At 47.8% G+C, this 71,047-nt stretch overlaps 2 protein-coding genes and 4 non-coding genes across 7 annotated transcripts in view; 2 read left to right on the top strand and 4 right to left on the bottom strand.

Annotated features, from left to right (window-relative positions):
- Nucleotides 1–8,998: 8,998 nt before the first annotated feature.
- Nucleotides 8,999–9,071, bottom strand: TRNAM-CAU (transfer RNA methionine (anticodon CAU)). The gene has a single exon. It is a non-coding gene; the product is annotated as a tRNA-Met (tRNA).
- A 3,834-nt stretch (nucleotides 9,072–12,905) lies between these two features.
- TRNAL-AAG (transfer RNA leucine (anticodon AAG)) lies at nucleotides 12,906–12,987 on the bottom strand. The gene has a single exon. It is a non-coding gene; the product is annotated as a tRNA-Leu (tRNA).
- A 1,259-nt stretch (nucleotides 12,988–14,246) lies between these two features.
- TRNAM-CAU (transfer RNA methionine (anticodon CAU)) lies at nucleotides 14,247–14,319 on the top strand. Its single transcript has one exon. It is a non-coding gene; the product is annotated as a tRNA-Met (tRNA).
- A 12,059-nt stretch (nucleotides 14,320–26,378) lies between these two features.
- On the bottom strand, nucleotides 26,379–26,452 carry TRNAT-CGU (transfer RNA threonine (anticodon CGU)). Its single transcript has one exon. It is a non-coding gene; the product is annotated as a tRNA-Thr (tRNA).
- A 10,521-nt stretch (nucleotides 26,453–36,973) lies between these two features.
- Nucleotides 36,974–47,224, bottom strand: GPX6 (glutathione peroxidase 6). 2 transcript variants are annotated; one of them, XM_045866220.2, is made up of 5 exons: nucleotides 47,141–47,224; nucleotides 43,889–44,042; nucleotides 39,468–39,585; nucleotides 38,897–38,996; nucleotides 36,974–37,700 (listed from the first exon to the last, which is right to left on the bottom strand). In XM_045866220.2, exons 1-5 carry the CDS (start codon nucleotides 47,222–47,224, stop codon nucleotides 37,494–37,496), a joined length of 663 nt encoding a protein of 220 aa, XP_045722176.1. In that variant the 3' UTR covers nucleotides 36,974–37,493. The 2 variants fall into 2 exon arrangements, with proteins under 2 accessions (XP_045722176.1, XP_045722177.1); XM_045866221.2 differs by having other exon boundaries at nucleotides 47,147–47,224.
- Nucleotides 47,225–67,617: 20,393 nt separating this feature from the next.
- The window catches only part of GPX5 (glutathione peroxidase 5), an 8,262-nt gene continuing 4,832 nt past the window's right edge, over nucleotides 67,618–71,047 (top strand). Inside the window, exons 1-2 of the mRNA XM_045866219.1 lie at nucleotides 67,618–67,704; nucleotides 70,977–71,047. The exon at nucleotides 70,977–71,047 is cut by the window's right edge and continues 83 nt beyond it. Of these exons, the coding sequence (XP_045722175.1) occupies nucleotides 67,618–67,704; nucleotides 70,977–71,047 (158 nt within the window). The remainder of the gene's footprint in view (nucleotides 67,705–70,976) is intronic.

Here is a 71,047-nt window from a genome sequence, read left to right as displayed (position 1 = left end):
CTCTCTCTCTCTCTGGCAAAGAAATAAAATCTTAAAAAAAAAAAAAGTGCTTTAAAGGCCAAATCCTTGCTAACTCTGTGACAATACTTTTATCTCCACAGTTCCATCACATCCACAAAGCTCCCTCTTCAGGTGGCACTTCAGCTAATTAGATGCTGTCCTGATGAAGCTGTCACTCAGAGCTAAGTCATACAGTTCTTCCTCTCCTACTTGTTATGGATTGAACTGTGTTCCCCCCTTCCAAAGCATATGTTGAAGCCCTTTACCGCTAACGTGACTATATTTTGGGATAGGATCTTTAAGGAATTAATCAAGATTAAATGAGGTCATAAGGGCGGTGCCCTTACTTAATAAGACTGGTGTCCTTATAAGAAGGGAAAGACATACCAGAGCTGTCTCACTGTCTCTCTCTCCCCTTGAAAGGCCATGTGAGGATACAGCAGGAAGGTGGAGGTCTACAAGACAGAGGAAAGGCCTCACCAGGAAACCAGCTCTGATGGCACCTTCATCTTGGACTTCTGGCATCCAGAACTATGAGAAGATAAACTTCTGTTGTTTAAGCGACCCGGTCTGTGATATTTTGTTATGGCGGCCCTTGCTGACCAATACACTATGTTTATATTGAAAGAATCAGGATGAAGAGAGGATGTCCAAGGCAAAAGCAGATAGAACCTAGGAGATAGAGAAGATCAAGTCAATTTGGATTAGAATAATTCTAATTTGATGATAGGAGGGTAAGTAGATGTTCCTGAATCAGTACAAAGTGCTAAGGGCATTTGTTGACCTCCCCTTTTTGTTCAGCTATGTCTGTAATGTGGGGTTTTGCAAATGTAATTCACTTGCTTCAAAATCACTTGGAGTACTTGCTAAAAGTGTGCATTTCCGGGTCCTTTACCAAACCAGAATTAAAACTTCTGGGGATGAGTCCCAAGACACTGTATTTTAACAAGCTCCCTAGGTGATTTAAATGGACACCCAGCTTGGGAATCACTGCATTATAGGATCATTCTGTGTTTCTAATTGCAGAACTAAAATTCAGTTTCCAGTGGGGTTAATTTATTTATTTCCTTGGGGGCTAAAACCCTTCCTTGAAGACTGAAGACATAGAAGAAAATATACATTACTGTTTTATAATTTAGTAGTATTTGGAAAATCATATGTAAAACATAGCATGCTAGGTTCTCTCGAATCACTAATGAATTACATGGGAATTCAGAAAAAGGCTTAAGAGTAGGGAACATTTTTGTTGTTCTTCCCCCATCCGTCCCCAAAAAAGAGGGGACAGGGAGGAGCTTCAGCAAAGATATCCCAAAGGAAGTTACTGATTTCTGGCTTTCTCAGCTCTCAGAGCCACAGAAGTCCATTCAGTTTCGCTCTGATCATAAGGAAACACATCCCTTGTCCTTGAAAGTGAGAATCTTGCAGTCTCAGCTGCTTAGGCGTGGTTGGGTCGGAATTCAGAGTAGCACCGAACACCGTGGGAATAAAGAGCAGAGGCGTTAATGGAAAAGCCCAGGCCCCGCGGGGAGTCGAGCCCAGGATCTGCTGTCCACGAGACGGGCGCTTCGACCGGCTAAGCCGCGGAGCCCGCGCGCAGGCCCGCGCAGGCGCTGGGTCGTCCTCGCTGCGGGTTAAGGAGTCTTGCGGGAGCGCGTGCAGCGCACACGTGTCTCGTGAGAAGGTGCGCGGGCTCCGGGACGGCCTTTCGCCGCCGTGGACGCCCGCAGCGCCACGAACGCGGGAGCCCTTCGGCACAGCTTGCGCGTCCTCCCTCAGCCCGCGAAGAACCCGCCGGCGACGCCCGGGCACCCCTCGCCTCCCGGGCCAGGATCGGGTCTCGGCAGAGCACGCCTCGCCGGGGCTGCACCGCGTCCTCCGGGACGCAGACGCCGCCTTGCATCGCACGAAGTTCGACCCGGGATCGGGGCCGGCACTTGGCCCTCGGGCCGGGGGTCGGGGCGGGAAGACGGTGCGGGGATGCGGCCCGCCCTGGGCCAGCCCCGTGGCCGCCGCAGACCCGTCACACAAGCGCAGATGCGGGGGGGGTGGGGGGCGCGCGCCCCGGGGTGTTTCGTGGTCCAGGTACGACCCTCCTGGGGGGCGCTTTAGGGTTCCCGCGGACCCCTGCTTTGCCCCTCCCGCGTCACCAAGGCCCCACACCCGGGGCAGTGCGTCATCAGCTCGCGGATCTCCCCTCGAACACCATCCTCCGAGGTCGCACCCCCGCGGGGACCTGCCCCCCCCCCGAGGTCACACGCGGCGCGCGGAGAGCTGGGCTGGCGGGTGGCACCTGGCGGCGCTGCGCGCGGGCGGCAGGGGCCTGGGACTCCGGGGGTCTGCGGCGGGGCTGGACCGCCGAAGATGAGGGGCGGGGGGCGGGGGCTGGGGGGCTCGACTGGGCGAGGGAGGAGAACCCAGGGCCCACCCAGACCGCTCTGTGGGCTCGGGGCCGCCGGACGTCTCCTCTCCCGCCGAGAGGGCCTGAAGACCCCACTAATTCAAGCGGGGCCCCGCCCTAAACTTTGGGTCTTTGTTTCTGTCTCTGTCTCTCTCGCAGGCACAACCGGGACTTCAGCTCCACTCCAGCTCAGGTGGGGAGGATGCAGGGATGGGGAGGGAGCCCCCCTGACTTCCACCTGCAGAGTTCGAAAACACCTCCCTGCTGTCTCCCACGCCCCCAGACGCAGCCCACCGCATACCTGAGGCTCAACTCAGCGGGGTCTATAGATTCAGTGCAATCCCAATCAGAATTGCAGCAAGTTATTTCATGAATATTGACAAACTGATTCTAAAGTTTATATGTAGACACAAATGACTCCGAACGAGCAACGCAAAATTGAAGAACAAAGTTGGAGGACTGTCACTACTTGACCTCAGATTTACCATAAAGTGACAGTAAAAAAGAGCGTGGTGTTGGTGAAAAAAATAGACCAACCGATCAATGGAGCAGAAGAGAGAGCCCAGAAATAGACCCGCATAGTCACCTGATCACCGAGGAAAGGCAGTACATGGGGCAAAGATAGTCTCCCCACAAATGGTGCTGGAAAAACTGGATGTCCACATGCAGAAAAAAAATGAATCTAGTACAGAACTAGACACAGACCTTATGCCTTTTACAAAACTTAACTCAAAATGGAACCTAGACCTAAATCTAAAATGTAAGACCATGAAATTCCTAGAAAGTAACACAGAGGAAAACAGGTGACTTTGGGTTGAGTGATAACTTCTTAGGTACAACACCAAAAACATGATTCATGAGAGGAAAACGTGGTAAGTTGGACTTCATGAGAATTTAGAATTTCTGTTCTGCAAGACACTGAGAAGAAAATGAGAAGACACGCCACAGACTGGGAGAAAATATTTGCAAAAGACATATCTGAGAAAGGACTGTCACCCAACATATGCAAACAACTCTTAAAACACAGCAATAAGAAAAGAAACAACTGAATTTCTACTGTACTCTTTAATCCCTACACCCTCTTTACCCCACTCACCCACCTGCCCTCTGGCAACCATCAGTTTGTTCTCTAGAGTTAATAGTCTGTTTCTTGCTCTCTCTCTTGTTTTCTTTGTTTTTTTTTTTCCCCCTTTGCTCATTTGTTTTGATTCTTAAATTCCACATATGAGGGAGATCATATGTTATTTGTCTTTCTCTGACTGACTTATTTTGCTTAGCATAATACTCTCTAGCTCCATCCATGTCATTGCAAATGGCAAGGTTTCATTTTTTCAGGGCTGAGTAATATTCCATCGTATGTACAAGCCACATCTTCCCTACCCATTCATCTATCAGTAGACATTTGGCTGCTTCCATAATTTGGCTATTGTTGATAATACTGTAATAAACATAGGGGTGCATGTATCCTTTTGAATTAGTGTTTTGATATTTTTTTAGGTAAATACCCAGTAGTGTGATTCTTGGATCAGAGGGTAGTTTTATTTTTAGATTTTCGAGGAAACTCCATACTGTTTTCCACAGTGGCTGCATTGATTCCCATTCCCACCAACAGTGCAAGAGGTGTTCCTTTTTCTGCACATCCTCGCAAACACTTATTCTTTCTTGAGCTGTTGAGCTGATTCTGACAGGTGTGAGGTGATATCACGTGGTAGTTTTGATTTGCATTTCCCTGATGATCAGTGATGTTGAGCATCCTTTCATGTGTCTGTCAGCCACCTGTAAGTCTTCTTGGGAGAAATGTCTGTTCGTGTCTTCTGCCCATTTTTTAACTGGGTTATTTGTTTGTGGGTGTTGAGTTTTGTCAGTTCTTTATATATCGTGGATACTAACCCTTTATCAGATATGTCATTTGCAAATATCTTCTCCCATTCACTTGGTTGACTTTTCGTTTTCTTGATTGTTTCCCTTGCTGTGCAGAAGCTTTTTTTTTTTTTTTTAATTTTGATGTAGTCCCAAACAACTCAATTTTTTAAATGTGCAAAGATCTGAACAGACAACTCAACAAAGAAGATATAGAGATGACAAACAAGCATATGGAAAGATGCTCAACACCATATGTCATCAGGGGATTGCAGACTAAAAGAGCAGTAAGATACCACTAGATAGCTCTGAGTATGGCCCAAATCCAGTACCCTGACAACACCAGTTGTTGGTGAGGATGTGGAGTCCTAGGAACTCTAATTCATAGCTGGTGGGAATGCAAAATGGTACAGCCACTGTGGAAGACAGCCTGGCAGTTTCTTGCAAAACTAAACATAGTCTTGCCATATGACCCAGCGGTAACACCTCTCCGCACTTACCCAAGTGAACTAAAAACTTACAACCACACAAAAGTCTGTACACAAATCTTTATAGTAGCTTTATGTATAATTGCCAAAACTTGGAAGGAACCGACTTGTCCTTCATTAGGTGAATGGATAAACAAACAGTGGTACATCCATACAGTGCCATATTATTCAGTGATAGAAAGAAATGAGCTACCAAACCAAAAAAGACATGGAAGAATCACAAGTACATATTATGAAGTAAAAGAAGCCAATCTGAAAAGCCAATCATCCTGTATGATTCCAACGTTATGACATTATGAAAATGCAAAACTATGGAGACAGTTAAGAGGTCAGTGTTGCAAGGGGTTCTGGAGGAGGGAGGGAAGGATGAATATGGGGAACACAGGAGGTGTTTAGGGCCAGGAAAATATGATTTTGTATGATACTGTATCCGTAGATACATGTCATTACATATTTGTCAAAACCCATAGAAAGTTCAATGCAAAAGTTGAATCTTACTAGAAACTGTGGATTTTAGTTAATAATAATGTATCAGTATTGGCTCACCAATTATAAGAACAAAGGCACCAGCCTAATGCAAGATAATAATAGAGGAAATTGGTGGGGGACACAAACTTTTGTGTAATATGGAAACTGTACTTTTTGCTCAATTTTTTCTATAAACCTAAAACTGCTCAAAAAAAAACCCGTAAGCTTTTAAATATGTCTAAAAAGATAATGAACTGTTTAAAGCAAATAAAAAAATGTTTTTTTCTTGAAAAACTAAAAATACAACTATCACATGACCCAGCCATTACACTGGTGGTTACTTATCTCAGAGAAATGAAACTTACATCACATGAAGCCTGGATACGAGTGTTCATAGAAGTTTTATTTCTAATAGCATAAAACTGGGAGTCCAAAGGTCCTTCAATGGGTGGGTAGTTAAACCGTGGTCTATCCATACCATGAAATACCACTCAGCTGTAAGAAGGAATGAGCTAGTGGTAATATGAGGCATACATTAATCTCAAAATAATTATGATGAGGGAAAGAAGCTAATCTACAAGGATATATACTATGTTATTCCATTTAATAAAAATTACAGAAAATACAAACTAATCTATGGTGACCAACAGAAAAACGGTTTGCAGGGGACAGGGTGGGGACAAGAGAAGGATTGATTACTGGGCAGCCTAAAGTAGTTTGGGAAGTAATGGATACACTAGAACCTGGACTTCAGTGATGGTCTTATGTGTGTAATCATACCACAAAACTAAAAAATTTGCTCGTTTGAATACATTCAGTGCAGTGCATATGAACTGAGCCTCAGTAAATGCTGTAGCCTGCCCCTTTTTTTGGACAGATAGAGAGTGCATGCACACCCAAGCAGGGGAGGAGGGGCAGAGGGAGAGGAAGAGAGAAAATCTTAAGCACACTCCCCACTGAACGCAGACCCCATGCAAGGCTTGATTTTACAACCCTGAGATCATGACGCTGAGATCATGACCTGAGCCCAAATCAAGAGTCAGGTGCTTAAAGGACTGAGCCACCCAGAGGCCCCTGCACCTCCCTTTTAAAAAAAGGAATGAAGGGACAGCTGGGTGGCCCAGCCGGTTAAGCATCTGCCTTTGGTTCAGGTCAGGATCCCGGGGTCCTGGGATCGAGTCCCGCATCAGCCTCCTTGCTCAGTGGGGGGCCTGCTTCTCCCTCTGCCTGCCACTCCCCCTGCTTGTGCTCCCTCTCTGACAAATAAGAAAATGAATAAAATATTTTTTAAAAATTAAAAATAAATAAAAAAGGAATGAGAAGGAATTGATAAGGATGCGGAAATTTTGAGTGACTTTGGCTATGTTAAACAAGCGTGATAATATCTAACAGGGTTTCCAAAAGAAGCTATGTTTAAAATATACACATCAATTTTACACAGGTCTGGAGAAATGGTTAATGCATTTAAAATGCACTAGGGTCCTTTCGTTATCCAGAGAAAAGAAAAAGGGGCTGATTAAAGTTCAACAAAGTAAACTTTGTTTTAATGTGTACTTACGTGTTTTGGGGTGCAGGGTAACCACTAACACAGAGATACAATGTATAACTTTAAAACCGACAGAAGGAAAAATGCCATTTTTGGTGATAACACACCAAAGGAAAACCATTAGTCCAGAATTTTTAAAAATGTGCGCAGAAACCCGTGGTTCATGTTAAAAGGAAACCAGTCAGGTGATTCCTGTTAAGGGATGGTGCAGAAGAGGACTATGGCACCCACGGATTCCGGGCAACTAACGGCCTGCCCGGAAGGTCTTGGGCTCTGTGGTTAGAAAAGCGCAGAGAACCCAGAGGTGCTGAGAGGCTTCAGCTGGTGCCATCAAATGCGCTGTTGGGAAAGTTTCCTGATAGCCACGGCCATGAGATCCCAGAGATGCCCCATGAGGTCCCAGAGGTCCTGGCTCAGCTTCTCCCCTGGGACGAGTCTCCTCTGCTGGGCCACAGTCGCTTGAGACGGTGGTAGGGCGGCAGGCTTCCAGGCCGAGCTGTCTGACTTGGCCTAGCATGAGTTTCAGAAAAGAGGAACTGGAAGAGAGCCAGGTTTCAGTTGGAGGAAGGGAAGACACTTCCCTAAACCACGGGATTTCCCCAGGCCTGGAAGAGTGGTTGTGGTGAGAAAGAAAGAGGGTAGAGGCAGAGGCCATGGCGATACGGGTCTCCACCACTCCTCGTCCCCGCCGAATGGACTCTGAGAAGTACATGCGTAGACGCGGGATCTCAATGATGACTTACCGTTGCCACCTCAAGCCACCTTCCAGGAGGTGTAGCGATGGGACACCAGCTCAAGGCTTTCAGGGAACAGGGCAGTCTGGGAGCCTGGTGTCTTCGGGACAGAGCTGCTCCCCCTCCCTTTGCTTGTGGACCCCACAGACTCTTCATGGCACACACAGGAGCCCCACGAAGGTCTTGAGAGTGCTCCACGGGCAGACACCCTGCCAGCTCGCACAGAGAGAGGACAAAAGGAAAGAAGGATATTGAACTCCCCACACTTTAGAGTGAGGAAACCGGCTGATGATCCTGTGATCAGCTGCGGACATGGACCGGCCACCCCAGACATGGAAGCCTGCCTCGCAGGGCAGAGACTCTAGCCTGAGGGGATGCTTCCCAGGCCTGGAAATTCAGCTCAAGTGTTGTTCGCCTGGCTGAATTTTGAACATCCAAAGGGATTTGGAAAATTCATTGGGCAGCTACTTAGGACTGGTGACTCCTTCTTCCCTTCAAGTGTATCCCTCTTAAATGGGGAAGTCCACAGGGGTCATCCTGTACCTGCCCCACCGTCGCGTTTTGGGGAGCAGCGGACTTGTGGCTTCCACAGATTTGTAAGCAGAGAGGAACTGTGCCCAGAATGGCTTCTACACAGGGCCTCACTCATGCCCACTTGGGGGCATGTACGTGAGTTGAGGCTGAACTGAGTTGAGGTCTGGGGGAGATTGGGATGGGTGAGCATTGTTTCACGTGGAGGGAGCCAGGGGGCAGATGATGTTAGGTGTAATAGTGTCTCCCACCACCACCCCACCCCTGCCTGAGAGCTCCATTTCCTGACCACCAAAACCCGTGAGCAGGTTGTCCTGCGTGGCAAAGGGGACCGTGAGGATGTGACTGAGGTAAGGATCTTGAGATGGGAAGAGTGTCCTGGCTTCCCCAGGCGGGCTCCATGTAATCACAAGGTGCCTGGAAGAGGGTGGGAGGCGGGTCCCAGGCAGAGAAGCTGCAACCACAGAAGCAGAGGTCAGACCACAGGGTCCTGTCGGGAGCTGAGGAATGTGGTCAGCCTCTAGAAGCTGGAAAAGGCAAGAAGGAATTCTCCCCTGGGGCCTCTGGAAGGCAGGCAGCTCCGTCACCTCTTGGTCTGAGCCGCAGAGGACCCATGTCACACTTCGGACCTCCAGGACTGTAAGATCGTACATGGATGCTGTTTTAAGGGACTAAGATTCCGTAAATGTCTAGGGCAGCAGATAGGCGATTAAAACAGACTTCTGGTACTAGTATGCTCTGTCGTGGGTACTGAAAAGTCCTGTCGCTCCCTGCTCCCCAACGAAACCCTTGAAAGACTCCACCCCACCCTACCCCCCGCCCCAATTTGTAACCACAGCCCTGGGACTCGGAGTCGGCCCCGCCGCTGCCCAGCTGTCGCTTTGGGGAACAACTTGACCAGTGGGCCACTGTCTCCACGGACACGCTTGTTTCCCAAACGCGCTGGGTCTGTGTCCAAGTGACAAAAGTCTCGTGCCCTCTCTGAGGCTCGAACTCAGGACCTTCAGATTATGAGACTGACGCGCTGCCCACTGCGCTAAGAAGGCACCTGCCCGGCCCCGCCGGAGCGCAACCAGTCCTGCTAAGCCGCTCCGGTTCATGTGCCATTTCGGAAAAGCTCGCGTTCGGTCCGACGTCGCGCACCCGAAAGAAGAGCGTGCGCTGGGCCGAGCCCCTCGCCCTGATGGATCCGAACCGTTTCCGGAGTTTACCCTCCATCACTCCAACGCGGGATGCGCCCACGTCGCCGGGAACACCGCTCACTCCCGGGAGACCCGGGCTGGCTCGGTCGCGTGGCGCACGGCTCCGCGTCACGCGCGCACGAGGGGAGGGGCCCGAGCCGGGCGTGCACGGACCCCCAGACCGCGACAAGGACAGGCGCCGCCCGGCGTGGCCCCGCCCCGCCGCGGTCCCCTCGCCCGCGACCCGCGTCCCCCCCGCAGCACCCCAAGTCCCGCATCGCGCGCCGCGGCGGGAACGGGGGCCCGGGGGCGGTGCGACCCCCGAGCAGCGGGGGTCCAGGTAAGACCCCCCGGTGAAGCGGAAAATGCCCGAACCCTCTGGGATCCGAGTGCCACTCTTCCATATGCCCGTTATGAAGCTAGGGAAAACGATTCCCTCGGCTTTCTCGCCAATGCAAGTTACTTCGTTTGAAAAGCTCCGTTAGCTGGAAAATGGGATAACATCGCACACTATTACTTCCAAGACGGAACACTCGACGCAACCGTTGTTCAGTGAACTCTCCGGACTGATACGAATAATGATAGTAATAGATATAGCCAAAAAAAAAAGTCCAAATATGTGGCGTGGGTGGGTGGAGTAATAAATATATACATGAGAATATGAGAAAGATCATAACTCAAGTAAACAAAAGTAGGTGGATTATTCAAAATATGGTGTGAGTAGCTATCTAGGAAAACCAAGCTCAATATATCACCTGCAAGAATAAAATAAATTTGAAATAGATATAAATTTTAAAAGAAGAGATAAAGATAAAGGGTTAGTATCCAAAATATATAAAGAACTTACCAAACTCAACACCTAAAGAACAAATAATCTAATCAAGAAATGGGCAGAAGACATGAACAGGCTTTTCTGCAAAGAAGATATCCAAATGGCCAACAGACACATGAAAAAGTGCTCAACATCACTTGGCATCAGGGAAATCCAAATCAAAACTTCAATGAGACCACCTCACTCCAGTCAGAATGGCTAAATTTAACAAGACAGGAAACAACAAATGTTGGTGAGGATGTTGAGAAAGGGGAACCCTCCTACACTGTTGGTGGGAATGCAAGCTGGTGCTGCCACTCTGGAAAACAGTATGGAGGTTCTTGAAGAAGTTAAAAATAGAGCTACCCTATGACCCAGCAATTGCACTACTCGGTATTTACTCCAAAGATACAAATGTAGGGATCCGAAGGGGCATGTGCACCCCAATGTTTATAGCAGCAATGTCCACAAGAGCCAAACTATGGAAAGAGCCAAGATGTCCATCAACCAATGAATGGATAAAGAAGATGTTGTGTATAATATATATATATATATATATACACACAATGGAATATACACACACACACACACACAATGGAATATTATGCAGCCATCAAAAACGAAATCTTGCCATTTGCAATGATGTGGATGGAACTAGAGGGTATTATGCTAAGCGAAATAAGTCAATCAGAAAAAGACTAGTATCATATGTTCTCACTGATATGAGGAATTTGAGAAACAAGACAGAGGACCATAGAGGAAGGGAGGAAAAAATGAAACAAGATGAAACCAGAGAGGGAGACAAACCATAAGAGACTCTTAATCTCAGGAAACAAACTGAGGGTTGCTGGAGTGGTGGGGGAGTGGGAGGGATGGGGTAACTGGGTGATGGACAATGGGGAGGGTATGTGCCGTGGTGAGCACTGTGAATTGTGTAAGACTGTTGAATCACAGACCTGTACCCCTGAAACAAATAATACATTATATGTTAAAAAGATAGTAGGAAGGAAAAATGAAGGGGGGGGGAAATCGGAGGGGGAGAGGAACCATGAGACACTATGGACTCTGAGAAACAAACTGAGGGTTCTAGAGGGGAGGGGGTGGGGGGACGGGTTAGCCTGGTGATGGGTATTAAGGAGGGCACATTCTGCATGGAGCACTGGGTGCTATGCACAAACAACGAATCATGGATCACTGCATCAAAAACTAATGATGTAATGTATGGTGATTAACATAACATAATAAAATTAAATTTTTAAAAAAACTTAGAAGAAGGGATAAAACCACAAATTACTAACACTCCCAAGACAGATATTTTTGTAACTTTGGCGTAGAAAACTAATTTTTGCAAAAAAATCAGAAACAATTAAAGAGATACAACTCACTATATTAAGACAATAGTCTGCTTAGATATACTCTCATCCCCTCAAAAAAAATGTATAAGCAAAGTGAAATAATCAAATGAACAAACTGGGAAAAATGTGTACGTTGTGTTATGAAGAGTTAACTTACCTAATATAAGTAAAGAAACCTCAGCAAGAAAAATCCCAACTCATGGGAAAAACTTGCAAAGGATATAAATACTGAGTTCATGAAAAGGGAGAACCAGGAGCCCCTGGGTGGCTCAGTTGTTTAAGCTCTTGACTCTTGGTCTTAGCCCAGGTCTTGGTCTCAGGGCTCTGAAAGAAGAAAGATGAATATTTATGAAAGTGTGAAAAGAGAAATTAACTTTACTCTCAAGAGAAATTCAAAAGTGAAACTAAAATGAGATGCTACCTTTTACCTATCAGGTTGGCAAACAAACAAAAACCATTGTTTGAGGGAGTGTTGCCCGTTAGCATTCAAACAGACTGAATTAGTTTCCTACGGCTCCTGGAGCAAATAACCACAAGCTCAGGAGCTCAAAGCAACCACGAATGTATCTCCTTCCTCACAGTTCTGGAGGCCAGAAGTCCAAAAGTCTGGATTACTGGAGGGAAATCAGGGTGTTGACAAGGTCATACCGGCTTTTGAGGCTGTAAGGGAGAATGTGCCCTTGCTTTTTCCAGATTCTAGTGGCTGCCAGCGTCCCTGGCTTGTCTCTGCCTCTGCCTCTCAACAAACCTTCTCCCTTTCTGCCTCTCTCTTGGACAAAGGGCATAAGGACACTTGTGATGACATTTAAAGTCCGCCTGAAAAATCCAGGATAAATTCCCCATCTCAAGATTCTTAACTGAATCTCTTCTGCAAAGACTCCTCCAATATTTGGCCATATAAGGTAATAGTTAAGCTTGCAGGAATTAGAACAGAGATATCTTTTTTTTGGGGGGGGGGGACGTTTTTTCAGTCTACCCCAGGCATTAACGCCCTGATTCCTCCACCTACAGGCAACGAATTACCTGGTCCTAACTTTAGTCTCCTTCTCTGTAAAACAGGAATAATAACATAAACTTCTTATGTAATACTGAGAATATTTTATGACTTTAATACATGTAGAAAACTTATGACAATATCTGGAGCTTAGTCAGAGATAAATGGCAATTAACTGTCATTAGTACAATGCTGGTCAGGGTGCAAAGGAAACTGTCCCTTCCCCGGGGCTGCAGGAAGATAAATTGGTAACATTCGCGGAAGACTAACAAGACTCACCAAAATTACCATCACACATATGATTTGACTGAGCAATTGTGCTTTTAGAAAGTTCTCTAATACTGCATCGTTCTGAAATGTGGTTATAATTTATTGCAACGTTGTCTATATAAGTAAATATGGCTGGTGAAGCCAAAGTGGGATGCTGATGTGGAACAAGGTGGAATTAAGGTCTTCAGCTATAAATCACCGGCAGTCAGACCGTCCTTTTTCTAAGGTCTTCCCAGGAGCTTGGTCGCGTCAGCTCGCAATATAAAGACTGGCAGCGGTGGGATTCGAACCCACGCCCCCGAAGAGACTGGAGCCTTAATCCAGCGCCTTAGACCGCTCGGCCACGCTACCGTACCCGTGCTTCTTCCGCCTTCTTCGGGATGGTTTAAGACTGTGGACGGGCTCTTCGCCCCCCCCCCCCGTTCTTTTTCTCCAGTGTTTCTCTGGGACCCCTGCGGTCACATCCCTCGCAGACTTCGCGGCTGGGACTCTCGCCCCGGGGGTCCCGCGAGGCCCCGGTTGCGGGGCTCCAGGCCCGCGGGTACAAAACCGAGGGCGTCTGCAGCCGTGGAGGGCGTCCCTGCACCTGCTTCTGGCCAAGTCGCGGAGGGAAGCAGCCTGCAAACAGACGTGCTTTCGGGGCGCGCGTCCGGGTCTGCAGGTCGGTCCGCCGGACGCGGGAGAGCCACCCGGGAGTGCCCCCAACCGCCGTTCTCGCCCAGCCGCCCCACCGACAGCCACGGGGCCGCTCGAGTCGCGGAGGCTGGCTGGGTCTCAATCCTCATTGTAAAGTGGACACGATATAAAAAAGTCTGCCCAAAGGAAAGGGGTAGATGCCTGATTTTTATCCATTCCTGTAAGGGGCTTACAGAGGTTTTCCCAGTACAGCTTACTAATTATTCGTATCAGTCCGGAGAGTTCACTGAACAACGGTTGCGTCGAGTGTTCCGTCTTGGAAGTAATAGTGTGCGATGTTATCCCATTTTCCAGCTAACGGAGCTTTTCAAACGAAGTAACTTGCATTGGCGAGAAAGCCGAGGGAATCGTTTTCCCTAGCTTCATAACGGGCATATGGAAGAGTGGCACTCGGATCCCAGAGGGTTCGGGCATTTTCCGCTTCACCGGGGGGTCTTACCTGGACCCCCGCTGCTCGGGGGTCGCACCGCCCCCGGGCCCCCGTTCCCGCCGCGGCGCGCGATGCGGGACTTGGGGTGCTGCGGGGGGGACGCGGGTCGCGGGCGGGGGGACCGCGGCGGGGCGGGGCCACGCCGGGCGGCGCCTGTCCTTGTCGCGGTCTGGGGGTCCGTGCACGCCCGGCTCGGGCCCCTCCCCTCGTGCGCGCGTGACGCGGAGCCGTGCGCCACGCGACCGAGCCAGCCCGGGTCTCCCGGGAGTGAGCGGTGTTCCCGGCGACGTGGGCGCATCCCGCGTTGGAGTGATGGAGGGTAAACTCCGGAAACGGTTCGGATCCATCAGGGCGAGGGGCTCGGCCCAGCGCACGCTCTTCTTTCGGGTGCGCGACGTCGGACCGAACGCGAGCTTTTCCGAAATGGCACATGAACCGGAGCGGCTTAGCAGGACTGGTTGCGCTCCGGCGGGGCCGGGCAGGTGCCTTCTTAGCGCAGTGGGCAGCGCGTCAGTCTCATAATCTGAAGGTCCTGAGTTCGAGCCTCAGAGAGGGCACGAGACTTTTGTCACTTGGACACAGACCCAGCGCGTTTGGGAAACAAGCGTGTCCGTGGAGACAGTGGCCCACTGGTCAAGTTGTTCCCCAAAGCGACAGCTGGGCAGCGGCGGGGCCGACTCCGAGTCCCAGGGCTGTGGTTACAAATTGGGGCGGGGGGTAGGGTGGGGTGGAGTCTTTCAAGGGTTTCGTTGGGGAGCAGGGAGCGACAGGACTTTTCAGTACCCACGACAGAGCATACTAGTACCAGAAGTCTGTTTTAATCGCCTATCTGCTGCCCTAGACATTTACGGAATCTTAGTCCCTTAAAACAGCATCCATGTACGATCTTACAGTCCTGGAGGTCCGAAGTGTGACATGGGTCCTCTGCGGCTCAGACCAAGAGGTGACGGAGCTGCCTGCCTTCCAGAGGCCCCAGGGGAGAATTCCTTCTTGCCTTTTCCAGCTTCTAGAGGCTGACCACATTCCTCAGCTCCCGACAGGACCCTGTGGTCTGACCTCTGCTTCTGTGGTTGCAGCTTCTCTGCCTGGGACCCGCCTCCCACCCTCTTCCAGGCACCTTGTGATTACATGGAGCCCGCCTGGGGAAGCCAGGACACTCTTCCCATCTCAAGATCCTTACCTCAGTCACATCCTCACGGTCCCCTTTGCCACGCAGGACAACCTGCTCACGGGTTTTGGTGGTCAGGAAATGGAGCTCTCAGGCAGGGGTGGGGTGGTGGTGGGAGACACTATTACACCTAACATCATCTGCCCCCTGGCTCCCTCCACGTGAAACAATGCTCACCCATCCCAATCTCCCCCAGACCTCAACTCAGTTCAGCCTCAACTCACGTACATGCCCCCAAGTGGGCATGAGTGAGGCCCTGTGTAGAAGCCATTCTGGGCACAGTTCCTCTCTGCTTACAAATCTGTGGAAGCCACAAGTCCGCTGCTCCCCAAAACGCGACGGTGGGGCAGGTACAGGATGACCCCTGTGGACTTCCCCATTTAAGAGGGATACACTTGAAGGGAAGAAGGAGTCACCAGTCCTAAGTAGCTGCCCAATGAATTTTCCAAATCCCTTTGGATGTTCAAAATTCAGCCAGGCGAACAACACTTGAGCTGAATTTCCAGGCCTGGGAAGCATCCCCTCAGGCTAGAGTCTCTGCCCTGCGAGGCAGGCTTCCATGTCTGGGGTGGCCGGTCCATGTCCGCAGCTGATCACAGGATCATCAGCCGGTTTCCTCACTCTAAAGTGTGGGGAGTTCAATATCCTTCTTTCCTTTTGTCCTCTCTCTGTGCGAGCTGGCAGGGTGTCTGCCCGTGGAGCACTCTCAAGACCTTCGTGGGGCTCCTGTGTGTGCCATGAAGAGTCTGTGGGGTCCACAAGCAAAGGGAGGGGGAGCAGCTCTGTCCCGAAGACACCAGGCTCCCAGACTGCCCTGTTCCCTGAAAGCCTTGAGCTGGTGTCCCATCGCTACACCTCCTGGAAGGTGGCTTGAGGTGGCAACGGTAAGTCATCATTGAGATCCCGCGTCTACGCATGTACTTCTCAGAGTCCATTCGGCGGGGACGAGGAGTGGTGGAGACCCGTATCGCCACGGCCTCTGCCTCTACCCTCTTTCTTTCTCGCCACAACCACTCTTCCAGGCCTGGGGAAATCCCGTGGTTTAGGGAAATGTCTTCCCTTCCTCCAACTGAAACCTGGCTCTCTTCCAGTTCCTCTTTTCTGAAACTCATGCTAGGCCAAGTCAGACAGCTCGGCCTGGAAGCCTGCCGCCCTACCACCGTCTCAAGCGACTGTGGCCCAGCAGAGGAGACTCGTCCCAGGCGAGAAGCTGAGCCAGGACCTCTGGGACCTCATGGGGCATCTCTGGGATCTCATGGCCGTGGCTATCAGGAAACTTTCCCAACAGCGCATTTGATGGCACCAGCTGAAGCCTCTCAGCACCTCTGGGTTCTCTGCGCTTTTCTAACCACAGAGCCCGAGACCTTCTGGGCAGGCCGTTAGTTGCCTGGAATCCGTGGGTGCCATAGTCCTCTTCTGCACCATCCCTTAACAGGAACCACCTGACCGGTTTCCTTTTAACATGAACCACAGGTTTCTGCGCACATTTTTTAAAATTCTGGACTAATGGTTTTCCTTTGGTGTGTTATCACCAAAAATGGCATTTTTCCTTCTGTCGGTTTTAAAGTTATACATTGTATCTCTGTGTTAGTGGTTACCCTGCACCCCAAAACAAGTAAGTACACATTAAAACAAAGTTTACTTTGTTGAACTTTAATCAGCCCCTTTTTCTTTTCTCTGGATAACGAAAGGACCCTAGTGCATTTTAAATGCATTAACCATTTCTCCTGACCTGTGTAAAATTGATGTGTATATTTTAAACATAGCTTCTTTTGGAAACCCTGTTAGATATTATCACGCTTGTTTAACATAGCCAAATTCACTCAAAATTTCCGCATCCTTATCAATTCCTTCTCATTCCTTTTTTATTTATTTTTAATTTTTAAAAAATATTTTATTCATTTTCTTATTTGTCAGAGAGAGAGCACAAGCAGGGGGAGTGGCAGGCAGAGGGAGAAGCAGGCCCCCCACTGAGCAAGGAGGCTGATGCGGGACTCGATCCCAGGACCCCGGGATCCTGACCTGAACCAAACGCAGATGCTTAACCGGCTGGGCCACCCAGCTGTCCCTTCATTCCTTTTTTTTAAAAGGGAGGTGCAGGGGTCTCTGGGTGGCTCAGTCCTTTAAGCACCTGACTCTTGATTTGGGCTCAGGTCATGATCTCAGCGTCATGATCTCAGGGTCGTAAAATCAAGCCTTGCATGGGGTCTGCGTTCAGTGGGGAGTGTGCTTAAGATTCTCTCTCTTCCTCTCCCTCTGCCCCTCCTCCCCTGCTTGGGTGTGCATGCACTCTCTATCTATCCAAAAAAAAGGGCGGACTACAGCATTTACTGAGGCTCCGTTCATATGCACTGCACTGAATGTATTCAAACGAGCAAATTTTTTAGTTTTGTGGTATGATTACACACATAAGACCATCACTGAAATCCAGGTTCTAGTGTATCCATTACTTCCCAAACTACTTTAGGCTGCCCAGTAATCAATCCTTCTCTTGTCCCCACCCTGTCGCCTGCAAACCGTTTTTCTGTTGGTCACCATAGATTAGTTTGTATTTTCCGTAATTTTTATTAAATGGAATAACATAGTATATATCCTTGTAGATTAGCTTCTTTCCCTCATCATAATTATTTTGAGATTAATGTATGCCTCATATTACCACTAGCTCATTCCTTCTTACAGCTGAGTGGTATTTCATGGTATGGATAGACCACGGTTTAACTACCCACCCATTGAAGGACCTTTGGACTCCCAGTTTTATGCTATTAGAAATAAAACTTCTATGAACACTCGTATCCAGGCTTCATGTGATGTAAGTTTCATTTCTCTGAGATAAGTAACCACCAGTGTAATGGCTGGGTCATGTGATAGTTGTATTTTTAGTTTTTCAAGAAAAAAACATTTTTTTATTTGCTTTAAACAGTTCATTATCTTTTTAGACATTTTTAAAACCTTACGGGTTTTTTTTGAGCAGTTTTAGGTTTATAGAAAAAATTGAGCAAAAAGTACAGTTTCCATATTACACAAAAGTTTGTGTCCCCCACCAATTTCCTCTATTATTATCTTGCATTAGGCTGGTGCCTTTGTTCTTATAATTGGTGAGCCAATACTGATACATTATTATTAACTAAAATCCACAGTTTCTAGTAAGATTCAACTTTTGCATTGAACTTTCTATGGGTTTTGACAAATATGTAATGACATGTATCTACGGATACAGTATCATACAAAATCATATTTTCCTGGCCCTAAACACCTCCTGTGTTCCCCATATTCATCCTTCCCTCCCTCCTCCAGAACCCCTTGCAACACTGACCTCTTAACTGTCTCCATAGTTTTGCATTTTCATAATGTCATAACGTTGGAATCATACAGGATGATTGGCTTTTCAGATTGGCTTCTTTTACTTCATAATATGTACTTGTGATTCTTCCATGTCTTTTTTGGTTTGGTAGCTCATTTCTTTCTATCACTGAATAATATGGCACTGTATGGATGTACCACTGTTTGTTTATCCATTCACCTAATGAAGGACAAGTCGGTTCCTTCCAAGTTTTGGCAATTATACATAAAGCTACTATAAAGATTTGTGTACAGACTTTTGTGTGGTTGTAAGTTTTTAGTTCACTTGGGTAAGTGCGGAGAGGCGTTACCGCTGGGTCATATGGCAAGACTATGTTTAGTTTTGCAAGAAACTGCCAGGCTGTCTTCCACAGTGGCTGTACCATTTTGCATTCCCACCAGCTATGAATTAGAGTTCCTAGGACTCCACATCCTCACCAACAACTGGTGTTGTCAGGGTACTGGATTTGGGCCATACTCAGAGCTATCTAGTGGTATCTTACTGCTCTTTTAGTCTGCAATCCCCTGATGACATATGGTGTTGAGCATCTTTCCATATGCTTGTTTGTCATCTCTATATCTTTTTTGTTGAGTTGTCTGTTCAGATCTTTGCACATTTAAAAAATTGAGTTGTTTGGGACTACATCAAAATTAAAAAAAAAAAAAAAGCTTCTGCACAGCAAGGGAAACAATCAAGAAGACTAAAAGTCAACCAAGTGAATGGGAGAAGATATTTGCAAATGACATATCTGATAAAGGGTTAGTATCCACGATATATAAAGAACTGACAAAACTCAACACCCACAAACAAATAACCCAGTTAAAAAATGGGCAGAAGACACGAACAGACATTTCTCCCAAGAAGACTTACAGGTGGCTGACAGACACATGAAAGGATGCTCAACATCACTGATCATCAGGGAAATGCAAATCAAAACTACCACGTGATATCACCTCACACCTGTCAGAATCAGCTCAACAGCTCAAGAAAGAATAAGTGTTTGCGAGGATGTGCAGAAAAAGGAACACCTCTTGCACTGTTGGTGGGAATGGGAATCGATGTAGCCACTGTGGAAAACAGCATGGAGGTTCCTCGAAAATCTAAAAATAAAACTACCCTCTGATCCAAGAATCACACTACTGGGTATTTACCTAAAAAAATATCAAAACACTAATTCAAAAGGATACATGCACCCCTATGTTTATTGCAGTATTATCAACAATAGCCAAATTATGGAAGCAGCCAAGTATCTACTGATAGATGAATGGGTAGGGAAGACGTGGCTTGTACATACGATGGAATATTACTCAGCCTTGAAAAAATGAAACCTTGCCATTTGCAACGACATGGATGGAGCTAGAGAGTATTATGCTAAGCAAAATAAGTCAGTCAGAGAAAGACAAATACCATATGATCTCCCTCATATGTGGAATTTAAGAATCAAAACAAATGAGCCAAGGGGGAAAAAAAACAAAGAGAAAACAAGAGAGAGAGCAAGAAACAGACTATTAACTCTAGAGAACAAACTGATGGTTGCCAGAGGGCAGGTGGGTGAGTGGGGTAAAGAGGGCGTAGGGATTAAAGAGTACAGTAGAAATTCAGTTGTTTCTTTTCTTATTGCTGTGTTTTAAGAGTTGTTTGCATATGTTGGGTGACAGTCCTTTCTCAGATATGTCTTTTGCAAATATTTTCTCCCAGTCTGTGGCGTGTCTTCTCATTTTCTTCTCAGTGTCTTGCAGAACAGAAATTCTAAATTCTCATGAAGTCCAACTTACCACTTTTTCCTCTCATGAATCATATTTTTATATGATTTATAATCATACCTAAGAAGTTATCACTAAACCCAAAGTCACCTGTTTTCCTCTGTGTTACTTTCTAGGAATTTCATGGTCTTACATTTTAGATTTAGGTCTAGGATCCGTTTTGAGTTAAGTTTTGTAAAAGGCATAAGGTCTGTGTCTAGTTCTGTACTAGATTCATTTTTTTTTTTTTCTGCATGTGGACATCCAGTTTTTCTAGCACCATTTGTGGGGAGACTATCTTTGCCCCATGTACTGCCTTTCCTCGGTGATCAGGTGACTATGCGGGTCTATTTCTGGGCTCTCTCTTCTGCTCCATTGATCGGTTGGTCTATTTTTTTCACCAACACCACCCTCTTTTTTACTGTGACTTTATGGTAAATCTGAGGTCAAGTAGTGACAGTCCTCCAACTTTGTTCTTCAATTTTGCGTTGCTCGTTCGGAGTCATTTGTGTCTACATATAAACTTTAGAATCAGTTTGTCAATATTCATGAAATAACTTGCTGCAATTCTTTTTTTTTTTTAAAGATTTTATTTATTTATTTGAGAGAGAGAATGAGAGACAGAGAGCATGAGAGGAAGGAGGGTCAGAGGGAGAAGCAGACTCCCCACCGAGCAGGGAGCCCGATGCGGGACTCGATCCCGGGACTCCAGGATCATGACCTGAGCCGAAGGCAGTTCCTTAACCAACTGAGCCACCCAGGCGCCCAACTTGCTGCAATTCTGATTGGGATTGCACTGAATCTATAGATGAAGAGTGGATGAACTGACATCTTGATAATATTGAGGCCCGTTATCCATATATATGGAATATCTATTTAGATCTTTTCTTTATCAGAGTTTTGTAGTTTACCTCATATATCCCATACATATTTTGTTAGATTTATACATAAGTTTTCTCTCTTTTTTAGTAGTAATATAAATGATATTGTGTTTTTAATTTCAAATTCCCTTGTTCATTGCTGGTCTATAAGACACAGTTGATTTTTACATATTAACTTTGTATCTTTTATCCTTTCCATAGTTTGCTTATTAGTTTCATGAGTTTTTCTTTTTGATGCTTTGGGATTTTCAATGTAGACAATCGTATCAATTGTGCACAAAGACAGTTTTATTTCCTCCCCCATATCTATATTTTTATTTCCTTTACTATCTTCTTGCAGTAGCTAGGATTTCCAGCACAATGTTGAATAGGAGTGCTCATAGTGGTATCTTGTTCCTGTTACAAGCAGGAAAGCATCCTAGATCTTAGTTTCTTGTCAACAAGTATGACGTTAGTAGTAGGTTTCTTGTAGATGATCTTTATCAAGCTGAGGAAGTTCCCCTCTATTCCTAGTTTGCTAAGAGATTTTGTTATGAATGAGTATTGGGTTTTGTCAGTGCTTTTTCCGCATCTATTAAGATGATCATGTGATTCTTCTTTAGCCTGTTGGCTAATTTAGCCTGTTTAGCCAATTGCCTTAATTGATTTTTCAAGATTGAACCAGGCTTGTACACTGAGAATAAATCTCGATTGGGTGTAGAGGTCTTTTTATACATTGCTGGATTCAATTGGCTAATATTTTGTTGACAATTTTTACATATATGTTCATGAAAGATATTGGGTTTTTCAATTTTTTTATTTTTAAAAGATTTTATTTACTTGACAGAGAGAGCGCGCAAGCACAAGCAGGGAGAGCGGCAGGAAGGGGGAGAGGGAGAAGCAGGCTCCCCGCTGAGCAGATAGCTGGACATGGGGCTCGATCCAGGATCCTGAGATCATGACCTGAGCTGAAGGCAAACACTTAACCAACTGAGCCACCCAGTCGCTCCCCTTCCTATCTCTATACAGATCCATGTTTCTGACCTATATTATTTCCTTCTCTCTAAAGAACTTCTTTTAACCGTTCTTGCAAGACAGTTCTATAGGCTACAAGTTACCTCAAAAAAAAATTTTTTTTGAGGAAGCCCTTATTGCACCTTAACTTTTGAAGGATAATTTCACTGGGCACAAAATTATGGTAATTCTTTTCTTTTAACACTTTAAATATTTCACTCCACTCATACTGGGTGTTCTCTGAGCTTCCTGGAAATGTGGTTTGGTATCTATCATTAGTTTGGGAAATTCTCAGTCATTATTGAGAAAGAAATTCAAATATTTCTTCCGTTCCCTTTTCTCTTTCTTCTCCTTCTTATTTCCCATTAAGCATATGTTATACCTTTTGTGATTTCCCCATAGTTCTTGGGTATCCTGTTCTGCCTTTTTCATTCATTTTTTTTCTCTTTGAATTTCAGTTTTGGAAGTTTTTATTAACATTTTCTCAAGCTTGTTGATTATTTTCTCATTTGTAAACAGAATTATAATAGTGCAACAATAAAGGTCAGTCAGCCACCAATTTTCTTAATACCCCTCCTGTTCTATGTCAAAACCTTGAATTTTCAAAAGGTCTCATGATCAGGATCTGGTACACAATGTGAATGCCCTCCTCAGATCTAAAGCTCTTGGGTTGAACGTTTCCATAGGAAAACTTTGTTCAATTGATCGAATATGAAGGATCAGTAAAAAAAAAAAAAAAAAAAAAACCTTCCAAAGCAAGTTTCTTAGCTCCTTACAGCATACCCTCAGAGGGGGCTTCAGGAGTATGTGACTTACTGGGGGAGTGGTCCTCAGAATGGGGAAGGCGGAATAGCAAAGCAAAGATGTAGGCTTGGATAAAGTCTAGCCTTAGCCTGACCCATGGGACAGGGAGGGGAGTCTTGAGTATACATAATAAAGCAGAGTGGTCACTGAGTTAAGGGGTTTGGACTTCCCTGCCTGTCCCTCCCATCCCTTAGTTATTGGCTGTAGCTGGTAATGGAGTTGATCATCTATTCTATTAGATGTCTCCAAATAGTCAAGGTTAAGTCAGTGGAGATGGTCACAGGGTGTGGAGTCCTGTAAAAAACCAAAACCTGGAAAGAGGGAAGAAACAGGGTGGGGGGGGGGATAGATCAAGATCATGTATTACCATAAAACAACTAGGTAAGTGGGAGATACTCTGGGTTTGAAACTTTAAAGTGAAGTATGAATGTCCCATATGTTATCTATCAATTTAGGAAAAATTATATATTTATTTGCTAGTATAAATCACTAATTTTGTTTTATTTTATTTTTTTAAGCAATATTTTTTATTTATTTATTTATTTATTTGAGAGAGAGAGAGAATGAGAGACAGAGAGCATGAGAGGGAGGAGGGTCAGAGGGAGAAGCAGACTCCCTGCTGAGCAGGGAGCCCGATGTGGGACTCGATGCAGGACTCGATCCCCGGACTCCAGGATCATGACCTGAGCTGAAGGCAGTCGCTGAACCAACTGAGCCACCCAGGCGTCCCACTAATTTTGTTTTAATGCTTGGTATTAGTTTCCTAGGGCTGCCATAACAAAGTAGTACAAATAGGATGGCTTAAAACAACAGAAAATTATTCTCTCATAGTTCTGGAGGCCAGAGTTTAAAATCACGCTGTGGGCAGGGCCATGCTCCCTCTCAAGGTTCTAAGGAAAAACACTTCCATGGCTCTTCTAGCTTCTGGTGGTTCTGGCAATCCTTGGTGCTCCTTTGTGGTCAAATAATAGCAATCTCTGCCTCTGTCTTCATGCGGGCTTCTTCCCTGTATATCTGCGTCTCTGTGTCCAAATCTCTTTTCCTTCCTCTTCTAAAGACACCAGTCCCTGGATTATGGCCCATCCTAATCTGGTGTGACCTCATCATGACTTGATTACATCTTCAAAAGTCTTATTTCCGAATAAGGTCATATTCACAGGTACAAGAAGTTAGGACTTCAACATATATTTTGGGGGAACATAATTCAACCCACAACGTGCTTGGAACCTTGGTCTATAAATTTAGGATAATACCTCAGAGTGCTATTGCAAGGGTTAAACACTTGACACTCAACAATTCAATAAATAATAATAATAATAATAAACACAATATGGTGAATCTTACTGATTGCTTATTTATGTGCCAGATACCCTTCTAAAATATTCTATGTGTCTTTACTCACCAAGTCCTCCCATAAACTCTTATGTACACCTATTGCTATTTCCATCTCTCATTTGAGGAGAGTGATGCCTGTTGAGGTGAAGTAATTTGCCAAAAGCCCCTTAGCTATCAGGTGGAGCAGCTGAGGTTTGAACACAGACAGGGCGGCCTAGTTCAATAAAGTCCTAATCAAAATGAACAGAGGTGAGGTCCAGACTTAGCTGCGGAACAGTTTGCTGATTGTTTATTCTTGCTATGTATGGTACTTAGAGTAATACAGTAGCCACTTTGTGACTATGTCTTATTAAAAACTTAAAAAACAATTTTGAAACATTTGCCCATGATATTCTCCAAGAGACAGGATAACATTCTCTGATTACACTGCCCCCATCCTGTATATTCCCTATTTTCTTTTCTTGCTTATCTTTCTCCATGGACTTCATCAGTATCTCATATACTTATGATTTTACATATTCATTCTTTATTTTCTGTCACCCCCACTGGAATGTACCATCCATGACAGCAGTGATTTTTGTTAGCTGGGTTCACTGCTGTATTTCCTGCTCTTAGAAATATGCCTGGGTGCTTACCAGAGCTGGGGATGGGGGATGGGGCGAAATGGGTGAAGGTGGACAAAAGGTACAAACTTCCAGTTATGAGATAAATATGTCCTGGGGATGTAAGGTACAGCATGGTGACTACAGTTAACAATACTGTATTATATATTTGAGAGTTGCTAAGAGGGTAAATCTTAAAAGTTCTCATCACAAGGGGAAAAAACCTTGCAACTAGACAGAAAGAAAGGGCGGGAGAAGGAGAAGAAAGAGAGAAAGAGAGAAAAAGAAGAAAGAAAGAAAGAAAGAAAGAAAGAAAGAAAGAAAGAAAGAAAGAAAGAAAGAAAGAAAGAAAGAAACCTGCCATATAAAAGATCAGCAGTGAATGTTGCTGGGTTAGTGGATGAAAGGATGGGAGACAAGAAGGCACTGAAGTGCCATAAATCTCCAGGGCTGAAACACACCACCCTAGGTAACTGGTAGAATTTTCCAACCTAAAACAGTGTGGAGGTTCCTCAAGACTTTAAAAATAGAGCTACCCTATGACCCAGCGATTGCACTACTAGGTATTTACCCCAAAGACACAGATGTAGTGAAAAGAAAGGGCACCTGCCCCCCAATGTTCATAGCGGCAATGTCCGCAATAGCCAAACTGTGGAAGGAGCCGAGATGCCCTTCACCAGATGAATGGATAAAGAAGATGTGGTCCATATATATAATGGAGTATTACTCAGCCATCAGAAAGGATGAATACCCAACTTTTACATTAACATGGATGGGACTGGGGGGGATTATGGTAAGTGAAATAAGTCAAGCAGAGAAAATAAATTATCATATGGTTTCACTCATATGTGGAACATAAGGAATAGCACAGAGGACCGTGGGGGAAGGGAGGGAAAACCGAATGGGAAGAAATCAGAGAGGGAAACACACCATGGGAGACTCTGACTCTGGGAACCAAACTGAGGGTTGCAGAAGGGAGAGGGTGGGGGATGGGGTACCTGGGTGATGGGCATTAAGGAGGGCACGGGATGTGATGAGCACTGGGTGTTATACACAACTAATGAATTGTTGATCATTAAAAACTAATGATGTACTATATGTTGGCTAACTCAACATAATGAAAAAAAATTAAATTATATTAAATTAAAAAAAAAAAAAGAATTCTCCAACCTGCTCTTTTCCCACAGCAACTTTGTCCTTGCCCTGGGAATGTGCCCAGGGCATACTAGCTTGCAGTTGATCATTATTCCTAAAGTTTCCTTAGGAGGATTAACAAGGATCATAATTATTCCTCCTTCTCAAAATGGCAAGCATGCCCCTGCAAACATCCTCTTTCTTCTTTGTAGTGAATAGTGGCATCATCGTTCATTCATTTCTCTTATGTTATGAAATCATTATAGAGCTGGAGATAGTTGGAATCTAGAGAGATTACACACACCTACATGTCTGGGTGCTTTAAACTGTAACACGCCGTAGGTGCTCAGAAACCGGGTAAAACGCATACGAAACGTGATGGAGGTTCAGGTCACACGCGTTATTCTTTGGCAGTGGTTTGCATTTGAATTGTCATCTCCTTACTCTTCGGGAGTCAGGAATTCGAGCAAGCTGCAGCCGAACAGCTTGTCATATATGTGACTGGGTGTCGGCGCTGTAAGTTCGGTGAGAATTGTCGGGGATCAGTAGGACTGACGCAAGTTAACTCGCCTACATAAAAGGATTCTCAGGAAGGGTTAGCTCCCCGAGAAAAGGCCAGGCCCTACTGGGAGTCGAACCCAGGATCTCCTGTTTACGAGACAGGCGCTTTAACCAGCTAAGCCATAGAGCCACCTGCGAGCCCGGGCGCAGCTGAATCGACCTAATTTCCTTGGACTGGGTGAAAAATGCCCCTACACCGTCGGGGGTTTTCGGCCGTCTTCAGAAACCTTGCCGGCTGCAGAGAGATGCGTGGTTCCGCGGGACGCGCCGGAGGCTGGAGACACCGAAGGCAGAGTCTTAGGCGCGGGCAGCGGCAGACCAGGATTTTTCTATTATCCCGAGAAAAAGCGTTAGAGAAAGTCGAGGCTATGCGGATGCGGTAAAGACCGCTGGGAGGAAAAGCTCTTTATAGTTGTAAAGGGACGTCAAGGCTCCGCGCAACGCAGCTGGTCCGCGCAACATCGTCAGGGGAAGAGGCGCTGAGCGCTCCACGTTTGCGCGCGCGAACCGCGCCTGTCCCGGCGCGCGGAGGAGGGGCGTCGGGGGAGCCCCCAGCGGCAGGCGTCCGTCCGGTCCTCCGCGGGAACAGCTTCCCTGGGGGAGCCTCTCAGGCGAGCGCGGGGGCTTGGGTGGGGGGGGGGATGTGGGAACCTTGGAAACATCCAACGGTGCGAAAGAGCCATCCGTTGATTCTTTCCCGCATCTCGTCCACTTCTGTTCCTCTCGGGCTGTTTCAGACTCGGGCAGTTCCGAAAATGAGCTCGCGAAGAATGGAAGGCCTTCTCCGCTCCAACCCCGGCCGCGCACCCCCGCTGACCCGCACCCCCCGGTGACCCGCACCCCCTCCCCGAGGTCGCACTCCCCCGGTGACCCCCACCCCCCAGTGACCCACCCCCCCCGGTGACGCCCACCCCCCGCAGTGACCCGCACCCACTCCCCGAGGTCGCACCCCCGCGGTGACCCGCACCCCTCCCCGAGGTCGCGCCCCCTCCCCGAGGTCGCAACCCCAGTGACTCCCACCCCCCGCGGTAACCCGCACCCCCTCCCCGAGGTCGCACCCCCCGCAGTGACCCGCACCCCCTCCCCGAGGTCGCACCCCCCGGTGACCCCCACCCCCCGCGGTGACCCGCACCCCCTCCCGAGGTCGCACCCCCCAGTGACCCCCACCCCCCGGTGACCCCCACCCCCTAGTGACCCGCACCCCCTCCCCGAGGTCGCACCCCCCCGTGACCCCCACCCCCCGGTGACCCCACCCCCTAGTGACCCGCACCCCTTCCCCGAGGTCGCACCCCCCCGGTGACCCCCACCCCCGGTGACCCCCCCCAGTGACCCGCACCCCCTCCCCGAGGTCGCACCCCCCCGGTGACCCCCACCCCCGGTGACCCCCCCAGTGACCCGCACCCCCTCCCCGAGGTCGTACCCCCCCGGTGACCCCCACCCCCCGGTGACCCGCACCCCCTCCCCGAGGTCGCACCCCCCCAGTGACCCACACCCCCGAGTGACCCCCATCCCCCAGTGACCCGCACCCCCTCCCCGAGGTCGCACCCCCCGGTGACCCCCACCCCCGGTGACCCCCCCAGTGACCCGCACCCCCTCCCGAGGTCGCACCCCCCAGTGACCCCCACCCCCCGGTGACCCCCACCCCCTAGTGACCCGCACCCCCTCCCCGAGGTCGCACCCCCCCGTGACCCCCACCCCCCGGTGACCCCACCCCCTAGTGACCCGCACCCCTTCCCCGAGGTCGCACCCCCCCGGTGACCCCCACCCCCGGTGACCCCCCCCAGTGACCCGCACCCCCTCCCCGAGGTCGTACCCCCCCGGTGACCCCCACCCCCCGGTGACCCGCACCCCCTCCCCGAGGTCGCACCCCCCCAGTGACCCACACCCCCGAGTGACCCCCATCCCCCAGTGACCCGCACCCCCTCCCCGAGGTCGCACCCCCCGGTGACCCCCACCCCCGGTGACCCCCCCAGTGACCCACACCCCCGAGTGACCCCCATCCCCCAGTGACCCGCACCCCCTCCCCGAGGTCGCACCCCCCGGTGACCCCCACCCCCGGTGACCCCCCCAGTGACCCGCACCCCCTCCCCGAGGTCGCACCCCCCCGTGACCCCCACCCCCCAGTGACCCGCACCCCCTCCCCGAGGTCGCACCCCCCCCGTGACCCCCATCCCCGGTGACCACCCCCAGTGACCCGCACCCCCTCCGCGAGGTCGCACCCCCGCGGTGACCCGCACCCCCCGGTGACTCCCATCCCCCGCGGTGACCCGCACCCCCTCCGCGAGGTCGCATCCCCGCGGTGACCCGCACCCCCCGGTGACTCCCACCCCCCGCGGTGACCCGCACCCCCTCCGCGAGGTCGCACCCCCGCGGTGACCCGCACCCCCCAGTGACTCCCACCCCCCGCGGTGACCCGCACCCCCTCCCCGAGGTCGCACCCCCCCGGTGGCCCGCACCCCCGCCCGGAGGTCTCACCGCTGGCGCGGCGAGTGGGGCGCAGGGGCTGGAAGCGGGTCGTGCTGCGCGCCGGCGGGAGGCACGGCGGCCTGCGGGCGGTGGGAGGGGCCTGGACTCGGGCGCCGGGACGCGCGGGGCGGCGGGGGGAGGCGGGGAGGCGGGAGCAGCGCGGGATCCCGGGACTCGCCCAGCTCGCGCCGGGAGCGCGCGGCCGCCTTGCACCCCCGGCCCTCGCCGCCTCCACACCTGCGTGCTCCGCCGCCCCGCCGGCAGGACAGCTGCGTCTTCGCCTGTGCGGGGCACTCGGCTCCGGACGAGCGTCGGGGGGGCCAGCAGCCGGTGTCCCCTCGGTGGGGTCGAGAGGAGGTCCCAGCACCCGAGTCTGACTCTCGTGGTTCCTGCTGGAAGGCCATGCAGTTCCCGCCGCCCGTGTGAAAGGCCGTAGGGGATGCACACAAATTCCACCCGCGCTTGACCTCCTTTGTGTCTCTGCAACGTTGGAATAGCTCTGACAGAATTTGCTTGTTTTTCCTTTTCTTTTCTTTTCTTTTTTGTTTTTTGCAGTCAAGCGCCTAAGCGGCCCAAAGCGCTGCGTGAGGGCTCTAGTCTCCAGTCTCAGGCAGATTCGAATCCCACCCGCCCGTCACTTTGTGCGAAAGCCACCGAGCGGTCTAGCAACAGCCCTTCCGGTCGCCCTCCGTGGCCCTTTGCCTCCTCGGGAGCTGATGGTTTGGCGGAAGCAAAGGCAAAGATGTCTTTATCACACTAAGTTAAGGACAATTGAGACCCAGTTAAAAAAACAAACTCGAACCCAAGCTCTTCCCATATTTCCCCTTTGTTTTCATATCTTTGGTCGTGATTTGGAGTCCCAAAGTTTAGAATTTTATTTTTGTAGAGCGATTTTATTTATTTAGTTTTTAGAAAGAGAGAATGCACATGCGTGAGTGCGACCTCGGGGACGGGGTGCGACCTCCGGGAGGGGGTGCGGGTCACCGCGGGGCTGCGACGTCGGGGAGGGGGTGCGGGTCACCCTGAGCAGGAGGAGGGGCAGAGGGAGAAGGAATCTCAAGCCGACTGCGCACTGAGTGGGGAGCCCCATGTGGGGCAGGAAAGCATGACCTGAGCCAAAACCAAGAGTCCCATGCTTAACCAATTGAGCCACCCAGGCGCCCCCACCCTTTTATTATTATTATTATTTTTAAAGATTTTATTTATTTATTTGACAGAGAGAGGCAGTGAGAGAGGGAACACAAGCAGGGGGAGTGGGAGAGGGAGAAGCAGGCTTCCCGCGGAGCAGCGAGCCCGATGCGGGGCTCGGTCCCAGGACCCTGAGATCATGACCTGAGCTGAAGGCAGACGCTTAACGACTGAGCCACCCAGGCGCCCCTTATTATTTTTTTTAAAGATTTTTTTTTTTTTTTTTTTTTTTTGTATTCTCTACACCCAATGTAGGGCTCGAACTTCCAACCCCTAGATCAAGGGTCACATGCTCCATTGACTAAGCCAACCAGGCACCTAGAGAGAATCACCCTTTTAATGTTGCTATTTTCTAGGTTCCATCTTTCATTGTCCTACTTTTCTCTGAGAGAATATTCATACGATTCCATAATTCACATCTTCAAACTATCCAAAATAGGCTGATGACTTCTCAATATCTTTCTCACATAGAATTTCATAGGGTTATACACAGCTGCCTAAAAGACATTTCCACCTTATTGTCTCACAGAGGCTTGAACTCACCCAGTCCTTCCTGTTACTGCTTTTCTCCTCCTTAGCACCACAGTCTAGAAACTGGAGAATCACTCTACGGGACTTTCCACCGTTCCCTCCCTCCTCATGCACATATTCATCAAGTGAATATGGTGTCACTGCTGTTCAGGCTCAGATAGGAACCCTTTCGTAACTAACCGTGGCAATCACAACACTAGTAGAGCATTCTAATGGAACCTACTCCTGCAAAATCATAATTTGATGTGATTGAGAGTTTTTGCTGTAAATTCAGTTAACCCATCAATGAGCCAGCGAGTCCAAAGATAAAACTCTAGTTTTAATCTGATATTTGTCTCTAGAGAAGCTTATAGTCTAAATAGATACAAATCTGAGTTTTTGACTGGACAGAAAATTCTGGATCAAGTTTACCATAAAGGATGGTTGAATTTGCCCAAAAAATTATGAAAAACAATCCTAATTGGTGGCATATAGTGTCCCAAGTTTGTTCTTTTTTGCACAGGGGGAGTTGTAGACAGTGGGTGGCCTGACTGGTGGATCTGTAAGGGGCAGAGCGAGCCACACACCCCAGGGCACCCGAAACTCCACGGTAAGACTTTTATCCTCATGTTCGTGCTACCTCCTGTCTCCGGAATGAGGGTACCTCCTAAAATGCAGGAGGGGTGTGAGCTTTGGTTCCTGATGAATAATCCAGTTAGGATCATCTGGCACAGACTTTTTCCTGGCCTCATATACCATGTAACTACTCCGCGCATCAACCACCCTCTCTTAGACTGTGTGAAGACAAGTGGAAATAGAGAGTTTAAGGTTAGTTCACATTTTGGCTAGAGTTTGTAGATAGGATTTGCAAAACCGTCCTGGCATAAAGTGGCTGATTTCAGGAGAACTTGATGGCAGACAGAGAGCCTGGTTTCTACACAGCTTTGCAAGTTAGTCATATATGTTGAAGCCAGGAGATACCCTTAGAACCCTTAGAACATGCTGATCGATTAAAATGTATTTTATTTAATTTTATATTAGAATTTTAAATAGACTATTAAAGTTATATTTTTATCTTTTTAAGATTTTTATTCATTTATTTGAGAGAGAGCACAAGCAGGGGTGGGGGAATGGGGGGTGAGCAGAGGCAGAGGGAGAAGCAGACTCCCCGCTGAGAGCGGAGCCCCAGGATCATGACTTGAGCCGAGGGCAGATGCTTAATCAACTGAGCCACCCAGGGGTACCTAGACTATTAAAGTCGTAAATGATTTCCCCTCTTTGGTGGGAAGTCACAGTTTGAAACTCAGGTTTTCCCTAATAAGGGAATAGAAAAATTGCCCTGCTGAATGTCATTGAGTTTTGATTACCATGCATCTTTCTACTCCTTTCTAAGTAACACTCCTGCTTGCTCCATCATATAATCCTTGCATTCCATCTGTCTTTAATGTCTCTTCCAAGTTACTAATGTACTTAGTATCTATTTTAAACACAATTTATGAATTCTGCCTGTCTCACCAGCAGCTTGCTTATGAATTATCTATACTTTGCACATCCTATGAATTTTTCCCTTTATCTCATAAAGCTCCTAGCTTACTATCTATATAGGCTTTATCCATCCAATTTGCTTTCCCATTTTCTATATCAGAATATTATCAAGTAACACAGCAAACACCTATTCCATGAGCCCATCAAGCTGAGCATTCTGTGCTTCTGGAGCAGGCTGCCACTGTCCTGTATATGATTGATTCTGAGGTTCGTAGGTGAAGACAGAGCTCCCGGGCTCAGGCTGTCAGGGTTAGAGTATCAGACTCAAAGTATCAGAGTATCAGGTTCTCCAAAAACAATTTGTCAGGTGACACTATTTCATTTCCTATTGACTTGCCTGCTGGAGGCCAAAAATAGAAAAAGGGGAAATTGGAAAGAAAGAGGAAAGATCTGAAAAAAGATTCTCCATTATCTTTTCTTTAGTTCCTCTGAAATTATCATCTAAAAATTGGTCTGAGCTGTCTGTATGCTCCAGGTGTCACCCTGAGGGTATGAAATGCTTCACACAGGGCTGAGGCCACGGCATTTCAGAGGCCAAAGGGTGTCTGAAAGAATTAAAAGTATGTTGCTCTTCCTTTTTCGCAGAAGAATAAAAGGGTGGGTAGTCTGTATGGTTTCATAGGGAAAATTTGGGGGGGTGACGGGGGTGCAGAATCTCTATCAGGAAGTTCCCAGATCCAAAGAAAGTGACATTTCTGACCTGACACTTGAAAGGGCAAGAAAAAGCTCTGTAGTCAGAGCAATGGATGAGTGAGCTGGAGGGGTGGTGAAGGGAGAAGAGAAAGTCAGACTTCTTGTCTCCAAATCACAATGTAAGTCTGAGTCTTTGGGAAGATAATTTAAAGGGAAATTGTTTTGACTTGTTAAAACAGTAAAGAAGACTTTATTTAATGGCAGTGGGGGAACAAGACTGAACTCACCTCTGAAGACAGCAGGGACACGTGGGGACTTACAGCCAACAGGCAGAGTGAGGGGAGTGGACAGAACACCACTAAGATGACGTATCAAGGGCAGAAGATACACTGACTTAGCAGGATTCTTGGTAAAGGCTGGCCAAGGTCCAGGCCTGGTCGAGAAGGGGGATCAGAGGAGCCTGAGCAAAGTCTGGTCGAGGAGGAAGTCTGTCTGAAAATACTCCTTGAATTTGGACCCATATGGAAACGACAGAAGTCAGAGACTGAGGACACTGAAAGCCGAGGGGGTGGCCCAATTGTCCATGTCAACCCTGGGGTCCTAGGAACACCTGCTGGCCGAGCGGGGGACACAGTGTGGCCGAGGCTGAGCAGAGACGCCAGTAACCACGGAGAGTACAGCAGACATTCCCTTCATTCATCCTGTGTCACAATATCAATGTTTTCTGCACACCCTCCATTCCCCAGGGCAGGGGTCTCCAAATGTTAGCATGTCCTGGCACCACCGGGAAGGCTTTTTAAACCAGAGATTGCTGTTCTCGCCCACAGAGCTGCTGATTCAGTGAGTCTGGGAGGGATCTAAAAACTGCATTTCTTTTTTTTTTTTTTAAGATTTTATTTATTTATTTGAGAGAGAGAATGAGATAGAGCATGAGAGGGGGGAGGGTCAGAGGGAGAAGCAGACCCCCCGCCGAGCAGGGAGCCCGATGTGGGACCCGATCCCGGGACTCCAGGATCATGACCTGAGCCGAAGGCAGTCGCTCAACCGACTGAGCCACCCAGGCGCCCTAAAAACTGCATTTCTAACAAGTCTTCAGGTGATGCTGTTGCTTGGGGTCAGGGGACATCACTTCGAGAATTAATTCCCTATCGACAGAGGATGAGAAAGGGAAAACGTGAGCGAATGAGGACCTTTACGGGGGACTCATCTGAGTAATAAATTGTTTGTGGAGGGTAATAGGGAGTCGCCAGGGCCTTACGCAGGTTTGCGTTAGTGGGGTGGTGCCCCCCCCCCCGCCCCGCCCGTGCTGAGTGTTGGCTGATAGGGACTCACAGCTGCCCTGCTTTGGAGAATCTCCTTCAGCCCAAGGAGCAACCTCCTCTGGGAGGCTGTGTCCCTGGGGCCTGTGGGTGATCTCATAGCCAGTAAGTGACTGACTGGAGTTACAAGAGGCCATCCCTCTTCCTTCAAGATGGAATAGAGGTAGTGTGATTTGTCCTGAAGCTAATCTCGAGCAGAAATCTCACATTGTCTTCTTTGTTCCTCTGCCCCATCCTGCTTCACTGATTCCCTCTTCTGAAACCGCTCGGGAAATGTGTGTGCCTGGATCCTAGTCTCGGCTTCTGTCTTCTGGGAACAGAAGCCAAGTCGAGAAGGATTTCTGAGACCACAGGATAACATCTGACGTTCCCCGCGATGGACTTCGGCCCTCTCTTCCTCAGATTTGGGGACTCCAGCGTCCAGAATGAACACGGGCACGCCTGAAGCCCAGAAACTACCAGTGTTCATGCGGTCCTCAGGGAAGACGTGGCGTCTACGCAGTAACAGCCACGAGGGAGACTGTTGGGGTCTCGCCTCCAGGAGTGAGCTGCTTCGCAACTCTGGGAGCAGGCTGTTAGCGAGGGCCTGAGTCCCGGCTCTCTGGGCTTTAGAAGCCCCCGTCCTGCCCAGGGACCCTCCTCAAAGGTTTTGTGACCAGCAGAGCAGTCGTCATTTTAGACCCGTTAGGTGGTTTATGGGGTGGATTTAGGTGAAAACACTGGTTTTGGAATCCGTTAGCTCAAGTTTATCTAACTGGCATGATAGTTTGTGGGAACCTCTGGTTCGAGGAAGAAATTCGGCAGGAGTAATAATGCCAGTGAGGTCATGGTGATCCCAGTGACGGAATAGGAAGGTTCTCACTACGGTGATGGACCGGAGCTCCCAAGACAGCCCTAGGCAGTCTGCCCGCTTCCAGAAGGTTCTGTGTGTGGCTTTCCTTGGAGACCAAGGGCTGTTATAGGGGTTGGTGAGGAGGGGAGAAGTGGGAACTTTTATCTGCGGATCCTCCCTTTATGAAGACTCCAACATTCTCCTCATTGTCATCATCATCGTGGGCAACATTCTGATCAGGCCTGCAGCCCCCACACCTGCCCCCCGGCTACACTCACCTCCCTGAGCAAAGGAGTTTGTTTCCCACTTCTCTGGTCTTGGCTCTCCCCGGAGCGACCTTGGTTTTCTGTTCAGGGTCAGCCCCTGGCGGGCATCAGGAGGAGGGAACCTGGATCTCTCAGAGCGGCTACAGGATGGAGCCTCTGGCGGGTGCTCAGCAGAATGCCCTCCGGTGGAAGCCGAGACCCCTCCTTCATTACTTCAGGACTTTTCCATGGGGCAGGGGACGCTGCTCCCCTGGAGGATCCACTTTCTTTCTTTTTTTTTTTTTTAAGATTTTATTTATTTATTTATTTGAGACAGAGAGAGAGACAGAGAGCATGAGAGGGAGGAGGGTCAGAGGGAGAAGCAGACTCCCCGCCGAGCAGGGAGCCCAATGCGGGACTCGATCCCCGGACTCCAGGATCATGACCTGAGCCGAAGGCAGCCGCCCAACCAACTGAGTGAGCCACCCAGGCGCCCGAGGATCCACTTTCGTACAGCAAATGCAGTTCCCTGGGTTGGGCTGAACCCACACACCGTGCACCCCCATCCTCCTCCACCCACCGACTGGACCCTGACACTTCTGATCTGAAAACAGTAACGGATTTGGACCCCTTCTGAGGGCTGCTAAGGTCCCAGGGGTTCTCAAGAACACCAGAGACCCAGAAGAAACTCAGCAATGAGACCCACTTCTCCACACCACCGCAAGCTGGCTCCGGGGTCCCCTCACTGCCTCACGACTCTGCTGGTGCCTACCGAGACCCATGGAAGTCTCGAATCCTGAGCCGATGGCCACAAACTGCCACTTTCTTTCCTTACTAGCTTCTCAATGCAAGAAGATAAAATTTTCCATGTGTGTCTACCACCTCTGAATTTTACAAGCAGCCCATTCCTGGAGCTGAGACCCCAGGTCTCCCTTGTGGCTGTTACTGTGTAGACGCTGTGTCTTCCCTGAGGACCGCATGAACGCTGGTGGTCCCAGGGCTTCCGGAGTGCCTGTGTTCGTTCTGGAAGCTGGAGTCGCTTTCCTTGTCACCCCTGGTTTTCATGTTCCTGAAAGTTTAAGTCCGGGATCATTCTGTTCTGTATACAACAGAATTACAGGGTCTCACGTTACCACAGATACTCAAATTCCACTTTTCAAGTGCAAAATAATATTTTAAAGTACAAAGAATTTAAAGTGCAAAAAATATGTGAAAAAGTTCAAAGTAATTTTTGAAGGGGAAAAGAAAAACAGCTATTTCATTTCACTTCCTCGTACCAGCTTCTCTTAGTTTCCGATATTCTGAAATCTGACCTCACATAGAAGACTGACCTCTGATGATAAAACAGCCTTCACACAGGGCTTCCCAGCACGTTCTCTACTCCTCGGATTAGGAGGAGGTTTTGGTATACTTTTCTCCTGTTTTTATGTGTTTTTAGATTTTTAACAATGAGCAGGAATTTTATAGGCAGAAGAACGTCTGTGTCTTTGTTGTTTCGAGAAAGCAAGGCTACCTCGCGGGTGGGTCCCCAGGAGACCGGAACGGGAGGGGGGCGGCGGGCTCTAGGAGGCCCATGTCCACCCCTCTCAGCGGTCCACAGCGGCCAGCCCCACCTGGTGTCTGGGTGGGCGTTTGAGGAGCTAGGTGAGGGATCGGAGGAAGCAGGGACCAAGTGAGAGAGGAAGACGTCCCAGACATAATATGGGGGTGGGAAAACACCGAGGGAAGCCCACTGCTGCAGAATTCTCTTTATTTGAGACAGTGATAAGGAGTTTGAAGGTGGGGCAGCTCAGGGTGAGGGGAAAGCCCATCCTTCAGAATGAAGGGACATCCCTGCCCAGGTGCCGTGGCCTGAATGCACAAGGGACAGGCACCAAGGAAGGCTCTGGTAGGGTCCGACCCAGAGGGGTTTTGGGACCCACCATCATGGAGATGCCCCTCCTTTCATGTGAGGTCAGCCTTCAGAGATCCTGTAAGAAAGAGAACTACAGGGCGTCAGGGGGAGCGAAGATTGCATTTGGGAGAGGAAGAGCTTAACAACGCAGGTTTATCTTGGAAGAGAGAAAGGCTACAAAGGGGATCTTGAGAGTCGTCCAGTTTCTGCTTCTTTAAACCTTCAGGATGGAGAAAGGACAGAGGTCAGAACTTCTGGGCACTGCCTTTTTAGGGACATTGGGTCGTCTGAATCATTTATTTCCTTTGGGATGGAGTGGAAAAAACTTGAAATTTTGGGAGCAGAGAGTTGGGGACAAAGGTGTTCTTTCCCTTGTTTTCAAACACACTCATGAATGTATGTACACACTTGGGTGATACAGGATGGTTTGGTTATAGGGACACTGGGTGGGAAGGAACGTGGAGCAAAGATGGATCCAGTGTTAAGCATGTTCTTTAGGTGGGAGGCAGGTAGCCACTTCTGACGGTCTCTGGCCCTTTCTACTCGGTTTTGAACTGTTTCAGGTACTCCAGGATGTCTGACTTGACCGTGCTGACGGGAGCCTTGTGGAACCAGCGCATGACAGGGACTCCATCAGGCCCCACCAGGAACTTCTCAAAGTTCCAACGGATGTCATGGACCTTCATGGGCTCCCAGAAGAGTTGGCTTGCTGAGCCCAAAAGATCAGAGGTTGGAGGGCAGGAGTTCTGGAGCAGAGATAGGAAAAATAGTAGGGTTTTTTTCCTGCTTCTGTGTGATCCAGTTTTATCCCCAACCCTAGAAGAGTCTACTCACCATCCTGCGTCTCAACATATTAACTACCTGACATGCTCCCAATGAACCACAGATATTTCAATGCAACATCACCAACATAGCAACTAGCAATCAACCAAGAGCTAGAGAGTATGACAGTAAACAGAAAATATTCTTCCCTTCCCTGTCTGCCCCTCCCAGGATTATATCATGGTGCGTCAGTAAAATACTATCTTCTGTTTTCTTTGATAAGTCATACCATTCTGTAGCTTCAGTTTTCTTAGCTGAAAAAAAAAATGGTTTGGTTTAGAGTAGTCGTTCCTGGAGTTGGGCTTCATAGTCTGGTAAAAGTTCAATAACTGTTTTTTGGAGATTAATGTAAAATAACCAACATTTATTTTGACAATAAGAAAAATCAAAAGTCAACTATAACTGTAAATTTAAAAATTAACAGATTTTTAAGTATTAGGTTGAAGAAAATAAAATCGATCGTATCACCATTTTTGGTACCACACAAATGGTAATTTGTATGATTTAACCAAATATTAATTTAGTATCCGAATAAATGATGGCCTTTTATATTCAACAAATTGGGCTCTGCGAAAAACTCCCCACATTGTGGGGTTTTTTTCAGTTTGCCATGATGGATGAAAATTCCAACAAGGACCAGACTCGTTTGGCAGGCCAGCATTGGGAACCAGTGGCCTAAGAGGACTTCGGGGGGTTCTGTGGTCTTCCGTGGTTCTAACACTCAGTGGCTCCCCGGTCAGTTACCACACGGCACTCTCCATTCTGTACTCCATGTCTGTCTCCCCGATTGCATAGGGGTCCCCCAGGGAGGGGCTGGGCCCCCTAGTAGGTTTGGGCTCCCTGTGTGGCACAGCTTCTCGCACCTACGAGAGATTCTGTGACTGACGGTCGAATGAACCGATCATTGCCGTTCAGTAGGGGGGTTGGTCCCCATCGCAGCTGCCACACTCGGTTCCCGGTACTTGAAGCTCTCAGCTCACAACGGATCTTGCCATGATTCCTGAACTTATCCAAGCATTTCTTCCCAAGGAGTCCAACCTCAATCCTAGAAATGAGCCCCATGCTTTCAGGGGAATCTCTACCTACCTGACCAATTCAAGGCAGGTGGGTGGTCACTCACCTTCAGGAAGGTAAAGACCTTCTGTTCTTTTTCTCCATTCACATCCCCTTTCTCAAAGAGCTGAAAATTGGGGACAAAGCCACCACCTGGACGCACATGCCTGCAATGAACCAGAGTGTTCCCAAGAGGGTCCAGGTTAGGACAGGAGTTTGGTAACGGCCACAACTCCACAAAAGGAAGTTAGAGATAAAGAGGGAGAGACGGTAGACAGGGAAGGTGAGGAAGGAAAGATGTCTGGGGGTCAGGACTTCATGCTTTAGGGAGCCAGTAGGCTGGAAGGCAGTATTTGAAGGTCAGGATTCCCGATTCATTTCTGTTTCCCACAGCCCCTCCTTTGCCCTGCACTGCTTTTCCCGTCCATATTCCCCTAGTGTCACCATCAAGAACTCGAGGCGGAGTGCACGCTTGGGCATCGCCAGCCACGCAAGGTTGCATGCGAAGCTTCACAATGATGTTCCTGAACCCAGTGATCCACCACCCGCCCTGGAAGCTTCCAGAAGAAGAGGCCTCCAGGCAGAAGGAAGAAGGAAGTCCTGACAGGGCCTGTGCAGGGTCCCGGGCCGGCACTCACTTGAGCCCAGAAAGGATCTCTGAGTTCTTCCCCGGTTCTTGTTTTCCAAACTGGTTGCAGGGAAAGCCCAGCACGACGACACCAGAAGGCTTCAGCTCGTCCTGCAATGCATTCAGTTCTGTGGGGAGACAATGAGCAGCGTGGGCAGCCCGGCCTGGAGCAGCGGGGGACCTCGGCATGTGTCCATTTATCACACGCAAAGTGAGGACTGTAAGGGGAAGGTTCGAGATTACAGAGCACAAAGCCAGAACACAGGTTGCCAGAAACACATCCAGATAGCTGCCATCTTTCTCGTGTGGCGGTTCCCTACGTGGCCCCACTGCACCATCCAGGAGGGACGCCCCTAGAGAGCACAGATGGGTTAGCCCGTGGATGGGGCGGGAGGCCTGCTGGATTCTGAAGGGAATTAGAAGTTAAATGCCAGGCCAGCTTCCTTAGTGGGGATCGACTGACTGATCAAACATTCTTAAGAAGAAGGCAAACAAAACGGACCTGCTCCCCCTGCCCCTTTGTGCCCCACGATGACACACCTGACACCCCAGTCATCCTCCCAGGAGCACTGTTTGGTCCCCTCACCGGGGCGCTGTGCAGGGAAGCAGAAGTCCGAGCCCGGCTCCAGAGCATTCTCTACCCTCTCGTCAACTGTAGTGACCTAACTGATGCCATCTCCCTGGGACACTCGCTGGGATTCCAGGCTACAAATCCAAACTGCTTCTTACCGATGCCGGGAGGGCTTCCAACCTGTTTGTCTAGGCCTGCACCGTGTTTCCACCATCAGCCACCCTCAGTCCCCACTGATTCAGTCCCAGTGCCCGCCGGCCCCACCCAGATTCAGCTCCACCTGCTGCCTTCTCCTCTAAAGCCCTCCTGTCGTTGTAGGTTTCTTCAGTTACCATCCATACTCGCCTTCCTCTTTCACCATCAAGAACACGTCCTTCCTAGGGCAGAAACACGCAGCAGACCCTGCTTCTAGTCCTTCCGCAAAGGCCTTCAACTCTCAATTCCCGCGTCTGGAGTAAAATCTGAATGAGACACTTTTTAAAATTCTCCTGTTCTAGTTTAGTAAGTGACGTCACAGCAACAGAGAGGAAAACTGGTTTCAAACAAATGAGGAAACTCATCATGTACCGATAGAGAAGAATATCTGAGATACTGTATGATGTGAAAAAGCAAGGCGCAGAATCAGTTGTGTGTGTCCTGGCGCGTATGAGAGAGAGATTTGCTTGCCTGTACATTAAAGATTTATGAAAATATACACCATAAACTGATAACCCTGGTTACCCAAACAAAAGAAACGTGGAAGTTCTCTCTCTTTTTTTTTTTTTAACATGGAGCCCAACACCAGGTTCAAGCCCAACTTGCACTCACAACCCTGAGATCAAGACCTGAGCTAAAGGCAGATGCTTAACCATCTGAGCCACCCAGGTGCCCCCTCAAATTTAACTTTTTGGAAGGAAGGAAGCCCCTACTTGCTAAATGATACTAAACTGTTGTTTAGGCTCTTACGATTAGATCCTGAGATTTTATATCAATTAAATAAAGATTTAGTCTGTAGCTTTTCAGGTTCTCCCTAGGGTTGATTATACATAAAAATAATAAATACAAAGTGACCCCAAAATTCTTTTAAATGTCACATCTTCCTATAATCTGCACTTCTGAAAGTATCTTTTTATGAACAATTTCACCATTAAATTTAAAAAGTCTTTAGGTTCTCTCGGTGAATGTGAACCATTTGTTTTTTGTTGTTCTTTGAAGGAGGGGCTATTTCTTTTTTTTTTTTTAAGATTTTATTTATTTGACAGAGAGAGACACAGCGAGAGAGGGAACACAAGCAGGGCGAGTGGGAGAGGGAGAAGCAGGCTTCCCACCAAGCAGGGAGCCCAACGTGGGGCTGGATCCCAGGACCCTGGGATCATGACCTGAGCTGAAGGCAGACACTTAACCGATTGAGCCACCCAGGTGCCCCAGGAGGGGCTATTTCAATATAACTTTTCCCTAAATCAAGCAGCCCCCTCTGTATTAGTCCTTTTAGGCTGCTATAACAAATACGATAGACCAGGGGGCTTGTGAACAATAAGAACTTATTTCTCACAGTTCTGGAAGTCCAAGATCATGGTGTTAATATGGTGGGGTTCTAGCAAAGACCCTCTGCTAGGTTGCAGACTTCAGGGTTCTCACTGTGTCCTCCCATGGTGCAAGGGCTGGGGGGTTCTATGCAGTCTCTTTTTATAAAAGCACTAATCCCACTCATGGAGGTTCCACCCTCATGACCTCAACATCTCCTGAAGGCCCCACCTCCTGTTACCATCATATTGGGCACTGGGATTTCAACATATGAATTTTGGGGGGACACAAACATTCAGACCATGGCATCTGCTGACTGTTCATTTTTTTTTTCTTTTTAGAGAGACAGTGTGAGCGGGATGAGGAGGGGCAGAGGGAGAGAGAGAATCTTAATCAGGCTTCGTACTGGCTCAATCTCATGATCCTGAGATCAAAACCTGAGCCGAAATCAAGTCGCTTAACCGACTAAGCCACCCAGGAGCCCTTGAATGTTAATTTAAAAATATCAAAATTTAGTGAGCCATGTATCTTAGAGGTAAGATTGCAATATACTTAAATTTAAGTGGTGTTAAAAAAAGAAAATTCTTGAATTTCTTATCACTGAAATCCCATTAAGACAAATGAATGGGAAAAAAAGACAAATTGATGGGACTTTATATTTTTAATCAGTTGAATAGATACCAATGTCAACATGTGGAAAATTTTCTTAAAAACTGCTCACATATTATTTTGACTCATTTCTTTGTGGCATCTGGTATAATTAACCTTTTGCATTAATCTTGAAAAAAGCAGAAAAATTAAGTCTGTGCCATGTCAGAAACTGCATTTATCTCTATTACAATCCATCTGAAGCTTTAAATAACCTTTTCTGGATCAACATGGAAACCAAATTCTTCCCCATGAGTGCACAAAGAAAATCCACCTCAGTCATCTAAAAGAAGATCAGGCCACATTTGGAGATGGAGCATCTTTCCAAATAGCTATCACACTAAAGATTACCCACGAGAAAGCTACATTTCCCTCTTTTCTGTCACGGGGGGAGGGGGGAGCTGTGGAATCCAAGAGCGTTATCCAAAAGATCCAAGATCTGTTCTCTCTGCTGTTGTTCCCAGAAGTCGCCAATGAGAAGGATAAAGGCAGCCCCTTGAAAGCTAGACTCTGGCCTGGGGTCATAGCTAGGGCTTTGTGTTCTCCTGTTAAACAATTTCACAGGGGCACCTGGGTGGCTGTCAGTTAAGCGCCTTGCCTTCGGCTCAGGTCATGATCCTGAGCCATGATCCCACCATGATCCCAGGGTCCTGGGATGGAGCCCTACATCGGGCCCCTTGCTTAGCAGGAAGCCTGCTTCTCCCTCTCCCTCTGCCACTCCCCCCTGCTTGCTCGCGCTTTCTCTCTCTGACAAATAAATAAAATCTTAAAAAAAAAAACAACCAATTTCACAGGACATCAGTATCACACAACATCATGGTCACAGTGATTATGATAAGTCAAGACAAAAACAAGACCACTCCATAATCATATTTTAACACAGACAAAACATGAACCTTGTCCAAATTGCAAAAATGGCCAAGCATCTCTCTATTCTTGACAATGTAAGTGACTTCTGCTTCTTTACCAGCTACAGTTTTAGCGCTTTATTCCTACGACCTTGTAGATATGATTTATTAAGACATATCTGAATCACAGTCACAGAATTCTCCCCATTTCCTCATTTCCTGACAGCATCCAATTCAGTGCAAAGCTTCAGTTCCTCGAATCCTTCCCCAAAGCTCCTAACACAAGCCCAGATTCTCAGATAAGTTCTTTCTAGCACTTTCTTTTTTTTTTTTTAAAGATTTTATTTATTTATTTGAGAGAGAGAGAGAATGAGAGACAGAGAGCACGAGAGGGAAGAGGGCAGAGGGAGAAGCAGACCCCCTGCTGAGCGGGGGGAGCCCGATGCGGGACTCGATCCCGGGACTCCAGGATCATGACCTGAGCCGAAGGCAGTCGCTTAAACAACTGAGCCACCCAGGCGCCCATTTCTAGCACTTTCTTAATGAGAAGCCCCATGGTTCCCTACAGTACACGTTCTCCCTTAGGGCATCGAGCAACAAACCCCACTTGTTCAGTGATAGGTACGTTCCTGGTGGTCTTTGATTAAATCTTTGGGAGAATCTTATTTCTCAAATCTGGAGATAATTCTCTTGGCCTCCTAAGGAGTGGAGCTGTGACAGGATTTAGGGGGACAGACTCCCATGATCACCTATCCCCCCCTCACTCCACTCCTCCCAATAATAAATTAGGAAAAACTCCGGAATTAGAATATGGCCATCTGACAAAGCTAGTTCCAGAGGAACTGAAACCTGAGCTCTTACCAGGATACTGAGCTGTCAGGCCTCAGTAGGTGGCCACGTTGACAAAGAGGACGTGCTTGCCCGCATACCGCTTGAACTGAATGTACTCCTCTTCATTGAGGGTGAGGGCTCCGTACTCATAGATGGTGCCTGTCACCCCTTTGTAGCAATCCATCTGGAATGTAACAAAACCACAATGATGTGATAATAAGATAAACAATAACCCCCAGCATGCGTGGACTTTTGCAAAGCGCTCAGAGATCTTTCATGTAACACCTCGAAATTCTAAGAACCAAAGAGACTTTTTCCAGTAATATTTTTAGTTATGGCGAGGCCACCACTAGAACGTGTGTCTTGTAAGTTAAAATCCTATCTGTGTGGGGGGCGCCTGGCTGGCTCAGTCAGTAGGGCGTGCGACTCTTGATCTCGGGGTTGTGAGTACGAGCCCTATGTTGGGTGTAGAGATTACTTAAAAAATAAAATCTTTAAAAAAAAAAAAAGCCAGGGGGTGGGCAGGACAAGCACTTTGTGATGATCCCAGCTTTGGTCTCTCAATGGATATCGCCCCGTAAACTGGGATGTAGAATCCCAAGAAAACTGTAGACAGGAAGGGCTGGACCTCTCTGACTCCGAGGTCAGTTCTGCTCCAGTTTGAAGGGATCTGATACTCAAAAATGCAACCTTTTATTCACAAGATGGCTTTCTATGGCTGGAATTGCCCCCCAAGCAGGCAGCAGTGGCGGACATAGACCTGGACGCCCCCCATAGGCTGCCTTGTTTTTATTTCAGAGAGGGGAGATGGTCTTACAAATGCTGGTCTTTGAGCATCATCTTACACGTCCCAGGGACCCAAAAACAGAGCACTCAGAGCAGTTTGAAGACCTGAACAAGTGTCACCAAGGCATATTAGAAATGCAAGTTCCTGAGACACGTCTCCAAAGAAGACATCCAGATGGCCAACAGACACATGAAAAGATGCTCCACATCATCAGGGAAATACAAATGAAAACCACAATGAGATACCACCTCACACTAGTCAAAATGGCTAAAATTAACAAGTCAGGAAACGACAGATGTTGGCGGGGATGCGGAGAAAGGGGATCCCTCCTACACTGTTGGTGGGAATGCAAGCTGGTGCAGCCACTCTGGAAAACAGTACGGAGGTTCCTCAAAAAGTTGAAAATAGAGCTACCTTATGACCCAGCAATTGCACTACTGGGTATTTATCCCAAAGATACAAAAATACAGATTCAAAGGAGTACATGCATCCCAATGTTTATAGCAGCATTATCAACAATAGTCAAACTATGAGGAGAGCCCAGATGTCCATCGACAGATGACTGGATAAAGAAGATGCAATATATATACACACACACACACACACACACACACACAATGGAATAGTACTCAGCCATCAAAAAGAATGAAATCTTGACATTTGCAACGACATGGATCGAACTACAGGGTATTATGCCGAGCAAAATAAGTCAGAGAAAGACAGTTATCGTATGGTTTCACTCATATGTGGAATTTCAGAAACAAAACAGTGGAACATAGGGGAAGGGAAGGAAAAGATAAAATAAGATAAAAACAGAGAGGAAGGCAAACCGTAAGACTCTATAGTTAAGAGAACAAACTGAGGGTTGCTGGAGGGGAGGTGGGTGGGGGATGGGCTAGATGGGGGATGGGCATTAAGGAGGGCACCTGCTGTGATGAGCTCTGGGTGTTGTATGTAAGTGACGAATCACTAAATTTTACTCCTGAAACCAGTACTTCACTATATGTTAACTAACTTGAATTAAAACAAAAAAAAGAAATGCAAGTCCCTGGTTCTCCTGAGATCCGCTGAATCAGAAACTTTGTGGGTGGGGATTGGAGAAAAGGAACGAAGGCGGGGCTTTGCTTCAGCTCAGCTCCCAGTCTCCAGGCAGAGTTCCTGAGGCATACAGATTTTAACACTCCTACAGCTCCTTTTAACATTTTACCACTATAGCTTTGCTCTGGTTAGTGTAACTTCACTTTTGTAACCGTAAAACCAGCAATCCTCCAAGCACATGGCCCACTGATAGACATCTTAAGGGTCTCATGACTAATGTTTTACTAGGCAGTAGTAAATAACTTTATCCTAACAGCAGCTAGCCCCTCAAGGTCCTGGAAGCCTTGCTTCCAAATTCCTTAGACATTTATGCTATCCGTAACCACCACTAACTAAAAAGTATGTAATCAATCACTCCTCACAGCTCCAGTGCAGCTCGTCCTGCCCACGGGTCCTGTCCCCGTGCTATAATAAAGCATCTTTTTGCACTGAAAACGTCTCAAGAAAGCTTTCTTGACTCTTCGCTCACTGCCCCACATCAGGTGGGACCCAGCACCCTGTGCTTTAACAAGCCCCCCAGATGATTCTTGTCTGGGGATCACTGCACTCAACCACGGATATTCTCCACCTTCTATGGGGGGGGGGGAGGAAGCCAATAAAAGACATGTAACTGGTTAAAATCCACAAGTGAGGCTGAGTTTTTGAATGAATTTGTCTGGTTTTAAAGTTAAAACCTGTTGGTACCTCACGTCACCCACTGGAATCCCCACCCTGCGTCCTAAGGCAAATACATACTAACGTCTCTTACAGGGTGGCTACTGACCTCCAGGGGGGAGATTTTTTCCCCAAGGGCAACAGGCGATCTAGGGCACCACCGAAAGCTAAGAGCAAATCCTCTTACTCTGGTCCGAGCTTTGTTCTCCCCCACTACCCCCCCCACCCCACTCCCCACCCCACCTCCCCTAAAATTAAAATTGGCCAACAGCTCCCCTGGCCTTCTGGGCTTTATTATCCCCCGGGGGAGGGGGGAAGCCCCTCTTCGCTGACCCTGACACTCCCCCGAGTACATTCCAGCATCAGCTAGCTGCTCTCCCCCTGCCCCGGGTCTCAGCTCCCTGAGGAAGCCGGGCAGCCTCCCTCCCTCCCACTCCCCTTGCCCCTGCGTGTCCCGTTTCCCGGACTCACAAGGCTGCCCCGAGCTCAGAGCAGGGGCAGCGGCGGCGGGCACAGCAGCCTCGGCCCCCCGTCCACCTGCGGCTCCACGACCGCCCGGGGACGGCGAAGGTCGGCGTAAGGGAGTCGGCTTCGCGGAGCCCCCGCCTCGGAGACGCAGCGGCGGGGTCTGCAGAGCTCGGGAGGCGGGTCCCGGCCTTGGAGAGGGCGAGGGAGGACTCCTCGCGTCCCCCGAGACCAGGCCCGGCATCAGGTGCTGCGGTCCGCTGGGTCCGCAGCGGGACACTCACCTTCACCTGCTGGGTCGGCTGGGCGCGGCGGGCCAGGAACAGCGGGAAAAGCCACCAAGCCCAGAGCTGCGGGAGCATGGCTCGTGCGCCCAGGGCCAGGCGGGTCTGCGGCGCCCGGGGCGCCTCGGCCCCTTTTGAGGCCCTGGTGGGCTCGGAGCCAAGACGCGCGCTCCAATCGCAGAGCAGCGTGCACGCGCGCACACGCGCGCACGCGCATGCCCCTGCCCCTCCCCACGGCCCCTCCCCTCCCACCCCTCCCCTCCCCACCGGCCTTCTCCGCAGCCCTCGCGCCCCCTCCCCCGGCCGCGCCGCGCCGCCTCCCCTCCCCCAGCCCGCGTGCGCTCGGGAGGGGACCTGCACGGGTCCCGGCGGGTGGCGGTGGCGGTGGCGGTGGAGGCCTCTCTCCTTGGAACCGGAAGGGCTGTGTCCACCCTCCCCAAGGGGCCCGCGCCTCCTAGGGGCTCGCTCCGCACCCACGGAATCAGAATCAGACCGTCCCCCGATGTATGTGCACAGTAAAGTCTGAGCATCGTGGTCCCGGGTGACGTTCACCCCCCGTCCCGTCTCTCAAGCTTCCGTCACTGAGTCACAGCACGCTGTCTCCTAACGACGAAGCCCGGCCGCGGGGCCAGAGTGTGTCACGCGCTCTGCCCGGCCACCCGTTCCCTGGCCAGGAGCTTGCTGGCGGGGCCCGCGGGGGGCACATCCGCCGAGGGGAGACACCGGGACAAAGCCCCGACCTGTGAGTCCGCACGGCCCCGGGCTGCAGTGTCCTTCGCTGCGGTCGTCTCTGCCCGCTCCCTCCCACGCCCTGCGGTGAGGCCCTGGCAGCGCGCGGAAGGCGACCCCAGCCCGCTGAGAGCGGCCCCCCGGGTTTCACGGCCGGCCGGGCTGTGCTGAAGTCCCTCGTGCCCTGGGGGGTACGCCTTCCTTCGGAGCGCGAAGCCCCTCGCGGCCCGGCGCGGGCAGCTTGGCGCACAGGGCGCGCTGCGCTCCTGGAACTGAAGGCGGGCTCGCGCTGAATTCTTGGGAACCCCTTGGAAGCCACGCCCGCTGTTGGCGCAGATTTCTGGGCTCTTCTCAAAGGCCTGTACACTGGCCTGGTCGCTGGCGCCCGATCCTGCCTTGCGCGTTCCCAGGGCGTTTGCAGAAGGCGCCGTCGGGCACAGACCTAGGCACGCTGCCAGGCTCTTTGGCCTCTCCCCGGTCCCGGTTCACAAAAAGGGCTGGAGCTGAGACTGAGGTGACAGAGAGACCACTGACGTCAAGACCTGTGTGTGACCAGCTCCTTGACTCAGCCACAGTTGGTGTCTCTGGGCCTTGGTTTTCCCATCTGTAAAATCGGGCTAATTACTGGAGTCGGCCTGCTGGGGCCGCTTTGAGCAGGGATCGTTCCTCGAAAGGACTCAGACCCGCGCAGGGCGCAGGTGAGCAACCATTCCCACCCTCGGCTTTACGCTTGAGGAAACTGAGGCCGGAGGAAAGCTCGGGACGTGATGGCGAATGAAAGCCAGCCTGGGTTGCTGCTGTCGGGCCCTCGCTCTGCTCCGGTTCCCTGAGGCCTGTACACGTGCTCGTCTTGCAATCACGGGGAGACGCTTCTCGACAGCTCCGCGGCAGGTCCATCGGCTGAAGCTCCAGCGGCCCAGGCTCCCGCTCCAACGGTCCGGACGAACTTCTGGGCACCGTGGTCTCGGCCTCCAGCAGCGAGGAGTGACGGCGTGGAGCGCACGCCGGGCAGGAGGAACGTGTCTCTGGTGCGCTGGACGGTATCTCGGAGCTACAATTCCCCCTCCGTCCTCCAGAGCCCGCTTCCCTGACCTGCTTCCAGGAATCTTGCTTTTGCCCGTTCGCTTGTCTCCTTCTTCCCCACACTCTGCCTCTGCTGTATGATTTGTTTTAAAGATTTTACTTATTTATTAGAGAGAGAAGCATGAGGGGGGTGCAGAGGGAGAGGAAGAAGCAGACTCCCCGCTGAGCAGGGAGCCTGCGGGGGGGGGGGGGGGGGCTCGGTCCCAGGACCCCGGGATCATGACCTGAGCTGAAGGCAGACGCTTCACCGGCTGAGCCCCTCTGTTGTGTAATTTTCTAAAGATCACCTTTGTTGACATCACTCTTATGTTAAAAATGCTTTGGTTCCTCCCTAATTCTTAAACCGTTAATTTGAAATTCTCCCATGGAGCACTCTGATGTGACACTGGACAAATTTCCAGGCGTATACTTCCCTCCATAAATGTTATGTTTCTGGCCTATTGAACTGGCTCCATCACCCAAAATCCACCCACTGAGGTGTCAATTCTTGACATTTTAGGTAAAATCTGAGCCAATACTTTGGGATCCTTCCTGAAAGATTTCTTGATATGTTAATGACCTATTTTTATTCAAAATGATAGAACACAATTTTATCAAACGAGACTTCGGAGGTAACCTCTGAGTAACCGAGTCACAGATCAGATCCTGAACAGCTTGACCAGGCTCTGAATTGGACCCAAGATAGGCCTGCTGCCTTTCACAAGTAGCCGAGGGCAGCAAAGGGTGAGACTCAGATCAGTTTGTCTCAGTCACTGTTTCTGTGACCCAGTCAAGATGGAGCAGTTTTTAAAGGACATAAGCGGGAGTCCTAAGGGAAGCAATGATCTGCACCAGGTTCTAGGGTGTTGTGGGCTGAACTATGTTCCCCCCAAAAGATACATTGAAGTCCTAACCCTCTGTACCTTGGAATGTGACCTTATTTTAAAATAGGATAAAATAGGATTGCTGCCAGTGTTATTAGTTAAGATGAGGTCATAGTAGAGGAGGCTCTTCGTAAGAAGAGCGTCGTGTGAGGCTGTCCCGTGAAGACGGGGACAGAGATTGAAGTTAGGCTGCCACGAGCTAAGGATGGTCTGGGGCCACCAGACATGGGAAGAGGCAAGGAAGGCTCCTTCCCAACAGGCTGCAGAGGGAGCAGGGCCAAGGAGATGCCTAGCTTTCAGGACCGCGAGACAATACATTGCCATGTTCTCAGCCACTTAGTTTGTGGCCCTTTGTTCGAGCAGCTCTCAGAAACACACAGTAAGCTTCCACTCAGAGATAAGAACTCCATTCTCTCTGACTGCTTTCCACTTTCTTCCATTCCCTACTGTCTGTCCCCATGCTCACCACAAGGTTCCTTCAGTCTCCGTCTCTTTGATCAAAAAGGAAACAGAACTCTGTATGGCTTCCATACATGCCTTCATCCTAGTTCCAGAACAAAACTACTTCTTTGTTTACCTGAACCCCAACTTAGAGATTCGAGTCTCTGCTACCTGAAAGATTTTTCGGTTCAGTCCATCTTCCCAGGTACGTGGGGGCCGCCCTCGCCTGACTCCGGGGATCTCCTTCTCTACCCTGCAGGTGACAGACACAGGCTGCTGTTGTGGTCCACCACGTTTGTACCGCCATTCTGGTGTATTGTAAACCGCCTTTCCTCATTCATCATCTCATATCCTCCTCACCACCAGAGCACAGATGCGGCCGGAGAAGCAGCTTTCCCTCAGTTTACAAACGTGAGAGTACGATTTAAAAATATAAAGTTACTTGACATCAAATCTAAATTTTTGTTTTTTAATCTCCTTTGACGTCTTTAAATGCATTAACTACACGTATTGAGAATTGGAGGAGAGTGATGATTTTGCTGTATTTTGTTGTTGTTGCTGTTACATTTTTTAAAAAAAATATTTATTTCTTTTAGAGAGAGTGCACAAATGGGAGGAGGGGCAGAGGAAGAGAATCTCAAGCAGACTCCCCACTGAGCACTGAGCACAGAGCCTGACTCTGGGCTCGATCTCATGACCCTGAGATCATGACCTGAGCCAAAATCGAGAGTCAAACACTCAACCCACTGAGCCGCCCAGACCCCCCTGCTATTACATTTCTGTCCAAGTCTCTGTGTACTATTGCCTTGTCCTTGAGGACGCCTTGGATCCAGGCTGGCTATGGCCCTAATCCAGAGCCTTCTCGAAGGCAGCCAGTCCTGAAACAACATCCTCCTGGAGGCTTTGCCCTGCTGCCCACATTCCCACCTTCATCTGCTCCACCAGATAATTCTAGTGTTTGGTGAGGCAAAGGGGACAGCACGTACAGAGGAATGTGCTCCTTCCCAGGGAGTGCCACTGTCCATTATCCCCACCTTCGTGTTCCAGGAAGATGCCCCCGAGTCCACACACAACCATGGGTGTCTGAGACAACGTGGGCACCCACAAGACCTAAGCAACTTCTCTGCCATAGAACCAGCCATCCTAGAGCTTCTGTGACTTGGCCTTTCTCCTCCCTGCGAAGGAAGGAATATGTCATCTCATCAACACGCAAGTCAAAAATCCAACTATTACCTGGGGCAGGGGTTTGGGACTATAAGATGACCACCTTCACTGCCTTTGACACTTCATATCTTTTAATATTTCCACATCTTTTAAGAGGTGCAGATCTCTTGGTGATTTAATTTGACCAACCTCCACCTTGAGAAGACTGGGGAGAAAAATTATTGGCTGAGAAAACTCTAAACTTTTTTTTTTTTTAAAGATTTTATTTATTTATTTGACAGAGAGAGATACTGCGAGAGCAGGAACACAAGCAGGGGGAGTGGGAGAGGGAGAAGCAGGCCTCCCGCCGAGCAGGGAGCCCGATGCGGGGCTCCATCCCAGGACCGGGGAATCATGACCTGAGCCGAAGGCAGACGCTGAACGACTGAACCACCCAGGCGCCCCACTCTAAATTTTTAATGCCTGAATGTTTCAGTTTCTTCAATTCACATATGGCCTTTCAGAGGCCCAGAAAGTGGAGCGATTGATCCTTCTGACCTTGGGTAGCCTTACCGAAAACACAAGCACTGACCTCTGTCCCTGTAGCCATCAAGTCAAGTCAGGGGCAACAAACCAAAGCTGAGAAGCGTCCCTTCTTCCTGTGAATTCTCACTGCCAACGGTTCACACCGAGCTCTAGCCTAGGAGGTCCCTGCAGCTCTCAGCCTATCTCGGGGCAACTCTGCGTCTGCCTGGATCTGACCTGCAAAAGCAAAGTCAGTAGAAACAACGGATGCTGGAGGAATTGGGTGCCAGAGTGAGAATGGGGAGAAGTTAGAGGAGAAATAGGGGAGTGATGAAGGGAGAGGAGAGATAAAGGGAAGAAGGAGGGAAGGAAAGAACAAAGTATGATGGACAAAAAGGGAGGAGAATCAGTCTTATTGACTCTGTGTTTAGTAGTATCAGGAATATTTAGGTAGATTTTCTTACTGAAGCATCACCAAAATAACCATCAGGTTAATATTTTCTCCATCTTATAAGTAAGGATATAAAGACAGAGTAAAAATAAATAGCTTCTCAAGTTACAGACCTAGTAATATGTCAAGCTGAGATTCACCCTCAACTATGTTCTGATCCCAAATCCAGACTCTGTGGTAGCCTAAATAATAGCCCCCAAAGATACCAGGTGTTAATCCCCGGAACCCAGATGTTATCTTTTATGGCAAAGATTTTGCAGATGTGATTAAGTTAAGGATCTTGGGATAAAGGGATTATCCTGGATTATCTGGGTGGGCACTAAATACAATCGCACATATTCTTAGGGGAGGAAAGCAGGGGAGATTTTACTAAGAAGGCAGGAGAGATACGACAGCGGAAGCCAGAGGTTGGAGTGGTGCCAGAAAGGGGTCATGAATCCTTCTTTCAGTTTCCCACAACATGATCCTCCTTTCCTTCTGAGTCCTTGCCAGAAGCAGCCTTTAATATGCATATTTCTGCAACAGTTAGCTCAAGGCATTCTAGGCTTTTTCTATCATACACCTCAAGATTCTTCAAGTCTCTACACATAACCCATTTTCAAAGCCACTTTGGGATATATATATAGATAGATATATAGATATCTATGTCTATTTATTTATATCTATATTTATCTCCTGTTAAGTATACAAATAACTACATCAATATATCTGTATTTATGTTTATATATAGAGAGATAGACAGAGAGAGATTTATTATAAGGAATTGGCTCACCTGATTATGGAGGCTGAGAAGTTCTAAGATCTGCTATCAGCAAGCTGGGAACCCAGGAGAGCTGATGTAGTCCCTGTCTGAGTCTGAAGGCTTGAGAACCCGGGGAGCTGATGTTATAAGTTCCACTCTGAGTCTGAAGGCAGAGGACTAATATCCCAACTCAAATACACCATTCTTTCTTACTCAGCCTTTTTTTCTATTTAGACCTTCAACAGATGAGATGACGTCCACCCACATCATGGAGAACAACCTGCTTTACTCATTCTACCAATTTAAATGTTACTTGTATCTGGAAACACTCTCACAGACTCAGAAATAATGTTCAACCAAGTATATGGGCACCCCAGGACTCAATCAAGTTGACATAAAATTAACCATCGTGGTAAATGCATTATGGAGATTGATTATGTAAACAACATCTTTCTCTTCATATATTTAGATAGGTAATATGTATCTCTGTTTGATCACACCAGTAATATACCATATAATTATATAATTCAAGAGTGTGGATATAGTGTTATAAAATTCTAAGGTCTTTACATTGCCTAGAAAGAGAGGGGGAAAAGGCAAAGTATTCATGACTAGAATCTGATATATCCCAGGTGCATTTTGTAATCTAAAAGAACGATCAAAGTGTATATAACCACCAACCTTATGGCAGTGGAGGAGGGGGAGTAAACATATACCAAACAGTTCAAAAGAAACCTAGAAAGAGAGAATATGGGATAGAGAACAGAAGAGAAAAATTTCACACCTAACACAGAAAAATATATAATGCTTGAAAGTAAAAGGATGGGAAAGAGTTACTAAGCATAAATAAACCAAAATAAAATTAGCTGTGTTGTTTTGAGATAAGGTAGACTTTAAGAAATGGATAGCCAAGGATTTAGAGAAAGTTTTTGTAATGATTAAGCATACAATTCACCAGGAAGATAATAGTTACTGTAAATTTGTAAGCACCTAATAACATAACTAATAATATATAAATTAAAAATTGACAGAAATCTGCAGAGAAAATAAATCTGCACATCACAGTGGAAGACTTTAACATACGTTTTTTAGTAGTAGAACAAGTAGGAATGAGTAATGATAGGTGAGATTTAATCAGTGTGTTTATCAAATTAGACCTAGCAGACATATATAGAACATCCAACAACTGCAGGGTACAAAATATTTTAAAGCAAACTTGGAATATTTACAAAAATCGACCATATGCTGGGCTACAAACCAACTATCTATACATTTCAAAAGACTGAAATGATACAGACCATATTCTCTGACCACAGGCAATTAATCTGTTATTCAACTAACAAATAACTAGACTATTCCTATATGCATGGAAACTAAAGACGATACCATAAAAAAATGTATGTTTATAAGATGACATCAGAATGGAAATTATAAAATATTTTTTCCTGGAAAAAAAAAGTTTTATGCTTTGAAAATACATCTCACATTGGTTGGGCCTCTGCCTCAGAGTAGGGGCCTCCAACGCTAATAGCTTTCCAATGTGTCCTTGATTTCCTTCAGATAATGGGCTGTTTTTCTACCTCTCCTCCGTTCTTATGTCCTCCATGGCCTGCTTCTGGACTCTAGGAAGTATTTTGAGCTGAATGATAAATAAACTATGACGGCAAACATTCTGGGCTGCACACATGGGATGCATGGAGGAAATTAAAGAAAATGAAAGGAAGGAACTGTTAAGGGTAGAAGCGAGAACTAATGAAATAGAAAAGAGGCTGATTTAATAAAAAAAACTTTTTAAAAAGATTACTGTTACTGGTAACTCTGTGGCAAAGTGATCAAGAAAAACAGAGAGAAAGCACAAATAGCTAATATTAGAAGTGGAAAAAGAAAGGGCCTAGCTGGCTCAGTTGGTGGAGCATGTAACTCTTGATCTTGAGGTTGTGAGTTCAAGCCCCACGTTGGGGGTGGAGTTCCCTTGATAATAATAAAAAAAGAAATGGACAAGGAGACATCACCTCAGATTCTACAGGGGGTAAGAACACATATCATGAACAATTTGCTGATGAATATATGAATTTATGAGTTTAAATGAAATGGGCAAAATAGTAAAAGGATATAACTGTATCTTTTCCATATTTATTTCTGTAATAAATACAAAATATGAACAATAATTCAATGCTTAAAGATATTTGATTTATTTTTAAAAAAACTTCCACAAAGAATTTTCCAGGTATAGATGACTCCACTGGTAAATTCTACCAAATATTTAAGGAAGGACTAATCATGAGCTTACAAAAAATCTTCCAGAGGATAACAAAAGAAAGAGTCCTGAATCATGTTATGAGAATAGTGTAGCCATACTGTCAAAATGTGACAAGGACATTACGAGAAAGAAAAACCATAGGCTCAATCTTTTTCATGAACGTAGTTGCAAAAATCCTATACAAAATCTTAGTAAACCAACGAAGCAATATAGAGTTGTATTTCTCCCCCCAGGAAAGCAAAAATGGTTTAACATTCAAAGTCAAGCAATTAATATACCATTTTAGCAAAATAATGTCACATGGTCATCTCAATATGTACTTCAAAAAGTATGTGATAAAATTCAGCATTGGTTCATATTTTAAACTCATAGCAAGCTGAGAATAGAAGAGACCTTTTCTACCTGATAGAGGATCTAACACAGATCCACAACAAATATCATACTTAATGGTGAAATATTTCATCATTACCCCCTGAAATAATAGTCAAGGAAGGGATGTCTTTGTTACTCCTCAATTCAATAATGTATTGGCAGAATTAGATAGTGAATTTAAGGCAAAAGAGGGAAATTTAATGTACAAAGATTAGAAACAAATGAAATTGTCATTAGTATACCCTGTGAACATACAATTTAAAAAGAAACTAGCAATAAATTATTAATATTTTATGACTTTAGCAAAGTTGTTAGATAAAAAATTAATACAAAATTCACTATATTTCTATATACTTTTCATAAACCACTAAAATTAAGCTTAATTGTTAAAAATAACATAATCAAATACTCAGCAGTAAAGTTAGCAAAAGGTGTCCTAGATTGCTTTGATGAGAAATGTAAGTCTTAACTGGTACATGTTTGAGGAGTCCTAAATTAATTTTTAGTATACACGTTAATGAATGAGTCAATGATGTAAGAATGTCATTTCTACCCAAACCATTCTGTAGATTCAATGCGATCCCAAGCAAAGTCCCAAATTTCCCAAATTCCTAAATTTCTGTGGAATTTGAAAAAATGATTAAGAAATTTCAATGTGGCTAGAATTGAAGACACAAGAAACAACACAAGTGTTAATGAGGATGCGGAAAATGCAGAACCCTCTTACACTGTTGGTGGGAATGCAAGCTGGTGCAGCCACTCTGGAAAACAGTATGGAGGTTCCTCAAAAAGTTGAAAATAGAGCTACCCTATAATCCAGTAGTTGCACTACTGGGTATCTACCCCCAAAATACAAAAACACTAAATCAAAGGGATATATACACACTGGTGTTTATGGCAGCATTATTTATAGTAGACAAGTTATGGAAGCAGCCCAAGCGTCCATCGATAGATGAATGGATATAGAAGATGTGTTGTTTCTCTCTCACTCTACACACACACACACACACACACTCACGCATACACAGGAATACTACTCAGCCATTACCAAGAATGAAATCTTGCCATTTGAACTAGAGGGTATTATGCTAAGTGAAATAAGTCAGTCAGAGAAAGACAAATACCATAAGATCTCATTCATATGTGGAATTTAAGAAACAAAACAAACAAAGAAGAAAAAAAGAGACACATCAAGAAACAGACTCTTAACTCTAGAGAACAGACTGAGGGTCACCAGAGGGGTGGTGGGTGGGGGAATGGGGGAAATAGGTCGTGGGGATTAAAAGGACACTTCATGATGAACACTGAGTAATGTATAGAATTGCTGAATCACTATATTGTACACCTGAAATGAATATAACACTGTATGTTAACTATACTGGAATAAAAATATAAAAACTTAAATATAAAAAAACCTGGAAAAAAAGAAATTTAAATACAAGTGCAAATGGTCAAAAATAGTCAAGACTTTTGAGGGGGGGTAGGAGAACTTGCTTATAAAATATAATTGCACATTAAAAGCTACATTAAACATTGCTAATTTTAAGGACGACCAGAGCAATGGAAAGAAATAGAAACAGACGTACACATCGGAACACTTGACTTATGACAGAGCACGCTGCAAAGTAATAGAAAAAGAAAGGATGGTTTTTTAAATAAATAGTGACAATTCAATTGGATATCCATCAGGAAAAAAATTAAAATATTACCTCTACCTTATGTCATATACAAAATCTCTGTCCATTCAAGTCTTTGACCTCACTTCCAAAACAAGAAATATAAGAGACCCAGATAAATAGCACTGATTGAGGAAACAATGAGACAAACAAAAATATGGGCTATGCCTCGGGACAACTGGACTTGTATCTTCAAAGATGCCCTAAAAAAAAGCACTTTAGTGGGATGGTTCTAGATTTAAAGTAAAAGATGTGAAAAATACATTAGCAATCAGTATCAAAACGTGAACCTTGAATGAATCCCAGTTTGAACGAAAATTATAGTCAGTTTAGGAACTGTTGGATGATTTTGATTATGGAGTGAATGTTAGAAAATTTTAGAGTTTTTTTACTGATATTTGAGGAGGAATCAGATATCTTTTAGGTAGAAAATATTTTTAAATGACTAAAGAAACTTATGAAATTCTGCTCATCCAATTCATCAGAGTGCAGGTGCTTATAATATTTTGTTCAACATATGTAGCTATTATGCAGAGGGGTTTGTCAGGATCACAAGTACATAGATGTGTCAAAGAAGGAGATAATACATTTAAAATACGTGTATACTATTTATTTAGTGGGAGAAAATAATAATTTCCTTTTTTTCAGGGAAGAGTGAGCATTCCCATTAGGTTGGAGCTCATTTAGCCAAGACAGGGGGTTACGGGAGGGGTCATGTCAGGAAAGGCAGGCTAAAGCCTTGGCCTGAAGTGTTTGAACGGTTCTGCCGAGAAGTATGGACTTGATCACATTGGCACAAAGAGCATGAAGCTCAATGAACGTGGAGAGCCGAGTAACAGGATCAACCAGAAGAGCCCGCTTGTGCTTTTCTGCTGACCGACCACGTATTTCCACGAGTTCGCTGGGAAGGTGATTCCTCTTCTTGGATCTCCAGCAAAGACACGCTGGGTACTTTAGAAGTGTCGTCTCCTTGTTTTAGCATGCTGAGCTTGGTTAGTCTAGGTCCCAGGGAAGCCGTGGCACATGCGTAGATGAGTGAACAGAGGCCTTATTATAAACGTGTTGCTTGTACGAGGTCATCGATCCCAGAACTGTTCTGTCCACCAAGCTTCAATGCCACAGACATACAAAAGCACGGAGTGTTATTTAAGTGCACTAATCCTGAGTTCAGGAGACGGATGAGGGTGCTGCTCCTTCAGCGGGTACATATGGGGCCTCGGACCGCACAGCGGCGGCCTTACAGAAGGGTGTGGTTTTTCAGACTGGAGCCCAAACCAATAGCCAGTGATGAGAGAGAAACTCTGAGCTTCCAGGGCTCTCTGTCATTGTTTCAAAGCCTCCGAATAAACGGGAAACTGGCAGAATATTACTTGGCCAGAGCATCTACTCCTATCAGTTTCTGGATGAAACCCACATCATCCTCAGAGGAAAAGATTTTCTGTTCCTGGTGTTTTAAACAAACCAACATAGCTATAGACAGCAATGAGTATTGAGGAATCAGGGACCCCTTGATATTATGACCAGAGTGTGTACTGTCATTTTCTAGAGAGAGTGAGGAGCCCATCGTTTTCAATAGATCTGTAAAACTGCTTACGTTTTACCAACTACTACTCTGAAACATCTAGAGATCTACTTATTCATTCAACAAATGTTTATTAAGACCCTCATAAATACAGGTGGGTGCCTTTTAGACAAATCAAAGTAACCTGCACCCATGGATTACGTAGACCACAAATCAGCACACATGTATTTCATTAAATATTTCATTAAATAAGCAGGAAAGTGACAGACTTCGATAAGCCCTGTCAAGAAAACTGCAGATGGTGTCACAGAGCGGAACCCCGAGTGACCCGGGTCTCCCCGTGGAGGGGAGAAGCGGGGTGAGACCTGAACCAGGGGGAGATGCGATTCGGAGGAAGAAGCGGGTGGGGAAGGGGTGGGAAGGGGCCCAGGCTGTCGGCAGCCTGCGTGGAGACCCGGGTGAGAGCGAGCCTTGCGCGCTGAAGAAGCCCGGACAGGCCAGTGTGGCGGGGGCACGAGCCCTAAAGCGGGTCGGGAAAGCGAGCGGGGCTCAGATTCCTAGGCCTCGTCACCATCCTGACCCTGTAAGTGCTCTGAGCAGCTCTGGGAAGTCCAAGTGGGGAAACACGGCCATAGATTTAACAGCCTATTTTTTTTTAATCTTTTTTTTTTTTTTTTTTAAGATTTTATTTATTTATTTGACAGAGAGAGGCAGTGAGAGAGGGAACACAAGCAGGGGGAGCGGGCGAGGGAGAAGCAGGGGGAGGGGAAGAGGGAGAAGCAGGGGGAGTGGGCGAGGGAGAAGCAGGGGAGGTGGAAGAGGGAGAAGCAGGGGGAGCGGGCGAGGGAGAAGCAGGGGGAGGGGAAGAGGGAGAAGCAGGGGGAGGGGAAGAGGGAGAAGCAGGGGGAGGGGAAGAGGGAGAAGCAGGGGGAGTGGGCGAGGGAGACGCAGGCTCCCCGCCGAGCGGGGAGCTCGATGCGGGGCTCGATGGGGGGGCTCGATGCGGGGCTCGATCCCAGGACCCGCGATCATGACCTGAGCCGAAGGCAGACGCTTAACGACTGAGCCACCCAGGTGCCCCTAAAAGTTTTCTTTATTTAAGTCATCTCTACACCCAGCATGGGGCTCTAGCTCACCACCCCGAGGTCGAGTCACATGCTCTTTCACTGAGCCAGCCAGGTGCCCCTATTAACTTACATTTTAATTTGTTCTGTCCACAGGTAGAAACATTATTTCAGATCTGACCTGAACAATTAAAAGCACAGTTTTTGGAATGCTGTGCACTAATCAACGTAGTCCAAGATAGCATTATTTTCTCTAATATCATCGAAACACTATTAGTTCATGGATTTTTATTTTTTATTTTTATTGATTCACTTTTGACTTTATGTCAAGTAAAAGTCAATCTAAGTTTATATGAATTTTGCCATAATGATACTGGTGCCTCTTTTAGTCTATCCACCCAGGCAATGGAACTTTTCAATCTTAATCTGTCCATAATAGCTATTTTTACTGGCTATCAATGATCTGTGCATTTGACCAGCATACGTCTTGTACCGTCCACGAAATAAAATCTAAGTTTGCAGGGCAGAGAGAGGCGAAGTGCGGAACATTCTGCCCAGACCTAGAGTTTAACTGACAACGTTAAGATGCTTGTGGTTGACTTTTGGTAACCCCTTGCTGGAATACAGCGTCATCCAGCACCCACATGTGTATTAATAGTCTGTTTAAAACATGTCCCAGGGGCGCCTGGCAGGTCTGGGGGTCATGAGTCTGAGCCCCACGATGGGTAGAGGTTACTTAGAAGCAAACAAATAAACAAGCTTTAAATAAAATAAAATAAAATAAAACATGTCCTAAATGGCAGCAATGGCTGTAGAATTTCTTTAGGTTCTAAAGTCCAATTCCCCCCCCCCTTGGAAAATCAGCTCATCTGAGTGTCTATCAGGACATCTGCTTCTTGTGATGTGGGCAGGATTATATGGGAACACACACACCATCTCTTGGAGGCCAGCATTTGTTCCAATTGGTTGTGCGGGTTCGGCAGGTTTAATATTTGAACACCCCCTTTGATTACAGAACCAGTGCAGGTTAAGTTATGGTTTTAATTTTCATCTTGAGAAATATCTGTCTGGCTTGTGTCCACAAATTCACATACCAGTGGATGGCTTTTCTTAATCCCTGGTTTTAACTTTAAATTCTCTTTGTCTTGCATTTTTTCTTCTTTTAAGTTTAAATATATATTTTTCTTAATGGAGAAGAAAGAAGCAAAGTCGACGTGAAGTAACATTGCTTTCTTGTTGTCAACGATTAACCTATACTTTCTTCGAGTTCTGTATTTATCTCTTCCTTGTTCCCTTTCTGCTATAATTTAGCTTGCAAACACACCCACACACACTCACAAGAAGTTAGTGGCAGGGCCAGTCACAAATGTCTGGGAGGTCCTGGGTGCAGGCACCAGCAGAGGACAGGGACTGCCGAATTTGTGTTCCCTCCACAGCAAGCTCAGCAGACGGCACAACAGATTTTCTATGAACTTATCCTGATGACAGATTAATCATTCCTCAGAAGGGTCAAGGTTGAGCAAAACCAGCCCTTGCTGCCTGTGGATCCAGGAATGACTCTGGGAGGCCTTCTTATCAGCCCAGTCCCTGATGCTGAATTCACTGATCCTCATTCTTTCTCCTATTTTTTTTCCCCATTTCTACACTTTCTACTCTTCAATGTCTACAATTGCTCTCTCTTTTCCTCCCTCCCCATCGTGTACAGGGTAAGAAATTTGGATTTAGGATTTAAACAGACCTGGCTTTGAGTTTTTTCTAGCTATGCAATATTGAGCAAGTTATGTAATTTTTATGTATTCGTTTCTTTTTTGGAAAAGAACATAATAATACTGACTTTTAAAATAAAGATTAAGAATTTATCCCCGGAAATGTCTGGCAGGGAATAAGGACTTAGTTATTGCTCACGGAAGTCCTGCTGTTTCTCTGTCTTCTTCCTTCCTTCCCCTTCCCTCCCTGCTTATCTTATTTACCCTCTGACCTGCTCTATTCCTTTTCTATCCATTAGTTTTAAGAAGTCCCCTACCCCAGGCGTCTCCAGCGTGTTACTTTAAATTAAAACTTTTATTACTGAAAATCTCAAACATGTACAAAAGGTAGAGAGGAGAGTATGATTCACCTCACGTACATATTACTCACGTCAGCCGTGATAGGCACAGCTGCTGGCTAATTTCATTCGTCTAGATCCACATGCACTTTTCCCCACCACCACCCCCCCCACCCACACAGACACATTCTCAAAGAGTCATTTTGGGGTGCCTGGGTGGCTCAGTTGGTTAAGTGACTGCCTTCGGCTCAGGTCATGATCCTGGAGTCCCCGGATCGATCCCCGCATCGGGCTCCCTGCTCGGCGGGGAGCCTGCTTCTCCCTCTGACCCTCCCCCCTCTCATGTGCTCTCTCTCTCTCATTCTCTCGGTCTCAAATAAATAAATAAATAAAATCTTTAAAAAAAATTATTAAAAAAAAAAAAAGAGTCATTTTGAAGCAAATCCCGAGCATCATACCACTTCATCTGTGAGTATTTCCTGCCTCTGTTGGTCTTAGCCCGAAAGAGAGCCCACCTTGTCCCTGGGTGTCCCTGGGACGACTGCAGGGAGGTTCGAGGTCAACTCCTGCTGTTTCCCACTGCCCTTGATGCCCTCCCTCAGGTGCCACGGGCCGGCAGGTTGTAGGATGGGAGCGGAGAAGCCAAGTGGTCTCGGTCTCGAATCTGTTGTTCTGCATCTCATCTGATTGCAACATGGATAGAGAGTCTGTGTCTGTCTGGCCCTGGCCTTGAACTTGGACAGGCAATCTTTCCACTTTCCTGAGCATCGGGTTCTCACGCATACAGTTGTGGCCTGGAAAACCTATATGACCTATAGGACACAGTAGAGCTCGAAATTGTAAGATTTCTTGATTCTTACTTTTGTTTCCCAATCGTGTAGGGATAAAAAAAAAAAACAAAACGATCCAATCAGCTTCGGAGGCGATCAGAATTTCTCAAAAGCTGGGAACATAAACTGAGAATGTTAGCCTTAGAAGGGACTTTGGAGATTTTCTGGTTTATAAGTGGGTAAACTGAGGCCTAGGGAGGTGTTTTCCCAATGCCTCACAGCCTCTTCCAGTCGTTGGTGAAGGCCGCAGCGTGTGCTCGTGGATGTGGTGGGTATTTATTCCTTCCCTGGGAGCAGCAAGGGCCTGAGGCACAGACTGGAGGCTCTGCAGGTGGGAGGGCTCGGGTTTTGAACGGTGTGGGTTCCTCAGCTTCCGGTGGTTGTGCACGGACAGCGAGCTCTCTCCCACGCCCTCCCCCAGCCCATTAGGGCCGGAGTAACAGACAAGAACACTGCCTGGGGGAGCACACAGCCTTCCTCTTAGTGCCGCCCCAGCCCAACCCCCGAGGAGCAGATCTCTTCCAGCCTTCCTCCTCCTTGGAGGCCGGGGGAGGAGGCGGGCGCGGGTGACACACCCCTCCGAAAGTCCAGTCCGAGCGCCAGGCCAGCGCCTCTGTGAAGGCCCAGGGCCACGGCCAGGCTCGACCAGAGGAGAGCCCCAGACCTCAGCATGTTTGGGGAAGGAAGTCAGAAGGTTAAGGAAACCTGAGGATGAAAATTAAATGCAAAAGGACAGTGGTCTCTCAAGGACTTTCCTTCATTTCCGAACATGTTTCATGGGGAATGGAGCCGAGAGTGGAGAGACAGATGGATTTGAAATAAAAACGCAAGTTTATGGTCTAGGTCTACACTATTCTGAGACTTTGCGCAAGTCAAGTCCCCTTTGTGAACTTCACTTTTCCATTGCAAATTCAAGCAAGGAATGCGTGTCCTCCGTATGCAAAGGGCTCACTGGGAGGGCTCAGTGGGATCACTATGGGAAGGAGATTTGTGAACTACAAATATTATATAAACATACGCAATATTATTTTAAAGTTGCAGATTTAGGAATGGGTCTTAGGCCTCACACTTGTACCCAGAGTAAGGAAAATCCTGGAGTTCTGCGTGGGGATCCCAGATGCCCAAAGAGATGATCTAATTCAGGGAAAATATTCAAGTATATCTGTCCCCATGTAAATGGGGACAAAAATCTCTAGGTCAGGTTTGGGTTGCCAAGTCTGGGTTTGAATCTGGGAGGAGGAGGTGGACAGCATCTCGGCAAAAGTGGAACTTGTTTCCTTTATGATCAAAGGCACAAACTTCTGTCACTTTTAGCTAAAACACAAGAAACTTGGTATTGATTTCCAGGTAGGATCAAGTCCTTAACAGGCTAGGCCAAGGAGTCTGGGGGCTTTGGGTGTTTAAGCTGCCGCTCACTAGCTGCGTGACCTCGGGCAAGAAAATTCTCCTCCCACGAGCCCTAGCTCAAGGAGAAGTTGGAGTCTGTGTGGCAAAGGGCAGGAGTGGTTGAGACATAGGGGGTTTTGCCACCCTGTCTACTGAAGATTATGGTCTATTTGCAATTGTAGGATTTTTAAAGTCGGAAAGTGACAAGAGTTTATGGCCAATTTAGATCCGGACAGGCTTTCCGCCTTAAAGTTACGGCTCAGGTCACAAACACGTCCACTTAAAATCTTGTTTGATAAAATTGCCCTCCCCTGCCTCTCGGTGGGCATACATATAGAGATGGTTTGGAGCAAGGGAGGTAGAATCCCAAAGTACTCAGAATTACCGACCTCCAAGATCAAGAATGTAAGTCCAAAGAGATGTGTTTTAGGGAGTCGGTGGATTTTTGCTTGTGTGCCGAGAATCGCAGGAGGGCGTCCTGGGAGGGGGGTTGAGGCGCTGAAAGGAGAGGTTTGGGTACCTGCCCGTCCGGGTGTGATGCTCTCCCAACCTGGTTAGCCTGACTTCCTCCGTGGAGCCATGTCAGCAGGCAGGTGTCTCGAGGCTCGAGCGGCTGCAGGAAAGGAAGAGCCTGGAAGAGAGAAGACAAGCAGATTATTCCCACTTTCCGGAAAGGAAACGATGGGGTTTGATCAGCGGCTCTAGCGGAGGGTGGAAGATGAGGCAGCAGCTGTGGACCAAGACGGGAAGTGCCCCCCCCAGGCCTCCGGTGGAGGTTTCCAGAGACTCTTCTCCCGGACAGAGACTACAGCAGTGGGACACAGAGGCTTGGGGAGATTTTAGGCCACTTGATCTGACCCGTGAGGCAGAGTCTGTAATGAAAGTTTCTCTTCTACTCCGGGAGTTCTTGTGTCCTGAGCAAAGATAAAACGGCAGAGAGAGCAAGGGATTTAAAACAGAAAGGCGGGGGCAGGGTGCAGTTTCACAGGACTTTGGGGAAATCGGTTCTTCTACTTGGGCGCCGGTTTCGTCATCTGTTGAGTAAACATGGGATGTTTACCTTGGGGCCACGTCCAGGGCTGGTCCAGGTCACATTATTCTCCGAATTTTACAAATAAGAACCAGAGGCGCAGACTTTGGTCACACAGCTTGGGAAGGAACAATTAAAAACATGACTCTTGAGGCTCGATGCTTTAATCTCCATCATTCTATGAACCCAGAGAGCGGGGACCGGTGGGGGGGCAGACACACCAAACAGGAAACCCGGCTCAGCCACCTCTGGGGGGGGGGAGCTTCGAGGCTGGGTCAGAGGTCATGTTTTAGGCTCCCTCCTCCCCCCACCAGATTGGAGGCCTCTGAGTAGAGATGGGGAATCTGGGAGAACAAAAGCTTGTTTTCCAAGAGAGCTCAGAAATGCCCAAGTCGGAGCGTTGAGCCCGACGGGACTGAGTTTCCAGAAGGTGGAGGCAGCGCTGTGCGGCCCTGGGGAGGGCGGCCCGGCTGGGGGGACGGGGGCTTACCGCTGGGGACGGCTGTGTCGTCTCAGCCCCGGGGAGTTAGCCGAGCTGGCTCGCACACCCTCTGGGGGGAAGGCTGAGGGAAGAGAGGTGGCGGGAAGCAGCCCGACCCTCCTCAGGGAATCTGGAGTTTCCACCCAGGGGGTGGCCTACCCGAGATTCCAAGACCCCACGAACATTCCCCCTTGTTTAGGCATCTGCCCGCTTGTCATCCGGGGCCGCCAGCCTTCCAGGCTGCAGAGCTGTTTCCCTGCCAGCTCCCCCGACAGTGGGAGTGGATGGGGGACAAAAACCAATTTAAATAAAATTAATGTAATAAGGGCCGCCTGAGTGCTCAGTGGGTTAAGTGTCCGACTCTTGATCTCGGCTCAGGTCTCAAGCTCACGGTCGTGAGTTCGAGCTGGTGTGGAGCCTACTTAAAAAAAAAAAAAAATATATATATATATATATATATATATATATAATAAGACAGGCATCGCACAGCCTAATGATGATAAAGTGCCATAAATTTAAGAGTTTGATTAACTCAACCCTTTGAATGTGACGTCCAAATGGGGGGGGGAGTAAGTGATGTTTTAAGCTTCAAGGGGCTAATAATCTGATGAGGAATGCACACGATTTTCAAGAAAACAAACAATAGGAATATTAAACATATTTTACCCATGGCGGGGGAGAATGGGGTTTGGGAGCTAAAGCCTGGGAATAATACACAAAACAAGAGAGGGGCCTTGCAAGGACAAATGATCATGAATTCGGGAGTGTGATGAGCTCAGATCCCAGCACTCAAGGTCCAAAAGTAGACAGTATTGTACACAAGAGGGAGGAAGATCTTGATAAGCCTCCCTGGGGGGGTGTGGGGGGGGGTAAATATATTATGCAAGTGGGAAATCCAGCAATTCCTAGGCTCCAGGTCTGGGTCCCCTGTTAGTCCCCATGTCAGTGGAGACTATTGGGCTACTAGGAACTGCATTCGAACAATGGTGGCATTTTTCTTCTTAGAGGAATTCGTGTCTCCTGCCCTTATCCTTCTCAGGCCCTGGGGCTTCCCGGAGATTAAGAGCATTTTTAATGGTGGATTATCCTCCAGAAAACTGGCGGCCGCTCGTCCCCTCCCCAATCTGGTGCGCAAGAACCTCCTAGACCAGATGCATGACACCTAGGTGACTTCGGCCAATCTGATAAATACGGAATGCATCATTTCTTTGATTATTGGTGAGGAGAACATTGTATCCCAGCTCAGATGCGGTTTGGCTTATTTTCTGCTGCCCATTGTCTGTAGGGCTGGTTGCTTTCCTTGCTAATTTGTCAGCAGTTGAAGGCAGTTGTATAATGAACATAGAAATGGGCTTCCTTCGCACATATTGAGAATATTTTTCCCTCCTTGGGGCCAGTTTCCTTCCAGCTCTCTTGGAGAGGTCCTAGGTGGTCCACACATCATGAGATTAAGAATGGTATTTGGAATCTCTGTCGTCCCGTCTGCAGCCACCCCACTGCAATGCTGGGGAGGCACTGTCTGCGTCTGGACCCTACTATCCACTCCGTTAAAACACACAGTAGTCTTCAAGGACCATGGACGCTTGCCCTCACCTTTTCATAATTCTGCCAGAATTTATGTGAGTCTCAGGTCCGCATCGCACCGGTGAGCACTGAATGCCCACGGGGGTGTGTGTGGGTGAGGATGTGGTTTAAATTCTACGTCCCCACTCATGCCCCAGAAATCCTTGCCACCTTGCGATTGGCCTGCGCAGGCTTGGCTAGCATATCAAAAGGCTGCCAGGCGTGCGAGATCTCAGCCTCAAAGACTAGATCTATAGACACTAGTCATGACTGCACAGTTAAGGGCCTCTTACCTTGTTCCTCTTCTGCTAGTCAGCTTTACACAGACAAATGCCAAGCCTGAGAAGATGAAGGTGAGTGACCTCCAGAGAGGGCGGGGTAGGGTTCCAAGGTCAAGTTACTGTTTTGTCCTGCTCCAGTCATTCTTGTAAGACTCTGACCTCTGCTTTCTTTCTTCTTGGGGTTTTCCATTAACCTTTCTTTTCTTCTTGACTCTTCTTTGGTCCTAGAAATGGGTGTTCCTTGAGCTGAATACAGGTAGGGAAGAGTCTCCTTACTGTGGTCCTTGCTCTCCTGCATCTCTAGTTAGGGTGGCGTGGATACTCTTCCAGCTACACCAGTACTTAATTTACATCAGAGCTGGGCCTGGGGCACGGGAAGGCAGTGGAAGTTTTAGGGATGGATAAAGTCAGAGAGTTAATCAGAGAAACATAAACACAGGCAAAATAATTGGAGGTCTAGGGGTGCCTGGGTGGCTCAGTTGGTGAAGCATCTGCCTTCAGCTAAGGTCACGATCTCAGGTCCTGGGACTGAGCCCAGCGGGGAGTCTGCTTCTCTCTGCCCCTCCCCCCCTTCCATGCCCCTGTTCTCTCTCTCTCTCTCTCAAATAAATAAATAAATAAATAATTGGAGGTCTAAAGCAACTGGATTTAGGATCAGGAGTCTTGGGTTCTGGCCTCAGTCTAGTCCCAGTTCATGGCTCAGTTGCCTTATTGATGAACTGTGTGTATAGCAAAGGGAGGGGCAGCTCTGGGAAGGGCGACAATGATCTGGATGACTTGGAGGCAAAATGGAATCATGAAGCGAGAGGCAAGCAACCTTTCATCCGTGTAGAGGGGCGATCACTTCTGTCTTGAACAAGTCCCTTCGCCTTTGTTAGCCTCGGGATTTCTCATTATAAATTTGTGGGCAACAGTATCTACCTGTGGGCAGGTGAGCAATAATTATGACACATAGAATGTGTTCAGTAAAAGGCAGCTCTGGTAAGATCTTCCTGCCACTCTGAAGTTGACGGGAAAACCTCCTGGGTTACTCTCTACTTTTTTTTTTTAAAGATTTATTTATTTATTTCAGAGAGAGAGAATGAGAGACAGAGAGCACGAGAGTCAGAGGGAGAAGCAGACTCCCCGCTGAGCAGGGAGCCCGATGCGGGACTCGATCCAGGGACTCGATCCAGGGACTCCAGGATCATGACCTGAGCCGAAGGCAGTCGCTTAACCAACTGAGCCACCCAGGCGCCCTACTCTCTACTTCTGAGAATTGGTGTGGCTTTTCTGTTACTCAAGGCTGCCTAATCGGGTATGAAGCCCCTGGAACCTGGGCAATAGCATTTGCTTAATAAAAAGCGGAGTCTGGAGGTATTGGAGATATATCATGTGGACTTAAATAAATATGTCTGAAGCAGCAATGAGTATCCCGAGTAAGCTGGCCTGAGAAGGGCTCTCCCGGCCCAGAGTCTCTCTAAACCCCACACCCTGGTTACCCAACACGATTTCCAGTAAATTTCACTGCAGTAGCAAAGGAAAAAAATAAGAGACAAATTCTTTTTTTTTTTTTAAGATTTATTTATTTATTTGAGAGAGCGAGAATGAGAGAGAGCACATGAGAGGGGGGAGGGTCAGAGGGAGAAGCAGACTCCCTGCCGAGCAGGGAGCCCGATGCGGGACTCGATGCGGGACTCGATGCGGGACTCGATCCCGGGACTCCAGGATCATGACCTGAGCCGAAGGCAGTCGCCCAACCAACTGAGCCACCCAGGCGCCCAAGAGACAAATTCTTAAAAATGTTTAGGTTAGAGCCCAGCATCATGGAAACGGATGGATGCTTTCATATGGTATTCTCTTTATGCATGTCTCAGTTTCGCTGGTATGTGTTTGCGTATGCACTCAGGGAAAGGTGCGAAAGCCTGCAGAGAGAAGGAACCTTTCTGCCCAGGAGCAGGGAGCGAGTTCCAGAGCCTGGAGAGCTAGTGGTAGAAGCAGTTGGCCTAGAAGGTTGGAGAAGTCTGGTTTCATTTGTGTTGCATCTGGACAGGTGGTGTTGGCTAAAATCCTTTCTAGTCCACTGGATTTCCGGGGAGCCTGGTTTAATCTTTATCCCTCCCTCTAAATGACTGGTATTATCATGTGTACAAAATATATAGATAGAGGTTTTTTTTTCTGCTCCCCCCCACTGTTGCAGCATTCTATAAATACTACCTGGACCTTCCTTATCAGATCATGTCTTTCTCCCCTTTCTCCGATCAGTTCCTCTGCCTTCCTTCTCACACTTTCTGTTCATACTCCCTGTGCTCCATGAGCAACTGGCAGCAGCTTTCCCAGTGTCGGAAAAGGGGTCCTTCACGGACCCTACATGGATAGAGTGGAGGAAGAATAAGGTGAGATCTGCCTTGCAGAGGAATTTAACCTAAAACAGGCAGTGAGAATGTCTGGACAACTTGTTTCTGTTACATGGAATTTATCTGTATTACTTGGAACTCTGCTCAAATATGTTCAGGAGACTTGGGGAGGAACAGGCTCGATGGAGCCAGTGATGAAGGCGAGGATTAAGTTCCCAGAGCAGAACGGGGCGGGCTGGGGGCTGATATTGCAGCAGCTCGGTGCTGCCAGACAGATTTTGGTGCCAATGACAGATGGATTGGTGCTCTCCACGTCCGCCGCTGGGAGCTACAGTGTCATGGCCGCGGCTTGTCAGACCATCATTCGAGCAAGCGAGTGACAGGAGAGAGAACGCTCTTCAAGGCACAGCTGATACTAGGTTCTAGAATGTTGAACCGGGAAGGCCCTGTGAGGACCTGACCGGAATCTAGATGAATGTCTTCATTTTAGCGGTGGGGAAACTGAGGGTCAAGGATGAGAACTGCCCAGGTTCACAGGAGGACTTGACAGCAGAGCTGTCTTCTGATTCCCAGGTCAGAGCTCTTTCCGCTACGTATGTAAGCGATCCAGAACCTTCCCTTCCCTGGGAGAGTCCAGGCAGGATGCCTTCGGTCCAGAGCCAACGCGAGCCTCATTCTCACAGAGGCACAGTGAGCATTCCTCTTTGGCCCACTGCTTTCTAGGGCTTCCCTGCGATTCCATGAACCTCTGCTCTGTTCACCTCATCCCAGCGCATTTCCTCGTATCCTACCACCCCCAGGATAACAGGACAGGGAGGCTTGACTGTGGCTTGCTCAAAAACCAGTGGCTTCCAAGTCACAAGACTTAAGTCTCAGTCCACACACACCGTGGACAACTGTCCTGGTTTGCTTTCAGTCGATACAGGTACTACTCTTTGAGTGCTTCGAAAGCTTACACAGAGTTTAGGAATTGTTGTCGTTAACAGCATCATTTTTTAAATCTTCCAGATGGATTGCTACAAAGATGTGAAAGGCACAATCTATGACTATGAAGCCCTCACTCTGAATGGAAAGGAGCA

Source organism: Mirounga angustirostris, unplaced genomic scaffold, assembly GCF_029215605.1.
Source record: "Mirounga angustirostris isolate CCGP_5_RB_7025 unplaced genomic scaffold, mMirAng1.0.hap1 SCAF_8, whole genome shotgun sequence".
Classification (NCBI taxonomy): domain Eukaryota; kingdom Metazoa; phylum Chordata; class Mammalia; order Carnivora; family Phocidae; genus Mirounga; species Mirounga angustirostris.
This window is presented reverse-complemented; position numbering and strand designations above follow the sequence as displayed.